Below are 70,675 nucleotides of genomic sequence, written 5' to 3' on the forward strand. Positions count from 1 at the left end.
GAACTTATTTGAGGAATCTTATAGATCTACAAATATAGATTGTAACTCCATACGACAGTCGTAGAGATATTTATTTGTTAAACGATTTAGAAGCATTGTTGAGCAGTCCTGTTGATGTTGCAGAGGCAGGGTTGATGGCTTTCCTTATCTTGACAACATTCCAAGCAGTGGCCGCACAATGCCCTGCCGTTGCAAACGCGTGCTCCGTCGTCTCTCCAGCGCTCTCCCCGTACCTATTAGTGACGGCCGTTGTGACGGCGCCGGAGGTGGCTTGCATTGCTTGCTTTTCAGCTGCTTCAGCTGCGTCCATTATTTTGTCTGTGGATTCACAAACTCATTTTAAACATTTACAAGAAATATTGTGTACTCATATGCAATCACACAAGTTTTGAAAGGAACTTACTAAGTGCATCAAGGGAAGCCAAGAGCACCTCTCCAGGCACCATAGACAAGAAGGCCTTTCCAGGTCGAGATTTAACAATTGGCGCCATCACTGAACCAGAAGCACCCTCAACTACACTAAGCGTGCTTTTGCTCAATTTCTCTGTCATCTTCGACAATTTCCTCGCGCTGCCGCAAACTATATATGAGTCCACTAATAAAATACTGCTTATTTTGAGATAAAAAAATACTCCATCCGTCCATGAAATGTTGTTCTAATTTATCATTTTGGTCCGTCCAAAAAAAGTTGCCCTAATATAATTTAAGTAAATTTGTGGGTCTCTTTCTTTACTCACTAACTTAATTAACTTTTTCAATTTTTCTTCATTTGTGGGCCCCTTTCTCCACTAACTAAATAAACAACATAAATTTTCTTAAAACTCCTCCCTTAGGATAACATTTCGTGAACAAAGGGAATAGTAGTAATTAATAAAAAATGACTATTTTATCTTCTTTTTTTTTTAATCTGTATTAGTAATTTTTTTTTATCTTCGTAAATGTCTATTTTCATGTATATTTTAACTCAAATAACTTTTTGATATATAAAATTTTGTATTTTCCATTTTCATGGACTATTGTGAGAGACGATACAAACCGTTTCAAGCTTTTGTTGAGGGAGCCCTTGCTTTGATTTGGTCCATTGCTATTGCTTTTTTGAATTTGGTTTGGTGGTACTGTGTTATTCTCCTCGACTGCGCGAATAAGGATTGTTTCCCCTCCTTTCTGCACCTGTTAAGAATCCATTGTCTTTTATTAAGAAGATGCAACTAAAGCTTATTTTGCCATCAAGTTTTCATCTTATTTCTACGTGGATCAAGGGCGGTAAACAAACTCTAGTGAGCTATTCAGTGCTAGGTTCGATAAAAACTCGTTCAAATTTATTTGTGAAGTTCGTTAATGAAACAAATTAAGCTTGAATATGGATTCGGATCGATAGCTTGTGAATAAGCTCGTAAATTATTTAGTTTAAAAATATAATTAAAATTATTAATAGGTACAACTTATATTTAAATCTCTAATGAACTCTATTTGTTGTTGGAAAACAATTATTATATTATATTATTATGAATAAAATTATTTATTTTCAAAAGAAATAATTAATATTTTAAATACAAATCTAAATTTAAAGAGTTCATTTGAGCTCGATTAAGCTCGTGAGACTTTTAATGTATTTGATAAAACAAAGTTCAATACTCTAACTAGATAATCAAATTTGAGTGTGACGATATTCAATTTGATTCGATTCGATTATACTCCTATCTTGTACCTTCATCATGAATTTTGGATTGTGATACGCATTCATCCACTATAGTTGTTCACGGCTCCAATTCTGATTAAAATTAACCGGCCTGTGGCGGCTTCCGAGTTCATTCCCTTGAACCCTTTGAAACGATATCTTAAACGACACAATTTTATTTTAAAACATGTGCTTCCCTCCCTTATGACAATATTTCGTTGACGGAGGAAATAATTTTTTTTAGCACACAAAATAAAAGGATGGTACCTTATCGGTGTAAGCATTGCTGCATTTGAAGATACCCCTAACAATATGTCCGGTGCCTCCGGCGATAGCCTTCGCCAACAAACTGTTATAACTATCCACCGCCGGCGCAAACTCCTTCCAATCGATATCGCCACTTCTCTTTCCCGACGAACTCGGGCCCGCCGTGAACGAGCAATTCTCCGTCAGAAACGCATCCAAATGCCCCAAAGCACCGCCGCTTGTCTCCGCGAAGGCCACGCCGTAGCTGAGAGGGCGGCCGTCGTTCATCGGCAGCGAGAAGAGGTAGTGCAGAGCGTCAAGCTTCACCACCGGCTCGTCCATGGTCAGCGGCCACTGGAGCTCCGCCCCGACTTTAACGGCGGTGGCCAGCGCCACGTTGCCGTCGGATACTCGCTGGAGCTCGAAGTCGCCGGCGCCGAGCTCGACGGCTTGGCCCTCGTCCATGAGATGAACCCTGCATCCTGGGATTCTCAGGAGAAGATCATGTCTTACGTTAGTACTATTAGTGTTGTTTTGTGGGAGTATTATTTCTTGGTTTGATGTTTGTTGAACATGAGTGGGCGATGATGAGTTTCTTGATTTTCTTGGCCTGCAACAGTTCATCTTTGATTTCTTTAGGGTTAACGACTGTTAATTTCTTGAAGCAAATAAGAATATATGATAATGTGCAAAGATCGAAATAGAGATGATGAGCTGTGATTGATGCTATAATTAGTGACTTTATTCGCTGCTTCTTGAATAAGTTGATGCCGATTATTCCATGTTACTTTCGGTGACAGAAGAAATTTTGAGGAGCGCCTTCAAAAAGGTTGAAAAGATGTTGGAAATGGATGATTGGTGCTGGACAGCATCTGATTTTATAGGCTCAAAAAAATTGCTCCACCGAATTTGATTTCAAAATTTGTGTACATCTTATTTTAATTTAGCGGTTATTGTCATAAAATACATCAAGTTTGCTAATTTTCTGATTTATATCATCACGTTTTTTTTTTTGCCAAAAAATACATGAATTTATAATTTGTTTGTAATTATCCCACCATTTATAATTTCGCCCAAATTAATCTGAGGTGGCAATCGGATTGCCAACATGACTGCCGGAGATGCCAAATCACACATACACTCTCTCTCTCTCTCTCTCTCTCTCTCTCTAACACACACACACACCCACTGCGCCGCACACACACATGCACAACCCTCCCCCTTCTTCCTTCTCTCCGGCGACGGCAGCGTCGCCGCCGCCGCCCTCTCATCCTCTGTCTCACTCTCTCTCTTACCGCCTCTATCTCTATCTCTATCTCTATCTCTATCTCTATCTCTATCTCACACACACACATACACACACACAGAGACACAGACACACGCGCAGCTATGGCTTCCTTCTCTTCAATTCAACTCGTCGCTCTCCTCTTCTCCCTCGCGACCATTTCGATATCCTCTGCACGCACCCGATGTTCGGCCCGGCGAGCCCCCTCTCCGCCGCCTTCCCCGACCAGCAGAGCCCCCTCTCCGCCGCCCTCCTCCACCAACAGAGCTCGACCTCCGTCGCCCTCCAGTTCCTCTCCTCGACCAAAACCACCAATTTCTTCAAAAACTCGACCAAAACCACCAATTTCACCATGCTCAATTATAGATCTGCAAATTGGAAGATTTTGGGTGAAGGCGACAGAGATCGAGAGGGGAAGTAGTGGCGGCGGGGTTGGGGGAAGGGAAGGGCTCCGCCCGCTGAGCAAGAGAAGCGGCGGCGACGGGAGTGGTGGAGGGAGACGGTCTGTTGGGTACTTAGGTTGGCCGTTGGGGGTAAGGGGCGGAGGGGTTTGGGTGGGGGGAGGAAGAGGACGGTCGTTTGGGGGGGAGGGGGGGAAGAGGACGGTCTGGGGGTGGGGGTGGGCGGCAGAGGGGTTTGGGTGGGGGAGAGGAAGAGGAAGAGGACGGTCGCTGGGGAGGGGGGGAAGAAGACGGTCTGGGTGGGGATGGGGGATCATTCTCAAACAAATAAATTAAAGGCCACGTCAGTGCCACATAAGCTACGTAAATGACACATAAGTTTCGATTTCGCCGGAAATATTCACTGTGGGATAATTACAAATAAATTATAAATTCATGTATTTTTTTGGCTAAAAAAAAGGTGATGATATAAATCAGAAAATTAGCAAACTTGATGTATTTTATGGCAATAACCCCTTTAATTTACTAGTACTTATTTGGTTAAATGTGATTTTTTTATAAATATTCATACAACTTTAGCAAAATAAATAAATAAATATTTTAATTCATTATGGTCCCTTATTTAAAAGTATTAAAAAATATTTATATATGTTCTCCATATATCCTAAATAATTGAAAACAGAAAGAAAAAAAAATAAACAACATCCATATGGCTCAAATGGAAAGACACAAAATCAACACACGATATAAAATCAACAACAAAAACCATATGTACTCCATATAGAATTTTTATATAGGTCTAATAATTGATATATTCGTGTAGAATTTTTTTTTTAAATTATAAATGAATATATTTTTTTTAATATGTAGTAGAAGATGAAATAGGATAGAACTTTAATGTATATCTAATGAATCAATTCAAAATATATTTTATTGGATAAAGATATTTATTTATAACCTTTATCAAATAGCTACTATATATATCAAATAGATTTAGTAGAATATCTAATGAATTAATATTTTCTTATAAGTATATAAGAATATTTAATAGAGATATAATTGGAAATTTGTATTTTATGCTCAAGATATTTTTTTTATCCTGATTTATATACATGGCTTTTTTTCTCAATAATAAAAAAAAAGTGAAAATAGAGGATGAGATATTTTAGCCAAGGCCTGTTTTTAGCCTGATTTTTTTATCCTGATATTTTAGCCAAGACCTGTTTTGACCTTCTTTTGGCCCTATTATGCATGTTTCAAATTTGAAAATTCATCTCGGCTGATTTATAGAGGAAAGATATCTGTATACGTTCAGTATGCCCAAACGAAACTTTGTGCTGAATTTTCTGTTCTGAAAAGTTGAATATCCAGTCTGTTTGGCCAAACAAAGACAACAACTGCAATTGATTGTTTGTGTTGATTATTATTGGGTTGTACTCTGATGTGTGCTGTACATTTGTTCCAAATTGAGAAAGAAAGGTGCTGAAAAAAAATGAAAAAAAAGAAAAAAAAATGAAAAAATAAAGAGAAAAAGAAAGAAAGAGAAAAGAAAAAAGATTGCACCTAAGTCGAGTTGAGCATACAATCTGATACATGATGTTCTTACCCAAGGATGAGTTAGTTGGTTTTCCTGAGATTCTTATTGTTTATGGATGATGATTCGGTTTGAACATGAATGATACTTTGTTCTTATTTTCTGAAGCCTAAGTACCCCATTTAGATCCTTCCAAATTTATGAATGGTCTCTAACCCCATTACGCCAAATGAGAAAAGACCTTCTTGAGTTATAAAGTGACCACTATATATCGCGATTGCGTGAAACATGTCTATGAGTGGCTGTCCGGAATTAGTGTAGGGAGTGAATGAGTGAAATCCGTGAGATATATTTGATTTTTGCCCAATTTTGACCAAGTTGATGATAATGATCCATTTTTTTATGATTTCAAATTGTTATTTGATAGTTGAGAATTACCTTGTGAGTTGCTTGGTTTTGCTTTGGCAAGGGAAGTTTGTGAACAAAGGCTATTTGGTTTTACTTGGCTGTTTTATGTTTCGTTGGGTCGTGTTTGTGTTGGTCTTCTGTAGTTTTCTTTCTTTCGTTGAGTCTTTTGTGTTGTGTCTTGAGGGGATTAAGATGTGTGAACAATAATGATTGAGAATTGAGTTTAGTCTTCACTTCATACTTGAGGGCAAGCATGATTCAAGTGTGAGGATATTTGATGTGTGTATTTTAATTGTTCACATTCTTGAATTATTTTGTGTTTTAATTGAATTTAATATATACAATTAAGTGATTTTTAGTGTAGGAATTGAAGAATTCGATATTGATGGAGTTGAGTAGATGAAGAAGAAAATGAATTGAAATTTGAATGCATATTTGTGAAAAATACAAAGCATGCTAGGAATTAAAGATTTTTAAGGAATTTTATATAATTTCCCTTTTATTTTCCTTTAATAAGTTAGTCATTAGTTAGTGGGCTAGTATTTGAATTATTTTCTTAAGCCCATTAGTTAAAGTGACGAGAGGTATTTGAAGGCATGAGGTTTTCTTTACTTGAGGAATCAACCCTTTCTTTTAGCACGTAACAGACTTTGGCGGCGAGAGACTTGGACGGGAGACATTAGATAGTGGCGCCTGGGAATTAGAGATTGACGGTTCCATGAGATTTTGTTCTTGGTTTTATTTTAATTTCTTAGTTAGATTGATTCGTTGATTTATAATATTTCAGTTCTTTCAATTCTTAGATTATTATTTATGCGTTCTTTATATTTTATTGTGTTTAATTTCAATAGCATGAGTGTAGAGGTTAAAATCTACAATTAATGATGACGTCTGCACGTCCGGATAGATTGGGCACTAGCAACCTGTCAACACAAGAACACGTAAGAGCCCTAGGTTGAACACCGGGTGGGGTGTCGACCGTAGAGCCTCCGACGCTCAAGTCAGTAGCGGAATAGCAAAATAGAATGATAAGCAAATTGAAATAAGAGAGAAAAGCAGGCTGGAGTGTGCGGTTATTCCAGGCTGTAAGCGGCGTCGGAGGGTGGAAACGGTGACAATGTGTTGTGATAATGGAATATGGGAGGCGGAGATAGGCCAAGTTGGCTAGGCGGCGGGGTAGAGAGAATTCTAGGAGTCGATAGCAAGTAAGATTTTTTTCGTCGTGTCCTTTTGATGACCTAGTCGGGCTGTTTATATAGTGGACATCCAGCCGCTAGGGTTTCTACAATTTGGCCTCGTCAAGGCCCTTATCTCTCGGGTTGTTGCGATTTGGACGGGATCACAAAGATTTACCCGTCTGATCGTGTCAGCTTGGTGGAAAACGTGTTTTAGGGTTTGACGGCTGGGCCTTGTAACTTTGTCTTTCTAGGTTGTCAATAACCATTGGGCCACATGCAATATATCCAGCTTGGTTGTGGACTCAAGTCGGTCTATAGCTTTCCGGGCTAGATGGACCAATCTGTTGGGCCAATTTGACTTTTTAGGGTCATGCCAGGTTGGCGAACTAACTTGATGGGTTTGGGCTAAGTGTGAGTTCTTCAACCGGACTATTGAGACAAGTTGGACTTGAAGTGGGATAGTCATCCTGGGTCGGTCCAGGTTGATCTCGAGATAAGTATAACTTGACTTATCAGGCTGGGCGAACAAGTTTTCTTAAGTAAATGGGTCAGCCTCGTTATTGTTCCAAGTTGGTTCGAAGTTTGTCGGGCTGGACTGACCGGGCTGTTTAGCTCATTAGTCCAGCTTGGAAGGTTAATTGGGCTTGAGCCAAGTTGACGAATTTTGCCCACTACAATGAGTAGCTAAATTCTTAATTCGGCGAGAACAATGAAGTATTGATTTAATAATCTGTGAGACCTAATTGTTCATATAATTGATTCCTATTGATTCCGATTTATTCCTTGTGTTTAATATTAATTCTGATTTTATTTAAGTCTGATCAACTTAGGTTAAATTGGATTACAATCAATTGGTTCCCCCAATCCGTAATTGTTGGAATATGGCTGATTAGTGATAAAGCTACCGTGTTTGTAGTAGGAATAAATTGGTGGATTAATTATTACTAGCGTATCTAGGATAATTGGTCTAAATTGGGTTCCTTCATCTTAATGCTATTAGAATATTAAATCTAGGTATCTTAATGCTATTAGAATATTAAATTAGGTCTGGCGTGTCCAGCTAGGTTATATTTTAATAAGGAAAATAAGCAGGTCTGGCGTCTCCAGCTGTTTATCGACACAGTAAATAGGAATTGGGGTACGTCCGTTGCGTTCACGGTATCCTATAACTGATTGGTTGATAGGGATTAATTCATCTTTGAGTCGATGAACAGAGTATTAAATTGATATGAATTTATTCGAGCCGAGTTACCTTTCCTTAATTGTTTTCTAGAATATTTTCGTGTTTTGTTTATTTTCTTAGTTTATACTAATTCTCTTCAATTAAAGGTATGGTGGCATCACAGAAAAATTAGATCTTTAGGAAATTGAATATTTTTACTCGTTCTCTGTGGATCGACCCTGTTACTACTATACTATTTTAATTCTTAGCCAGTGCAAGAATTATTTGGTGGATACGACGACCACCACACATTTTGGTATCCATTTATATTTTTAATAAAAATAGGTGGAGCCCTTACTCCACTTTAATTATTTTAACACTCGCATAAAAGATGAGTCCCTTATTCCACTCATAACACGCCCAATCACTTTCGGTGACCAAAGAAATTTTGAGGAGTACCTTCAAAAAGGTTAAAAAGATGTTGGAAATGGATGATTTGGATAGACCTTTTTTCCCCTTTGAATGCTCCTCTAGTTCTCTGTATATTCAAAACTCTAACAAGTCAACTTATTAAGTTTTTTTTGCCTAAAATACTGATTAGGCGTATTTTGTACGCATATTTTGAGTATTTTCGGGTGATTCTATGCTTAATTTATGCTAAATATTAACTTTAGATATAAATTCAATTTTAATTAATTTCTTTGATGTTTTGATAGGTTTTGGAGAAAATGTTGATTTTGAGAAGAATTTTATAGTCATGTTATTAAGAAAAAGTTATGCTACATAAAAATTGCAAGCTGATATCTTCTTTTTTTATCTTTCAGTGGACTGGATTTAATTCTGTTTTTGGGCCTGAAGTTATTTGTTAAGGATTGTTTGCCTTATCTATTTAGTACTCCCTCCGTCCGCCAAGATTATGTCACTTTCATGTACAATTTGTACATGAAAGTGACATAATCTTGGCGGACGGAGGGAGTATTAGATTTGGGTTTTAACCTTTATATATAAGGTAGAAACCTGGACATGAATTGCTTTCAACCTTATTCAAGTTTTCTTTTCTTTATTTTTCCATCTCATAATTTCTTATTTATTTTTATTTGATTTAATTTATATGAGTTTTAGCTAATTTTGTTCATTTCGACAATGATTAAAGAAGCACTGGGGTGAACTTAATTGATTATTGAAATCCTTTCTTAATTGTTGGAGTTTATATTTATTCTTTAGGATTAAAACAATTGCTTTTAGTTTGAATTTTATTCATTTATTTTTTAGTTAAGTATTTTCTCAAATTAATTTTCAAATTTTGTGTGTTACTTGAAGGCTCTAATTAAAAAAATTCTTGCCAATCCTTTGGAATATGATTTTGCTTGCGGCAATCTGCCGAGTGTGGACATACCGGCTGACAGTGACCGCCGGATATTTTTGATGAAAAATGTCGCACCAAAAGCATAGAAATCACTCGAAAGCATCCAAAATATACATATGAAATACGCCTAATCAAAAATTTATGATTTTTTTTTTCAAATTTTCAACAGTTTCAATATGTAACATATTCATTTAACTATAATAATTCTGAATATCTAAGATAACCTGATTTATGCTTGGATAGTTTTAGGATATTCTATTCATATATATTACTCCCTCCGTCCCAACGTAATGAAGTTGTATTCTTTTTTGGACTGTCCCAATGAAATTGAATTATTATTTCCCATTTTGGAATAAATTAAAACTATTTTTCATTCACCCTCTCTTTCATTTTACTTTTTTCATTTTTTTTTTTCATTTCACTTTTTCACTAAACACTAGCTCCTTAAATCTTGTGTCCAAAAGAAACGTTTCACCTTCGCTGGGACGAAGGGAGTAACATTTATTATCAAATCTGGACAATTAATAATTCTTAACCCTTATGTCTAGAGGGTGAGAGACTGGGATTCAATCTCCACTCCCTTCCCTCAACTTAATAAAGAAAAAGATTTAAAAAAAAATAATAATAACTCATTTGCAAGAGGTCTTGGGTTCAGTTTCGCGTGCGTGTGGTGTATTTTTTCATCTTTGTGTGGTGTAGTGATCTCATCTGTGTGCGGTATAGTATTTTCCACCTTTATATGGTGTAGAGGTCCCGTTAGCATGAGGTATATTAGCTTATTAATTATATATATTACCTCAATGTAATTCAAAAAAAAAAACACTCTTATATATCTTTAGTATAAGCCAACCATATTTTGTATACAAGTGGATTCGATTGCTACGCGCCAAAGAGCCATTTTCTGTATCTTCTAAATCACTTGACTTACTGTCTTTCTTAGTTTTACCTTGATTGGATTGAGAAAGAAAATAATACTACCAGTATTATATACCGCAAACGATCCTCTGACTCTTATCTGATAGTTGACTTTCCATTCCATCTTAATCATGTGGATACTACTAATTGAGTTGAATATTAATCAAATTGACGTTATATAATTATGTACATTAATTTGATATTGATGTTTTTTTTTTTTTTTTGATCAGTAAAGTAAAAATTTTATTAAAAGAAAAGGGATCAAGGCATCAGGAATGCCAATCAAAACAACAAAACAAGTTTGAAGTCTTTGGAACACCAAGAAGTAAAAGTAATTCCTAACTCCACGATTTTGTAGGCCTCGTTCCAACTCCAAAGTCTCCCCTTAATCTGTAAAACAAGTCTATCAATATCCCAAGCCTTGTCCCGGAAACGACTATCATTCCTGCTTTCCCAGAGCAACCACACTGTTCCCACCCACAAAGCTTTAAGCAGTCTTCTTTCTCTCTTCTTTTTTCCAGCCGCAATGAAAGAAATGAAGTGTTGAAAAATACCTCTCGGATTTGCCGTTTTGATGTCAAGCCATTGAAAGATCTGGTCCCACACCGCCGCTGCTTTAGGACAATAGAGGAACAGGTGTTCCGTCGTTTCCTCACTAGAAACACAGGCATTGCACCATCTCTCCTCCACGCTGATCTGGACATTTCTTCTACTCAGATTATCACATGTTGCCAATCTGTTTCTAAGACATCTCCATGCCGTCACCTTGGCTTTATTTGGTGTTGGGGCCTTCCAAACCTTTGCCATCTCCAAAGGTAAAACTTGTTGCTCCTCTCTTGTTTTTGCCACAATTTCATATGCCGACTTGATTGTGAAGCATCCATCTGGTGTCGCCTTCCAGTTCCATCCGTCTATTACATCTACACAAGGAACAAAATCAGCTATAACCAACTGGAGATCCTCCGCAAACCCTTTCTCCCTCTCCCTTAACTCCCTCCTCCACTCCACCCTCCACACCCACGACCCTCCTTCCCAAAATCCACTTTCACCAACCAGCCTTTTCTTGTTCAGGCTCAAATTATACAGTCTCGGAAACACAAACTTAAGGGGTTTGTCAACCGCCCACACATCCTCCCAAAAGCTGGTATCAAGCCCATCCCCAATTCTTCGCCTCAAATTATTGATGAACCACCGATCTCTCCTTCCTCCTACCTTATCCACAATTTTCTGCCACCACCCTTTCTGTCCACCTCTTCCCGCCACCGAACATTCACCCCCTTCCCCCCACACTAGCCCCCCATAAATCGATTTGATCACCCTTACCCACAGAGCTTTCCCCTCCCCTAAAAATCTCCAGAGCCACTTACTTAACAGGACCTGATTAAACCAATCGATATTCCGAAACCCCAGACCTCCTGAATCCTTGTTTAGGCACAAGGCATTCCACTTGAACCAAGTGATACCCCCCATCTGTGTGCCTCCTCCCCACAAAAATTTGGTGAACAGTGAATTAAGTTCCTTAATCACCGCTTTAGGTATGAAAGCGAGGGATAATTGATATACCGGGATGGATTGCAACACCGACTTGACTAGAGTAATTCGCCCTGCCAATGAAAGGTGTCTCTTCTTCCAGCTTGCCACTTTGTTTGAAACTTTTTCAATCAAAAACTTCCAATCTCCAACACCATTGCTGCGCCCCCCCACTTTAGTACCCAAGTAGTTGCACGGAAAGGAACCGATCTTGCACATGAGGAGCGATGCCCATCTCCTCTCAACTGCCTCATCCACTCCCACTGTCAGAAGACAACTTTTGTCGAAATTTACAGCTAAACCCGAGGCGAACTGAAAGAGAATCAGGAGTTTTTTTACGCTCTCCATATTCTTGTCATCTGCCTCCAACAAGAAGATAGTATCGTCCGCGTACTGTAGATGTGAAATGGGCACTTTATCCTTGCCAATCTTCGCCGGGACCAGGAACTGCCTCTCCGTTGCTCTTTCAATGAACTCGTTAAGGCCTTCCGCCACGATAAGGAACAGGAAAGGTGACAATGGGTCACCCTGTCTCAAACCTCTCTCCATTTTGAATTCTCCCGTCGATGACCCGTTCACCAATACACTTGCCATTCCAGATTCCAGACACCCTTTAATCCACTTCCTCCAAACTCCGTCAAAGTTAAGTCGATCTAGAAGCATATCCAAGAAATCCCATTGCACAGAGTCGTATGCTTTTGCGAAGTCAATCTTGAAGAAAATACGGCCCACTCTCTTCTTTTTTGCCTCAAAAATAGCTTCATTCAGGATAACCACCCCATCTAGGATGAAGCTACCCTTGACAAAAGCACTTTGATTATCGGAAATGATCGACCCCATAACCCTCTTCAATCTCTCAGCCAGGATTTTAGCCACAATTTTGAACAAGCTAGTGATAAGAGAAATTGGGCGAAAATCATCGAGCGACCCAGCCCCTTCTTTCTTCGGAATCAAAACAATAAAAGAGGCGTTACCACCTTTCGGTATTTTGCCGCTTTCATGAAATTCCTTCAAAACCTGGAGTAAGTCCTCTTTAACCACGTGCCACGCCGCTCTCCAGAATGTGAAGTTAAATCCATCGGGTCCCGGACTCTTGTCTCCACTACAGCTCCAAACTGCTTCTTTAATCTCGTCCAGATCAAAATCCCTGATCAGCCACTGCCTCTCGTCATTTGAAATTTTCCTCCTCATGAAGTCCAGGGGGAAATCGGGCATCAGTCGTTCATTCCTTTTGAAAAAAGCTTCAAAATGATTTCTCACTCTTGCTTTAACCTCTTCCGGTTTAGATATCCACGAGTTATCAAAGAGCATTCCGCCAATCTCGTTTTTAACACGTCTCCCACGAATTGCCCTATGGAAAAAACCCGAATTAATGTCTCCCTCTTTGAGCCATTTGATTTTGGCTTTCTGTTGCAGCATCATCTGTTTATTCTTCAGTTGAAGGGAGAGCAGGGCTTGAATCTCATTTCTCTTAATCACCTCTGATTCTTGAAGACCTCTCTGTTCGTCCACCTTATCTTTCTCTTGAAGTTCCTTCTGAAGTTCTTTAATTTTGTGATCAATCTCACCGAAAGATGTCCGATTCCACACCTTCAAGGCCTCTTTTAGTTTCTTTAGTTTCTCCTTAACCTCAAAAAATCTCCATCCCCCCACCTTAGTCCCTGTCCAAACCTGCTTGACCATCTCCTCGAACTCCGAATGATTCACCCATGCATTGAGGAACCGAAAAGGTCTTGGTCCCCAATCCTCCGATCTTGTAGTGAGAATAATCGGACAGTGATCCGAAATTGAACGTTGAAGTCCTCGTGCCGACGTCCGTTCCCAAGCAGCCAGCCAATTCTCATTAACGAGGAAGCGATCAATCTTACTCTTGCACTTTCCATTTGGTTTGTGCCAAGTAAACTTCCGGCCTTGAGTTTTAATTTCCTCCAAATCGTTCCCCTGAATAAATTCTTCAAAACTTCTTGCATCAGCCGCGCAAAACGTCTCCCCACTGCCCACACGTTACTTATTGCTTTTATCTAGATAGCATGTTGACAATAGAAGTCACTGCATATTGCGCCCAAACTATAATAAAATATAAATGGTCACCACAACGAATGTGATTGATTGTTGCAGGTGGAGCGTTTTGAATTATATCTTTAAATGGTGATGAACATTATCAAGTAAGAGTGAGTGAATATTAGGTTGCAATGAGCAAATTGCCTATGAAAAGTCGCTTCTGATTTCACATCGACTATGACAAACATCACATTTATAAGACCCAAGTTGCAGTTCACAAGTAGCGTTTTATTGGCTTGACCAATTAATGTATGCATTACACCGTTGCCTTCTCTCGTATAGATTTTGGATTCATAAAAACTTAGGTACAATCGGGTGTACCGTACAACTGAGTTGATCCGCATCCAAACTCTGATTTGCATATTGATCCGAACCATCATTTTGACCTAAATCGTATAAATGACACTATTCGAGTATACAAATAATAATGCTTATAATTGACACTATTCGGTTAAAAAAATGATATTATAACTTTTTAAAAATGTTATAGTGTCATTTACAATCTTATAGTGTCAATTATAGAAAGTGTCATTTATATTTCTAAATAGTGTCTGTGGGGAGGGCTATTGAGAAAACTCCTCTTAAACTATAAACTATAAACTAATTAAAATGTAGGGTTAAGGTACAGATAGGCCCCTCAAGTGAAGACCCTTAGAGCATTTCAGTCCTCTTACTAACTGTGTGTGCAGATTGGGCCTCGAACTAAAAAAAATAGTGCAGATCGCCCCCTCTGACTTAACACCGTTATGGGCCGTTAGTCAGAGGGGGCGATCTGCACCGTTTTTTTGGAGTTCAGGGGCTAATCTGCACATTTTCCCTTTTTGGAGTTCGGGGGCTAATCTGCACACCGTTCATTAAAAAAAAATCACATCTCGTCTTCTCCGACCAACTTTTCCGGCGTCAATCGCCGTCAGATGAGGAAAATCACGAAATCAAGTTCCCAAGCCCCAAATCGGGAATTCCAAATCGGCGTCATTGCTCCCGAAAATCACATAATCGAAATGGAAACTCGAATTCTCCCTCGAACGTCACCGCCCCCAATTGCAGAATCACCCCCAACGAATCGAACTTCGCCTCGCCGTAGGCGGTGATCGTGACCCCAATCGAGATCGAGATCATGTTGGCCATGGTCTCTGATTTGAAGGCGTCCTTCTTCAACAGCACGCCGATAGTGTAGATGGCGACGGGCATCGTCGGCCTTTATCACCGGATTTCGCCGGATTTGAGAGAAAGAGGCGACTCCTTATCGAGAAAAGCTAGGCGACTCCTCATCGAGAAAAGCCAGGCGGCGGGTTCACCGGATATTGCGGCGGCGATTTCCGACGGAATGGGAGAATTAGGGCTCGTCCTTGACGCTAAGCGTGTGCAGTCGAGCGAGCTAGCTCCGAGGTTTAGGGCCCAAGAGAGAAAGAAAGGGGCGGCGCCCTCCGCCGGCCTCACCGGAGCTTGAATCAGCGACAACGACGATCAAATTTTGAGCGAGAGAGATGAATTAATTAAAAAGTTAAAAGGTGCAGATTAGCCCCTGAATTCCGAAAAAACGGTGCAGATCGCCCCCTTGACTAACGGCCTATAACGGTGTTAAGTCAGAGGGGCCGATCATCACCGTTTTTTTGAGTTCGGGGGCCAATTTGCACACACAGTTAGTAAGGGGACTGAAACGCTCTAAGGGCCTCCACCTGAGGGGCCTATCTGCACCTTAACCCTAAAATGCATGAATTATATGTAGAAAACTCATGAATCCACTGTGTAAATGTATGAATGACGAAAATTAATTTTTTTGATACATATGGGATTCGAACTCAGGACCATAAATTATTCCAACAAGGCGATGAATTAACCGTAGATCTTGATGATCCAAGGGCTGAAAATGGTTCCTATTTTATAGTCTAACTTTGATTTTTATTTTAGCCTTCCCCTAGCGTCAGTTATACATAGTGTCATTCATACGCAATGTCATTTGTATAATACAATAGTGTCAACTACAGGCAGTGTCATTTGTATAACTGAATAGTGTCATTTATACGATTTAGGCGGGTTCGAATCAGAATGTGGATTATGATTTGAGTGCGGGTCAATTCAGTTGTACGGTACACTTGTTTGTACTTAAGACCACCTCTTCGGAATTTTGGGTGAATAGCTTGTATAATTACATCAGTGAGCATCACATTTCTATATATATATATATATGGGAAAAGGTGCAAATTGGCCCCCGAAGTAGTAGCCCCTATAGCGTATAACCCCTCTTACTCACTGTGTGTGCAACTAAACCCCTGAACTCCGAGAAAAGGGTGCAAATTCCCCCATCTGACTAACGGCTGTTAACGACGTTAGGTCAGAGGGGGGAATTTGCACCCTTTTTCTCGGAGTTCAGGGGTTTAGTTGCACACACAGTGACTAAAGGGGGTTTTAGGCTATAGGGGCTATTACTTTAGGGGCTAATCTGCACCTTTTTCCTTTTTTAATTAACTCTCATCTCTCTCACTCAGCCCTCTTTCTCTCTCGGCCACTGCACCACCGCTAACGGTGGTTGAATCAACAAGTTGTAGGATCATCTTTTATCAGCAACACAAACAATTAATCCATCAAATCGACATTATATAGAAATAGCGAAAATAAGTAGGTTATGATCGTTACATTGTGAGAGGCGTCAAATTTAGCGATGGCGCCGATGCCTTGCCAAACATCACAAACTCGCGAAGCTTCGAGGCGGCAAGCTTGCTTCTGCGGCGTGATTTGGGGGCGACCTTCGCACTGTCTTTTGTTGAAGTAAAGCACAGAGGACGACCGCAAGTTTGAGAGAGAGCAGCCAGTGGTGATGGAGAGCGTGCGCGGCGCTCTTCGTTCGAGATTCGAGCGGTGGAGGCACGCCGGTGCTAAGGTTCAATCCTTCGTCCTCTTCAGAGGATAATCGAGCAGGAGACGGCTCTCCGGCCGGGTGCGGCTGCACTGGAGCCATGGATTGGCAGCTTGCCGGCCTTTTAGCAGCGGTGGCGGCGATTTCGTCGTATTTGAGAGAAAGAGGCGACTCCTCATCGAGAAAAGCTAGGGCTCGCGATCTATCACAGATTGAGATAGAGAGCATGTGGTGGGTGTCATTGGCGGTAGGCGACCGGTTTGCCGGATATCACGGCGGCGATTTCGGACCGAAGGAGGGAATTAGGGCTCGCCCTTGACGTTGAGCGTGTGCAGCCGAGAAAGCTCCGGGGTTTAGGGCCTAGGAGAGAGGGAAAGGTGCGGCGCCCTTGGCCAGCCTCGCCGGAGCTTAAATCAGCGGCGGCGGCGATCAGATTTTGGAGGAGGAGGGCTTCCTGTTTTTTTGTGCGTGACTTTTTGAGAGAAAAGAGAGATGAGAGATAATTTAAAAAAAAAGAAAGGAAAATGTGCAGATTAGCCCTTGAAGTAGTAGCCCCTGTAGCGTAAAACCCCCTTAGTCACTGTGTGTGCAACTAAACCCCTGAACTCCGAGAAAAGGGTGCAAATTCCCCCCTCTGACCTAACGTCGTTAACAGCCGTTCGTCAGAGGGGGGAATTTGCACCCTTTTCTTGGAGTTCAGGGGTTTAATTGCACACACAGTGAGTAAGAGGGGTTATACGCTATAGGGACTACTACTTCAGGGGTCAATCTGCACCTTTTCCCTAAATATATATATATATATATATATATATATATATATATATATCATGTGCATGTTCTTTATGAAGGAAAACATAAAAAAATATTATTACACCACTACCTCGTAATACCATTATCATGAATTAGAATAAAAACAAAATTTTTGAAAAAAAAACATATTGCCCCAAAAATATTATCCACTATACGTAGAACATACGAAAACATATATTTTCTCGATCATTTTCTATTTTTTTTAAAAATAATGCACCCTAATATATGAAAACACAGTTGAGAAGTTATTCTTTCCAATAAAATTTCTCTCCCGATTCCATTCATCATACACCTTAATTCATATACTCCGTCCACGAAGCATGACACAGTTTCCTTTTTGATCTGTCCTACGAAGCATGACACGTTTCTAAAAATGGCAAAAAATTTGTCATTTATTCACATTTTCACTTTTTCACCTACCACACTTAACACACAAAATAACAATTTCTTAATTTCATAAAAGTCTCCCTCTCTTTCTTTTTACTCTTTTTTTGAGTCTTTTGTAAAAATCGTTAAATTTAATTTATGAAATAATATTCAATATATATTTTAAATTAAAGATCATAATAAGACCTTTAATTTAATGTATAAATAATAAAAAATATATTTGAAACGAAAAAATTCGTAATTATTTAAAGTTTCAAAATATTTTTTTTAACAGTAACATTTTACCATTAAAATTTACAAATTTAATTTTTTCAAAGTTTTTTCTATTTTTTTTTTCTCTTTATCTTTTCTTCTCATTCTTTTTCTTTATCCTTTCATTCGAAAAATTATGTACGTTCAATTATGATAAGATATTTAATATTTTTCTCTAATTAAAAATTATGATAAATGCTTTAATTTGATATGTATAATATATAGAAAATAGATTTAAGATTTAAAAATATAAAAAATTATAATTTTTAAACTAATTTATTTTCTCTCTACTCACTTGCACAAATAAACATGTGTTTCATTTTTCGGTAAAATAATTATGTAATTTGATGGTAACACGTATTTTAAATTTACTGAAATTATTTAAAAGTGAATATTTAATTTCAGTAATATTGTGTCGTTATATTAATTTCAGTACTATTGCGACACATTTCAGAGACACGTGTCTTATGATTTGGTAGCACGTAATATTTCATTAAATAATTATTCACCGCTCCAACTAATTAATAATAGTTTATTTACTCTTAATAATTGTAATACATTTTCATCATTTTCAATATTAAAATTATAGTATCAAAATCGAGCACCTACCCACCGTGGGTAAGAATAATGTGTCCACCATTGATATGTTAATGTTAATAGGAAGGAGAATTAATAAATTTTATTCTAATTAAAATTATCTTACTCTAATTACAATTGCCACATCAGCGGTGAGCACATTATATTTGCCCCGGTGGGTAGGTGATCGGTTCTGATTATAGTAATATTTTTTTTGTTAATAATTTCCTTTTAAAACTCGTGATTCTTCTTTCTATGAAGTTATTTGGGAGATGGAAGAAATATATACTATATTCAAAAGGGTAATTATATTTGGTAGATCTTTATATAGAGAGAGAAATATATGTATTATATATAATGGATACGCAAAATCAAATGTTTCTGGAATATAATAGAAACTTTGTTATGTAGTTTTCAGTGAAACACGCAGACTCATATAATCCATAAGTTTGTAATGCATTTTATATCTTCAAACACGCATATGCAATTTAAATCTTATAATCAAATGAATCTTGAACGTGTTGTATATATATGCATATCTCAATTTATAAATTTTGTGTATAAAATTTGATATTATTATATGGTTATTAATTGGTGTTTTGACTTGGGAAACAGAAGGCCTATACATCTTACTGATATATATTAATTGGTGTTTTGGAAATTAGTCTTGTTTTACTGCTAATTAGGCAAAACCTATTATTATCATTATTATTAGCTAGTAGGAGTATTAACTAATTTTGATAGGATCGAATTTTCCAACAGTCAACAGTAGCAAAACTCGATCCATTTAACACTATTTCAACAACTTTACAATTTAATAAAAGATTGAGTACAAGCAATATTACATTTTGTTAAAGTAGCTTTATTACTCTAATCGAACGCAGTAATAGCTATATGAGTCAATCAATAGAACTAAACCAACACATGGGGAAGTTAAAGAATTGATTATAGCCAATTGACAACAACCCACCCACATATACATATTTAGCACTTACCTTTATTCACTTTTTAATACCCATTTAATTCTAAGCATTATTAACCTAAGTGCTTTTTGCGGGCAATTAAGTCTATTTTACGTGTGCACCACGACTCACAAAGGCAGACACTTCTACGAAACCAGGCTAGTAGTTTCATCTCGTCACTTTTGAATTTGATATCAAAATTGTATTTTATCCTTTTGTTTTCAATTATTATTTAATAGTTGCCGTGAGTAGTTTTAATCTTACAACAGCCCACTAATAATAAATAAACATTAAATAAATACACGTGACTAGAAATTCCTAATACCTTGACCTATATAAATCGAAGCTGCATCCGAATTAGAAGCTCCAATTCAACTTACTTTTGCAAATTCTACTTAAACTTGAGCGAGTGTGTAATTTATATATAATTTGAAAGTGAGATGTCGCCCCATACCGGCATGGATGAAGTGTTCGACCTCGACATGGCTTTGGCGACGTCGATGGATGAATCCGATGCGGTGAAGGAGCAGCAGTGTCGAGCGGCGGCGGTGGATGAAATGGCGACGGTGGTTGTGGAGGGCGGCGGCGAGTGTATAGTTTGTATGGAGGAGTTGGGCGTGGGAGGGGCGGCAAAGAAAGTGGCGTGCGCTCATGTTTTCCATCAGAATTGCATATCCAAGTGGCTCTCCTTGCATGATTCCTGCCCTTTGTGCCGCCGCCGACTTCTTTCCACTTGATTTTACAATTTTCCTTTTTTTTCTTTTTTGACTTTCCTATAAGAATTAGACAAAATATTTCGATGTGTATAAGTTTGTTTGTTACCTTTCACGATAATATTATTTAAATATATATATTATCTTTCAATTAGTTCTTCTGTTCATCCGTTTCCCACGAGCCACTTTTTTCCTATTTAGAAATTAGAATACAAACTTTCCATCTCAATTTCGTTTTCAGACTGAGACCCCCCCCCCCGGTTGGCCCCCCTGGATCTTTTTATAATGACTATACATATATATATTAATATATATATGGGCATTTCTGCTTATCTTTCTGGAAAATTGTATGTGCCTAAAATTTTAAAAAGGCCAAAGCAAAGCGAACACAATTTCAATATGTTTCCTCTTTTAGATTTAAAGAGCCATACTATTACGGCAAGTAAATGCAATGATATATGTAAGCTGTTCGTTTACATATTTGTTGTTGATTTTGGGTTGTAGTATAGTGCCTAACACCCCTTTAAATAGCATATATAATGCTAGTGTAATTAATAACTTATTCAAATGAAATTAAATCTTAGAATTTCACTTTTTTATATAAAAATTAAAACGATAAAATAATTTTAAGGATCATATGACTGTGAATTCGAATCCCAAACTTTTGACCTTAAATTTGAACATTACACCATTGCACTAATACACGCACACTAGAACTGTTATTGACGGGTGTAGAAATGCGGACAGAATAACGACGTGAATGTAGGAACCGAGGCAAGAGTTGGACTCTTTCTCCGTAAGACAAAATTGCCCCGCACAGTACACACGGTTCGATGGCAAATGTCCCCAAGATACAACGGTTTTAATGAGTACGAGACCTTGTACTAGGAACTCGAACTTCCAGCGAACTACAGAATACTCGGGACTTGAGTATGAACTAGAAGAAAGAATGAGTAAAATTAATTATCTGAATTAATTTTGGTGTGTCTAATCTCATTCTGCAGGGCTGTATTTATAGGAGAAGGAATGGTGCTATGAAGTGGTGTCTGCCAAGGGTGTTTGTTCGAACCAAGCCATAGTCCGAACCATCGCATTGGTTCGGTCAAAGGGTTGCGAACCAACCACCCCCACCTCACCAGTCTGATCCAAATGCTGCCACGTCAGCAACCTTATCCACCCAAATTCTCCACGCGACGACGCTCAATGAAAGAGCCAAATTCGCTCCAGAACAAAGCCAAACTCGCCAGACCAGAGAAATCAAGACGCCAGAGGAGTCGAAGCGCCAGCGGAGTCGAGGCGCCAGAGGAAACTTGATTCCTCTGCGCTAGCGAAGACTTGATTCCTCTGCGTCAGAGTCAGCGGAGTCGAGGCGCCAGAGGAATCGTTTTGCCAGAGGAGACTTGATTCATCTGCGCCAGACTCCTTATTTCTCCAATTGGCTTTTAATTACTCATTCAAATTAAGCCATTTATTCCAACAATCCCCCACATGAATGATGATTAATGCAAATGCAAAAAACTAAGTCCCGACGATCCATTATTGCATTAGGATAGGTAGTTGTTAGCTTTGAACCTTCCTTAGTGTAATGCCATCGGATTTACTCGTTGTTCGGTGAACATGATGTCTTGAACCGGTCAACTTTTGTGTAAATCTAGTCAACAACATACACACAATAATAGATCTAATATCTTTCGTTCTCATGTTGTGTCCATTTCGGCCTTGGACCATTTCTTGGATTCACAAGTGTTTATTGATAATTTGAAGCGGCCCCACTTCTTCACTTGTATAGGTGATCTCCTATAAAGAGTATCCTGCCATACTCCACCTAATAAGGCTATAGGAATCATTAAAAGTTTTTTATGGCTTACCCTTTACCACAAGCTGCAGGCTTTGCACTTGAGCAACTATGAGAATGGATTTTGAAAGTTTCAAGTGCTCAACTTGAACTTCCATAATTTAGTTGTCTCATTGAACCATGTTCTTGGGATCTCCAGTCATCATGGTTGAGTTACCACTATGAAAGTTCTTAACGTGTGGATTTTAATCCCATTCCCCTCACTGCGTTATACAATTGATCACGATTAATACCTTTAGTAAACGGATCCGCAATATTGTCTTTTGACTTTACATAGTCAATGCACATTATTCCTGTAGTGATCAATTGTCTAACGGTATTATGTCTTCGACGAATGTGTCGAGATTTACCGTTATACAAACTATTCTTTGCTCTCCCTATGGCAGCCATGCTATCGCAATGTATCATAACAGGAGGCAAAGGTTTTTCCCAACAGGGAATATCTTCTAAGAAGTTTCTTAACCATTCGGCTTCTTCGCCGGCTTTGTCTAAAGCAATAAATTCCGATTCCATTGTAGATCGGGTTATACATGTTTGCTTAGAAGATTTCCATGATATTGCTTCTCCACCAATGGTAAATACAAACCCACTTGTGGATTTAGAGTCTCTAGTGTCGGATATCCAATTGGCATCACAATATCCTTCCAAAACTGCGGAATATCTCGAATAGTGTATACTATGAGAGATTGTGTGTTTTAAGTATCTCAACACTCTTGTCAATGCGGTCCAGTGATCCTTTCCGGGATTACTTGTAAACCGACTTAATTTACTAATCGAATATGCTATATCTGGCCTTGTACAATTTGACAAGTACATTAGGCTTCCAATAACTCTAGCATATTCTGTTTGTGATACGGGTTCTCCTCGATTTTTGGCTAAGTGTATACTTAGGTCAACGGGCGTTTTAGCCGGAGGCAGATCAAAAGTTTTGAATTTCTTAAGTACATTCTCAACATAGTGAGATTGTGCTAAGACCATTCCCTCGGGTGTTCTAAGGATTTTAATTCCTAGAATCACGTCAGCTAATCCCATATCTTTCATGTCAAAGTTTCTCTTTAACATCTCCTTGGTTTCTATGATTATTTTATTATTGCTACCCATAATTAGCATATCATCAACGTAGAGACAAACAATGACAAAATTATCGGATGTTCCTTTAATGTATACACATTTATCACATTCATTGATTTTGAATCCGTTTTCCATCATTGCTTGGTCAAATTTCTCATGCCACTGTTTGTAAGTCCATACAAAGACTTTACAAGTTTACAAACTTTCTTTTCTTGGCCAGGAATCACGAACCCTTCGAGCTGTTCCATATATATTTCATCTTCTAAATCTCCATTTAGAAATGCTGTTTTTACATCCATTTGATGAATCTCAAGATTATATAATGCGGCTATAGCAAGTAGCATTCTAATGGACGTAATTCGGGTGACTGGAGAGTATGTATCAAAGTAATCATACCCTTCTTTTTGTTTGTAGCCTTTAACTACTAAACGTGCTTTGTATTTATCAATAGATCCATCGGCTTTGTACTTCTTCTTAAGAATCCACTTGCAACCCAATGGTTTATTTCCCGGAGGAAGATCAACAATATGCCAAGTGTGATTGGATAAGATTGACTCGATTTCACTATTGATAGCTTCACGCCATAGATCGGCATCAGGACCAGACAATGCTTCCTTGATTGTCTTTGGTTCGTCTTCTAAAGTATAAACTACGAAATCCGGACCAAAGGTTTTCGCAGTCTTTGTTCGCTTTCCGCGTCTTGGTTGCGGTGTTGGTTCACGTGTTGGTCCGTTATCCTTAAGCGAAATTTCATTATAAGTTCTCTTTTTCGAACTTGTATCATTCTTTTCTTTCTTAGGGAATATAGTTTCAAAAATATGGCATTTCTTGATTCTATAATCATTCCCTCAGTCATATCGGGTACTTCCGATTTGTGTACCAAGAATCGGTACGCACTACTATTGTTTGCATATCCAATGAAGATGCAATCAACAGTTTTTGGTCCTATTTTTATTTATTTGGGTTTAGGTACTTCAACTTTTGCTAAGCACCCCCACACTTTTGTATATTTATAGGACGGCTTCCTTCCTTTCCATAGTTCATATGGAGTTTTATCTTGTTTCTTTTGGGGTAATTTATTCAAAATTTTATTAGCCGAAAGAATAGCTTCCCCCCACATGTTATGTGATAGACCTGAGCTTATCAACATACCATTCATCATTTCTTTCAATGTTCTATTCTTTCGTTCTGCAACACCATTTGATTGTGGAGAATAAGGTGCAGTTGTTTGATGAATAATCCCATTTTCACGACAAAATTCTTCGAACGGTACAACATACTCACCTCCTCGATCACTTCGAATCATTTTAATCTTGGTGTTTAGTTGATTTTCAACTTCATTCTTGTATGTTTTGAAAGCTTCGAATGCTTCGTCTTTGCTTTTCAAAAGATACACATAGCAAAATCTTGTGCAATCATCTATAAAAGTTATAAAGTAATTCTTGCCACCTCTTGTTTGCACAAGTTTTAAATCACATAGATCGGTGTGAATCAATTCAAGAGGTTTCGTTGATCTTTCCACTGAATGAAAAGGAGATTTTGCCATTTTTGCTTCAACACAAATTTCACATTTTTTGTGTTGATTGAAGGACATTTTTGGCAATAAGTCAAAATTTACTAAACGACGTAGTGTGTTTAGATTTGCATGTCCTAATCTATCATGCCATAAATTAGGAGACTCAACCAAGTAAGTAACTTTTTCCTTTATTTCATTATCACGTACAAGTACAGGGATAGCATTAAGCTTGAAAAGGCCATTATCAAGGTAGCCTTTTCCTATATAGCGATCATTCTTGGTCATTACAACTTTGCCTGCTTCAAACACTAGTCTAAATTCGGCGTTGCACAAGGCGGATCCTGAGATCAAGTTCTTGCGAATGTCGGGAACGTGCAGCACCTTCTGTATGGTTACCTTGAGTTCCGACGTCATCTTGAGCACAATGGTTCCAACTCCGATGATTGAGGATGCGGCAGAATTGCCCATATACAGTTTTCTGTCGTCGGAGAGAGCTTCATACGAGGAGAACATTGTTTTGTTGGCGCAGACATGCCGGGTAGCACCGGTGTCGATCCACCATCCTCTTGGACTGCCGACCATATTGACCTCGTTTACGACGGCACACAAGTCAAGTTCGCCTAAGTCGAGGGGCACAGACTTTGTCTCTATCACGTGGGCTTGATGGTGACCATTGTGTTTGTCTTTCTTCGGTTTGCGACAATCTTTTGCCATGTGACCGGGTTTGCCGCAGTTGAAGCAATCTCCTTTGATCCTCTTTTGACCTTTTGAGTCTGGATTTTTGCCTTTGAACTTGCGTTTCTTCTTGTTGCTAGACTCGGCTAGATTTTCTTTTGCCTCCATGGAAGTTTTGTTCGTCTTGTTTTCGGAGATTCTATTGTCCTCTTCGATTCTCAAGCGAACGATCAAGTCTTCAAGTCCCATCTCCTTGCGTTTGTGCTTGAGATAGTTCTTGAAGTCCTTCCAATGTGGTGGTAATTTCTCTATCACCGCAGCCACCTGAAAAGATTCAGACAGTTCCATACCTTCGGCAAGAATGTCGTGCAGGATGAGTTGAAATTCTTGCACTTGCTCCACAACGGTTTTGCTGTCAACCATTTTGAAGTCTAGAAAACGACCGACTATAAATTTCTTTAAGCCGACATCTTCTGCCTTGTACTTCATCTCCAAGGAGTCCCATAGTTCCTTGGACGCACTAGAGTAGACATTATAAAGAGTGTTGTCTAGCCCATTCAGTATATAGTTACGACATAGAAAGTCACTATGTGCGATCCGCAATTGTGAATCAGTATCGTCTTCCCCCACAGTTGGATGAGATTCATTCACAAAACGAGTCATATTCAAAGTAGTAAGATAAAAAAGCATCTTAGACTGCCAACGTTTAAACTCAGAACCTGCGAATTTTTCCGGCTTTTCGGCAGCAGCAGGTGCTGGAGCATGTGGAACGTTGGTCGGAACTGGTGGAGCATTGTTGTTGGATGGAACATTGTTGTTGGGTGGTGTCGTCGTCTTCTATACAGAATTTTTGTCTTACGATTGTTATTGACGGGTGTAGAAATGCGGACAGAATAACGACGTGAATGTAGGAACCGAGGCAAGAGTTGGACTCTTTCTCCGTAAGACAAAATTGCCCCGCACAGTACACACGGTTCGATGGCAAATGTCCCCAAGATACAACGGTTTTAATGAGTACGAGACCTTGTACTAGGAACTCGAACTTCCAGCGAACTACAGAATACTCGGGACTTGAGTATGAACTAGAAGAGAGAATGAGTAAAATTAATTATCTGAATTAATTTTGGTGTGTCTAATCTCATTCTGCAGGGCTGTATTTATAGGAGAAGGAAGGGTGCTATGAAGAGGTGTCTGCCAAGGGTGTCTATTCGAACCAAGCCATAGTCCGAACCATCGCATTGGTTCGGTCAAAGGGTTGCGAACCAACCACCCCCACCTCACCAGTCTGATCCAAATGCTGCCACGTCAGCAACCTTATCCACCCAAATTCTCCACGCGATGACGCTCAATGAAAGAGCCAAATTCGCTCCAGAACAAAGCCAAACTCGGCAGACCAGAGAAATCAAGACGCCAGAGGAGTCGAAGCGCTAGCGGAGTCGAGGCGCCAGCGGAGTCGAGGCGCCAACGGAGTCGAGGCGCCAGAGGAAACTTGATTCCTCTGCGCCAGCGAAGACTTGATTCCTCTGCGCCAGCGAAGACTTGATTCCTCTGCGTCAGAGTCAGCGGAGTCGAGGCGCCAGAGGAATCGTTTTGCCAGAGGAGACTTGATTCCTCTGCGCCAGACTCCTTATTTCTCCAATTGGCTTTTAATTACTCATTCAAATTAAGCCATTTATTCCAACAAGAACTTCACATTTTATATTAGGAATATGTCCACCACTTAAATATCTCGAGGAAACTCGTTTAGAACTTAAACACTCTATGTAGCTAATGCATATATACCACATATCGATATGTTTTCTTATTGGTTTAATTAAAACGACTTTAATAGCTTTTCCATATTAATTTTTTCATTTTTTCAGGGGTGCTTTAATGGTAATATTACAATTAGCAGTGCTATTTTGATAAAAATATGTTCGGATAAAAAAAAGTTAAATACTTTAAATAATTGATTTATTTAAAAATTTATTCAAATTTTAAAAAATAGTTAATTTTATTATTTTCTCCACATTGTAGTTTTTGTTGTAATTTTTTAATAATTTTTTTCTTAAAATTAAAAAATATTAAAAAAGTACTATTGAAAATAATAAAACTAACTAAATCTCTTTTAATTATGAACCAAAATTTTTAAATAACTTAAAATTTTTAAAAAATATTTAATTATTTTTTGTTCAGATATATTTTATCGAAATACCAATATTATATTTTCATTGTGGAATTTGTGCAATTGAAAGGTGTATATAAAATCAAATCAAAATGCAGAGGCTCTAACTTCCACTTTTGTTATAGACCAATAATCATAAAGTTGCAACTGGCCTAATTTTAACAAAGTCAACAATTAACAATAATTAGGTTAATTAATGTATTACCTAATCAAAATCTTAATTATCCAAATATATATATATATATATATATATATATATATATAGGGTAGGGCTAAAATAAAAACACTTCTTAAAATATAAAATATAAACAATTTCCAACCCTTAGATCATCAAGATCTACGGTTGATTCGTAACCTTGTTGGATGAATTCGTGGTCCTGGGTTCGAATCCCAAAGGTAGCAAAAATTTTATTTTTCATAATTCGTAACCATGTTGGATGAATTCGTAACCCTGTTGGATAAAATTCGTACATTAAAAAATGTTTATATTTATATTTTAAGAAGTGTTTTAACTGTAGCCCTCCCCTATATATATATATATATATATAGGGTGAGGCTAAAATAAAAACTAATGTTAGATTATAAAATAGGAACTGTTATAGGCCATTAGATATGTATGAATGAATGGCTGGATCATTTTAATACTTTATGCAGCAGTTTTTTCGGTAGTTTGTGTTAGTGGGTAAACAAGTAATTTTAAACTTTTAATAGATACGTTTTCCTTAATTGTGGGGATTACATTTAAGGATGTATCCTTTTTCCACTATACCTAAATCAAAATTAAAACACGGTAATTAGCAAATTGAAATCTTCACGTCACGTCAGAAACTGTTGACAACCCAAATTAATCAACACAACAATGGACCATTTCTGTATTTCTGCAACCCAATTTGATTAATACAAAACAAAAAACAAGACAAAAAACAAAGATTAATTGGTATCACTTGTGTACGAATCATAACCCTTCACATAAAGAACAAGTACGAATTATAACAGTATGTCAAATGCACATACACATGCACTATAATAATTCACTAGTTCAACCACATAATTCGTGCATAATATTTACATTCACCACACACAATAGTTCACTAGTTCAAACCAATTATAACAGTATGTCAAATGCACATACGCATGCATTACAATAATTCACTAGTTCAATCACATAATTCGTGCATAATATTTACATTCACCACACACAATAGTTCACTAGTTCAAACCACATAATTCGTACATAATATTTACATTCACAAAACACAATAATTCACTAGCTCAAGCATAATAATTCGTACAAAATATTTGCATTCACAAAACACAATAATTCACTAGCTCAAACATAATAATTCGTACATAATCACATACCCATAAAACACAAATAATTCGTACAATTATACATCTACATACTGTCAACTAATTCGCACAACAAATGATAATTAAAACTCAATTTTTTCAGTTACCCTCATTTCAAACGATCTCATCCGGAATTATCTTTGAATTTTCTTTGAAATATTTTATCATTATTCATTTGCTTTGATAACATTTTCTTTCCCATAAAGAGGCTTTATTTTCGAAAACAGATAACTAATTAAGAGAGAGAATAAATCATCAGCCCCAATTATACCCTGTACCGCATATTATGTATGAATTATAAGATTACAAAAAATGTTAAAAACGCCCAACAGGGAATGAATCTCGGCCATCCAAGATTAGATTTAAATGGTTAAGATTTATTCTTATATTATAGTCTAAGGGGAGTTTTCTGTATAGCCCCTCCCTATATATATATATATATATATATATATATATATATATATATATATATATATATATAGGGTGTGGTTCTAGAGAGAACTACATTATTTGTGAGAACGGGAGAACCATCAAATCTAATGCATCCACTGTAAAAATTAATGTATTCGCTGTTAAAATTAATGCACTAAAAAAATTAAAAAAAAATGCTCCCTTCAGGATTCGAACCCAGGATCTGCATTCATCTAACAAGATGATGCATCCACCGTAGATCTTGATGATCGAATGGCTGAAAATGGTTCTCCGGTCTTCTTTTATTTATGGTTCTTTCTTGAACCTCTCCCTATATATATATATATATATATATATATATATATATATATATGTTGGGCACAAAATATATATTGCCTATTACGTATATCACTATTAATTAATTTAAGGGTATATGTGTAAATTACATATACTCCCTCCGTCCCTAAAATAACTTCCTCTTTTTCCATTTTGGGACGTCCCCCAAATAACTTCCTCTTTCTTTCTTTCCATTTTTGGAAACCTACCCCACCACTAATAATACTTTATTTATTCTTACTTTTCACTTTTCACCACTCTCAATACTAATTATAACACTTTTCACAACTTCCAATAATAATTATATCACTTTTTCTCCACTATCAATACACTTTACAACTTTTTATTAAAACATGTGCCGTCCCCAAAGAGGAAGCCATTTCAGGGACGGAGGGAGTATATTATATTATATTAAAAAATATAGTATTAACTTATTAGATATTAAAATAGTACAAAAATATATTTAAAATCTATTTGATAAATATTTGGAAGTCTTTTTAAGATCCTGCAAAAGATAAATATCCTATAAAAAATCTAACTATTTAACTAGATAAATGAAAAATATATTTTTTTTAATGAAAAATCAACTAGTTATTTTGTTATGCAAAGATATGTGATCGAAAAAAGGCGGAAAACAAAACTACTACTTCCAAAAACTGATTAAATTAGCGATTAAGCACATTTGTAACCCGCAGGTTTTTGCTTCTTGCAGGCATTCAAAATCTGTCCAAGAGCGGAATCAACTTTGTTGCCGAGGAGATCACCTCCGAGGACTACGCAGAGGCAGTCGGCCGCCCGCTGGTTGTCAAGACCACCAATGACGCCGCAGCATTCCGCCTTTTCAGGGTTTCCGCCGCCGCCGACTATCCAAGTAGTGAAGTGGGAGCAAGAATCGAGTCTCAATACGACGTCGGCGGGGCAGGTGGCGCTGGAGTTTGCGAGGGCCAAGGAAACGAGCACAAGGCACACACCCAAGATCACTCTTGTGCTTGAGTTTGGCTTTAGCATCATCATCACTAGCTGCCTTTTCGTTTCCTTCACCCTTCTTATTTTATTTTTTGAATGTGAATTGAGGAAAAATAACAATAAATTATTATTATATATATAAATAAATAGGGTACATGTCATGCTTACACTTAATTGTATATAAATATGAATGCTAGACTTTTTAAAAATATAGTAAAACCTGTATAAATTAAAAAATTTGAGACCTAATAAATTTATTAATATATAGAGATATTAATGTATCGATATATTAATAGTAGTTTTTAATTTATAGAGTGTTTTTTTAATTTAAAAATTATAATTTTAAATCAAGTTATAAGTAATATGAACCTATTGTTTCACGTACGACGTAAAAGAGCAATAAATTAAATATAATACCAGAAAATAAACACACACACACACAATTGTTGGAAAATGAACAATTAATCTTAGAGACGATTTTTGAGGTAGCTACGTACTGAAGATAGTGAAAATAAATAGTTGTCCACCGACATTGTTTTATTAAATTTTAATCAAATTTTTATTTTTTTTATGAGAATGCCCCTTAAACCCATTATTTCTGGCAATTTTTTTATAGAATTGCCATAACTTTTGCTATGGAACTCTGATTGAGGTGATTTAGGTTGCCACATAAAGCTCTTTTGAAGACTAAGGATCGTAGTTTAGGGCTTGGAATTAAAAGAGATCGATTAAAGCCTCAAAATGGAAATGATTGGTAAGAATGTGGGTTTTTCGTACCATTCATCCCAAGAGAACCTGAAAATGAAGGAATTGAGGTTCGAGACCATTTATGTTATAGTGTATGGCACGATGAGTTCAATCTGAATCGATCACTTCCGAAAAGGTAATATAATAGGAAATCTAAGCTATGGATTAAAAGTTACATCGGTTTTAAATCCTGCCGACGACGATCATTTTCGCAATCCTTAGCCGCCAAATAATCAACGATAAACTGCTCCACATTAGCAACATTTGGAACAACTGGTACAAATTGGGTTCTTTTCATACCATTCATCCCAAGAGGTAGCATGCAACTCTTGGGACGATTGGTACAATGGAGTTCTTTCGTACCATTTGTCCCATGATTGAAGATTCAAGCTGTCACTTTGATTTATTCCGGGTTTTATATAATTTAGTGTTTACAATTGCTTTCTTTTTAATTATGTTTATGTTTTCTTTTGCTATATCTGGCTAGTTCCTTAATCTAACCTAGGGTTTGTACATAGTTGATTGAATATGTTTGCTTAATTTATTGATATCAATTTGCCCACCAGCTTGTGATTCATGATTCCTGGTGCTTGTTTCCTTGTGAATTATCTTATCAATAGTTTACATGTCTAGCTGTTCAGTTTGAGTCTTGAATGCGATAATTGTTCAGCCGATTCAGGAATGCATGATATAGTGTTAGCATTGAGTCTTGAATGCGATAGGTGAAACTATAGGAAACTATTCTTTGTGTGTTGTTGGGAGTTAATTTATTCATTTGAGTCTTGAATGCGATAAAAGATTTATTAATCTACGTTTATAGGTGTTCGTTACAGAAGCTTATGAATAGTGTTGTGATCTTTCATCGGGGCTGAATTAAAATTGGTAATTGTATCAATAGGTTGAATACATGTGTTTGATTAACAACAGTACATTCCCTAGGGTCAGAGTCTTTTATATTTGAGTTGTCTATTTAATTTTTATCTGCTCTATTTTACATTATTGATTTTTTGTTCTTCATCATATTTGAGTTTGTCTGAATATTGCTAGAGTTTTATTAGGATTACTTAAAGTGATTTTGTTTATAAGTTTCTGTGGATACGATACTCGGTTACTGTTTATTTGCTACAATTACACTGTGTTAGTTGCAGTTTTTGTTATTATAAAAATAGTGATCAATAACATCATTGTTTCATTCATTGCTGCATGTCATCAACCTATAAGTGAGAGGGACTGAAACATAGGGTGATAGTGGTTGCCTAATCGAAAATGGGGAAAGAATGAGGCACAATCGACAGTGACGACATATCCGTCGAGAATTATAATATTCGGGACCCATCAAGAATTATTGAATAGTTTCTTATCTCTTCCCCCAAATTCAGTTGCAGCCCTAACATTCCCTAAACAAATCTCATCCCCCTTCTTTGTCGGAGTCCACTGCCGCCGCCGCTCGCCTTCTGCAGGAATCGATCTGCTGCCCTCTCGACGTTCACTGAAGGTTCGCTCCCCCCCATCTCTCTCTCTCCATCTCTCCCTTTGTCTCTCTCTCTCAAAGTTGTATAATTTCATATCTGTCGCCACTGTTTGCCAGAGTCTCCGTTCACCTGCTGGTAGGGCTATCAAAATGGGCCGAAAATGGCCCGGCCCGATGGGCCCGCCCGTAGTTTTGGCCGGGTTGGGCTAGGATTTTCAAGGCCCAAAAAAAATCGGGCCTCCCTGGCCCGGCCCATGCGGCCCGCCGGGTCACCCGGCCCGCGGGCCAAAATGCCCGTCGGGCTTTCGGGCCTAAATCCTCAATATAGAAGGTGAAAATTTCGATAATTTATATCTCCTCCCAAATTCCAATGGACCCAACCCAATCTAAGTCCATTTCTTCAATTGACGACAATGACGAGTCGAAGTCTAACTTAGGATTTAAATTAGCAATCAACAATAAATATTAAATTATTTTTACTTGAAAGAATTATTTATTTTTGGTGGTTGTTATTTGATTCCAGTTGATTTGATTACTGTATTAATTAATTTGTGAATAAATCGTTTTCAGTTTTTGTTGTTTTTGCAATTAGTTTTTGTTTTTTACTTGTATTCATATTGTTTACATTTAGTTTTAGTCATATTTGTTTACATTTAATTTTAGTGAATTACGTAATTTAGATGTAGATTGTTTAAGGCCCTTTTTGTTTCATCGAATTTGCCTTCAATTTTTTTCTTTAAATTTGATTTAATTTATTAATTTTTGGAACTATATATATATATTAATTTATCAATTTTTGGCCCGTTTTGGCCCGACCCGCCCGGCGGCCCGTATAGGGCCGAGCTGGGCTTCAATGTTCAAGGCCCGCTGAAATTTTGGACCGGCCCGACCCGGCCCAAAAAATTGCCTAGGCCCGCTGGGTTGGGCCGGGCCGGCCCGACCCGCAAGGTTTGGCAGCTCTACCTGTTGGAGTGTCTCTCTTAAATTTTGATTGGTGGAAGAATTTAAGAGATAAAAAGAAAAGGTGAAGGATGAAGGATAGTGAATTTGAAAGTTTGAGAGAAGAGGATTGAAGGGGTATTTATAGATGAAAAAAAATGGCATATAGTCGTTTGATACAAAAAAATTAAAAACGAATACAGCCGTTTGAAAACAAAAAAAAAATATAATAAAAAGAAAACCTTAAAAATAGGCGCATTCAAATTTAATAAAATTTCCTTTTAAATCGGCATGTGCACGCGCCCACCTTTTTCAAGGATGTGCCGAGCTTATCAAGATGCATCGGACTCAAGTCGTCGTCGACTTACATCGATCGACTTATCGAAAAAACGTACGACTCGAGCCCCTTTGGATGAATAGACCGATGTGGGTGCTTGTATAGTCAAGTGATAATGGATGACAAAAAGAAATTATCCTTTGCTTGGTTCCATCTTGACTAATTTTATTCATAAATACTTTTTGATTATTGTGTGGCCAGTTGGTCTTTTTACGTGGTCGCACACTTCTAATTAATCCCACCGCTCTTTATTCAATTAAATAATGGAGTAAATTAGCTTAAGTTGACTCGCCGGCTGCGCCTCCCTCCCTATATAAGTATAACTAACCTTGGCGATCAAATCAAACACAGCTAACATCTAAACTCTCCCTTGTTTTTCCTATTTAAAATTTCAACGGTTTTATTTTCTTAGATATACATACATGTTGCCGTCCCAGATTCCCATCGACGAGATGTTCGATCTGGACGCAGCGTTGACCATGGACGTTGACTTACCCGATAACCATCAAGAGCGAGAAGAAGAAGATGATGATGAATCCAAGGCGAAGGCTGCCAGCCGCCTGCTCGACGAACTGCCGACGGTGGAAGGCGGCGGCCGGTGTGCAGTTTGCGCGGAGGGGCTCCGCTTAGGCGGGGCGGCTAAGCAGATCCCCTGCGGCCATGTATTCCATCAGCACTGCATTTTGCGGTGGCTCTCCCTCATCTATTCCTGCCCCTTGTGCCGCCAAAACTGTCCGCCGCCGGGAATCATTTCTTCTGATTGAATTGTTTCTTTTTCCTCTCTCTTTCCTATTCCTTTGTGCTTGATTACAGGAATTGGTTTTTTTTAGTTTTTTTTTTTTTTTTCTATTTCGAGATAGTATCCTCTGATGACGTTCTCACCTGAGGATATGTGGAGATTAAGTAACTTCTAATTAAGATTAATAAATCCTAAATATTATGGTCTCACGAGGACGTCCTCACACAAAGTCTTGTCTTTTTTTTCTTTTTTTTCTCTTCGATTTTGGTTTATATATAATACTAAGCTAACCAGTTAAGAAAGATGTAACAGTGGATGTGTTTGCCATATTTTTTTAGTTGAAGGGATCTTTTGGGAAGCAGTTCTTGGTTTAATGGTAATGGAGAGCCAAATCAATAAAAATAGCTTTTAATTCCTTAGCTTATATATATAGCTATTAATTTAATTATTTCCAAGTTTTACTGTACAGGAGTTGGTATTTTATTTTGGATTGTTTTGAAGCCTGATTGAAATTTCTATAACCACTCTCACCAAATTACGATTTTTAATATGTTAATAGACCGATCAAAATGTTATTATCACAACAAATATACCTTGCTATCACATCATGTAACACATCATATATATAATAAAGTTCTTAATTAAGCGTGATAATAACTCTCTTGTATCTTGTATATACTTTGGTATATCTTGTATACTACTCTGTTAGAACCTTGATCTTACATCGTGAAATGGTGTAAATTTCCAATTATATGTATCTTTCAGTGACATTGAGTAAATAAACCAGATAGTATTTATGATGAGATAAAATTAGATAAATCTTTTGATATCCGTTTGGTTTGGCTATTTTTTTTTTGGGTAAATATCATATTAAACCTTGAACTATTTCCATTTTATCAAAAATACCCTGAAAGTTTTAAAATGCTCTCTAAACCCTCAAAGTATTAAAGTTTTATCAAATATATCCCGCATTTATTTTCCGGTCACCAGAAATATGACGTGGCTCGTCCGATGATACCGTGTAATTTAAATTTTATTTTTTTTAATCCATGTCATTTTTTTAAATCCATGTCATCCACTCAGTCTCTCTCTCAACGTTTCCTCTCCTCCTCTCTACCGTCTCTCTCTCTCTTTGTTCTTAGTAATATCCTTCTTCCACAAACACACACATACACACGCAATCAAACACAACAACATACACACACACTTGCCGACACAGACTGGCGGCAGCGCCTCCTCACTCCCCGGTGAAGGTTGCCGCCTCTCCGGCCACCCACGACTCTCACCTCTCACCCTTTATCTATCTCCATCTTCCCCTACACACGCACAGCCACCGCCTTCTCAAACGTCCGGCTGACAGCAGCGGCTGGCCGCCGCTGTTGCCTCGCCCTCAATTCTCGGCGACTGCAGCGGCCGGCGAGCCCTAATTTCAGTCGTCGCCGCTTGTATATCAAGCAGCAGCGCCGCCTGAAACCCTAGGCCCCAAATTGTGGCCACGATTCTCTCCCTCGACTCTACCTCCTTTGACTTCCGGCGAGCAGCAGCGAACCCCTGCCGTCGTCTGCAACCTTTCGGAGACCGACGGGCACGGCGACTCAGCGTGCTGCAGCGCCTCCGACGATGAGAGCGAGTTCGACTGGGAGTCGAGATCGTCGACCGAGGTCTCGGCGCCGGTGGACGCATGGGCAAAGCGGGCATCGGCGACCTGGATCTCGATCTTGGGCGGATTGTTGGGGAAATTGAACTTGGCGTTGCCCAGATCTCCGCCGAAGGCACGCGCCGCCTTCTCCGCCATGGTCAATCGGCGGCGGCGACCTGGATCTCGGCAGTAGTTGGGAGAAATGGTGGCTTCTGATTTTGTGATTTTCAGTTGGACCTTTGATTGGATGTGTTTGATTGCAGTGGAATTTTGAAGGTAAGAAGAGAGAGAGAGCTTTGGACAGGGAGAGACAGAGACGGTAGAGAAAGGGGGAGAAAACGCAGAGAGTGAGATGGAGAGCAGGATGACATGGATTAAAAAAAATAGAATATAAAATGACATGGATTAAAAAAAATAGAATTTAAATTACACGGTGTCATCCGGCGAGCCACGTCATATTTCTGGTGATCGAAAAATAAATGCGGGATATATTTGATAAAACTTTAATACTTTGAGGGTTTAGAGAGCATTTTAAAACTTTCAGGGTATTTTTGATAAAATGGAAATAGTTCAAGGTTTAATATGATATTTACCCTCTTTTTTTTTGATGAAATTACATTATAAATAATACAAAACCACACACACACTCCACCTAGTGGTTATTGTGGCCGAGAGTATTCGAACCTGTAACCTTTTGGACAACAAGCAACCACCCCAACCACTAGGCCATCCCAAGGGGACAGGTTTGGCTATTTTTAATATAATATCACCATGTCTAATAAAATATGATTGACTAAGTTCATCAGGACCAATTTTTAATTTGTTGAAATCAAAAGGGTCCGAAGCCACGAAATGTAATTAGAAAATAAAATCAGAAATTCCGAATATATTCATTCTCTATTTTATAATTCCCTTTTCGATATTGTCCCCATGGACCGGGGATGATAAAATATTCCTGTACACCTTTTAAAATTAAATATTTTGGCAATATATATATATAAATAGAAATAAAAAGTAGACTAAAATTGACTAAGAAGTATATGTAATTAGAAATGCCATTGACATCTTGGCTCTAAATTCCTACAAGATCCCCTCCAAGTGATCCTTGAGCTGGTTGAGCGTCGCGTAGATGAGATCAGACCCTCATGTTTCTTGTCGTCAACCATGAACTCAGAAACGCGACCTTCAACTTCAATGGAGCTTACTGCATCAGTCTTCCTGAGACCATAGTCCTTCATTAGTATCCTCATCTTCCTCATCTCTTCCCACTGCTGAGCTTCACTGAATATGTTTGATATGAGCACATACAACCCTCCAGCATACGTCTCCACCTCTAGTATTTGCTTTAAGACGAGCCTTGCTATCGGAACATTCTGGTGGATCCTGCAAGCGCCAAGCAACGTGCCCCAGATAACTATGTCCGGCTTCACTGACATCTTACCAATCACCTCAACCGCCTCCTTCAACAACCCTTGCCGCCCAAGTATGTCAATCATACAAGCATAATGCTCGATGTCATACTGTATTTTATACACCTGACTCATTTTACTGAAGTAGTATCTCCCAGTTTCAACCAGACCGCAGTGACAGCAAGCAGAAAGCAAGCCAGAGAAGGTAACTGCATCGGGTTGCATCCCACTTGCCTCCATCTCTTGGAAAAGCTCAATAGCTCGATGTCCGGATCCGTGTGAGGCCAGAGCGTTGATGATTGTATTCCACGAAACAGTATTCTTCCCTGGCATGTTGAGAAAGATATCCAAAGCTTCTTCTACAGAACCACATTTTGCATACATGTCTACAAGGGCATTGCACAGAGTAACACTAGGTCGTATGCCATTATCACGCAGATAGTCGTGCAGTTTCTTTCCTTGCACCAAATCACCAAGCTGACTACACGATGAAAGAACACTAGTCATAGTAGTCTCATCAGGGATCACACAAGAACCACACATTCTGTAAAACAATTCGAGAGACTCCTTATAGTAACCGTTTTGGAGATAACACGAGATCATTGAGTTCCAGGAAATCACATTTTTAACAGGCATCCAGTTAAAAACTATCTCAGCCGGTTCAATCAAGCCATGCTTAGCATATGCACTGACCATGGAAGTCCAAGAAACGACGTTTTTATCAGCCATCCGTCTGAAAATGGCCTCGGCCATCTGCAAATGCCCACACTTAGCATACATATCAAGAAGTGCATTTTGCATATGAGTATCAGAAGGAGCCCCATTGATCTCAATGTACCAATGAACAAACTTTCCCAGCTCTACATCATAAATCCTCGAGGAAACGGATAGCAAACTCACAAAGGTGCGACCGTTAGGCTCGATCCCGTCTTCCCTCATTCCACCAAACAACAAGAAAGCTTCTTCCCACAAACCAACCTTTGCATAACCATTGATCATAGAGTTCCACGACACTAAATTCGTAAATTCCATCCGATCAAAGACTTTACGGGCACACTCAATCATCCCACAACTAGCATAGAAGTTTATAAACCCGTTTTGAACCATTACATAAGACTCAGAAAACCCCAATTTCAAAGCTTGTAAATGAACCGAAATCCCTTCCACGCACGCCTTCTGAAAAGCGCAAGCTTTCAGAAGAGAAGGAAATGTGAACTCATTTGGCGAAATACCGAAACGCACCATTTTTAGGTAAAGGAAAATCGCCTTATCTGAGCTTCTCCCACAGGAAAAGGCTCTTATTAACGTGTTGTATATGTGCCTATTCGGTTGAGTAATTTTTTCGAACAGGTAGTGTGCGTAATGAAGGTCACCAGAAGCAGATAGAGCACAGAAAGATACGAGCTTGCTAACGGAGACCGCGTCGCCGGCGAGGCCATGGATGGTGATTTGGGCCTGGAGGGCTTTCAGATGGCTCATCGACGAGCATTTTTCGATCAGATGATCGAAATTTGGGGCGGTGGAAGTGTGTAGGAAGAGTGAGAAAGTATGTTTGCAACGAGAAATAACGGTCGGATGCTTGGACAATTTAAGCATTGGTATACCTTTCACCGTTTCTCAGAAATTTATAGAACGCAGCTTCATTTTTGTGTAAACTCCACATTCACTACTTAAGTAATCACACCCTTCTATTTTTCTCACGGCCGTTTTCTCTCTTTGCATATGCAAGTGCTCTTTTTTTCTCCTCGAATAAAAAATTATCTACTCTCTCCCTCTCATTTTTTTTTTTTTTACAATTCCACAATCTACTCAGCGTTCTAACTAAAGTTTAGCTTAAATCTACTGATCGATATGTGCATATTCAGTGTTGGGCAAATTGCATGAAAATACCACACTTTAATCCAAATTTAATTTTTTAACAATCTTTTTAATTGTTGCAAAAATTTCAACGAGCTTTCAATTTGTTGCAATGTCCGTCCGAAAAAATTTTCCGGCCAAATTAAATCTGAGTTGGCAGTCGAAATGCCAACATAGCATCAAAAATGCCAAATCACACTCACAAACCCCCCTCCCACGTCAGCCTCTCCCTCCCACATCACTCTTCCCCCTCCCAAATGAAATGCCACCTGACCGCCTAGATGAACGGCCGCCGGCTGTCCTCTAGTCCCGCCGCCGGCGCCATCATCTTCGCCGTCCCCGTATTCCCCAACCCCCGCCCCTTCCGCGTCTCTGAGATTCCCCAACGAGTTGTCGAGATTCCTCCAGCCCCAAATCACGCAGTCGCTCAGCTCCTTCGAGTGGTTGTGCGCCACCGAGGCGGAGATCGAGCCGCTAAAGTTAGAAATCTTCTCCAATTATACCAAACGCCCCGTCTGGTACGTCGAACCGCCATGCCACCGCCACCATCTTCCTCTCGCCTCATCTCTCTCCACGTCTCACCATCTCACAGTGCACACACACACAGAAATCATACCGCCCCAAGCGCCGCCTCCTCGATTTTCAGACGACCGCAGTGGCAGCGCCGCCGCCATTGCCCTGAGCCCCCTCATCTCTCGCTAAGGATTATCTCTCTGTTTCTCCCTCAAAACAAGCCAACCTCCGTTGCTTTTCTCTCCCGGCCCCTCTCTCTCTCTGACTCAACAATAGACACCTAAACCCACCGCAGACTTCATCCTCATTCCTCCTACGAAACCTTAGATCCTCTTTTCTGACTCATCCGTCTTACGATTTTCGACGACCTCAGCAGCCTCCATGGAGCTATCTTGACTTAATTAAAACTCAAGAAAGTTGGCCACCTAAATGAGTTTGGAGATACAAGGGGAGGCCGCAACGGAGTGAGAGAGAGATAGGGGGGGCGGAGGAAGTAGCGGCGGTGGGAGATGGGGGAAAGGGAAGCGTCCGATGGAGGTGGAGAAAGGGGGAAAGCCGACGGAGGTCGAGATTCTGGGCGGCTGTGGCGGCGGTGGAGGAAGTGAGAGAGATGGTGAGAGCCGACGGGGAAAGGGGGAAGTGGGATGGGGAAGAGAGAGAGAGAGGGCGATGTGGGAGGGAGGGAGGGGGAAGAGAGAGAGAGAGAGGGTGACGTGGGGGGTTTGTGAGTGTGATTTGGCATTTTTGATGCCGCGTTGGCATTCCGACTGCCAACTCAGATTTAATTTGGCTGAAAAATTTCATCGGACGGATATTGGAACAAATTGAAAGCTCGTTGAAATTTTTGCAACAACTAAAAAGATTGTCAAAAAATCAAATTTGGATTAAAGTGGGGTATTTCCATGCAATTTGCCCTTCAGCGTTAATATCTTAACACCTTTTGCGTCTAAAAAAAACTACAAAAACTCCTATGAAATCGGTTTTATCGTGAAACCGACTTTACAATGACACTATTTTAACATACAAATGATACTTTAAAATATTAAAGTATCATTTGTATGTTGAAATAATGTCATTGTGAAATCAGTTGCACCATAAAATCAGTTTCACAAGAGACCACCTCAAAAAAAAAAATCTTAACCTTTTGATTTATAGTAAATTCGTTTCTACTAAAAAAATTGTATGAGTTTAGGTTAATTGAATATACTGTAAATCTCAATCTTTCCGTTATATTAAACTCAATTCAATTTTTAAACATTGCATTAATATCTTAACCTTTTGATTTATAGTAAATTCGTTTCTACTAATTTTTTTTGTACAAGTTTAGAATTGAGATTTAGATATCTATTTGATATCGAAATTTAAAATTGATTGGTGCTTCTTAAAGCTCGTAATCTACATTTTCCTCCTATATTTCAATTTTATCATTGGATGTATGAAATTACAATTCAAACAATCTAGAAACTTTAATTTCGTTGTGCCTAGGGGTGTAATTGAGCCGAGTCGAGCCACATAGTATCTTGCCCAATATAAACGTTTCTTAAAATTCGAATTCACCACCAACACTATCAATTTAGTTGTGAATTCATTGAGTTGGTTCTGAATTCAAGATCATTAAGAACACAAACTCACCACCACAACAATTTAACAATATGTAACCTCAAATATTTAATTAAATCCACAACAATTTCTCCATCACTTGTATTTTTTATTTATCTAGAAAAAAAAAATAAGCTTTTAAAAGCATACTACACATCCCTTTTCCCAATGCATCTGATGAAATTAAAATTGGATCTATGCAGCACCGTTCAACCTCTTGATGAACTTTGCTCTCACCAGTGCCTTGAGATTCTCAGCAATTGGTACATCGCCTCGCGCTCGTCGTAGGCAATCGATGACGACGAGTCCAAGTCTCTCCATCAATAGGATCACATTCGCGTAGACGTCGACGACCCTGCGCTGTGGAATGCTCAGTTGTTTTTTAAGAATTTTTCTCGCTAGGTTTCAAATGCGTCCCAATTGTTGAAGAAAATCTATGATTTCCGCTGTACAATTGGATTTTGTTAGGTTTGAACTCTGTTTTCACATGACTAAGGTGTTAAACCAATTGTTACTTTATTTTCTCAATCAATTCTAGATCTCTATGCTGTTGTAAACACGCAACGCAACGTTCAACAACAAGATCAATGGGAGTTTCTTTCTCTATTGGTGATGTACGAATTGAAAACAGAGCAGATTTTGATGTAGATGTTGAAAATTAGTTTTGTGTATTTTTATACTTAACTAATTTGTGGTGGTTGCTTATTTAATTTCTAAAGAATTAAATATAATATGATTATTCTATATTTTATATATAGATAATCGCAGTATTTTCGTTGTCTCAAAACCAATTTCTGGTGAGTGGAAAATGATATACTAAAATTGTGTACTACACGAGAGACCTTTGAGCTGTTGTAACTGCCAAGACCTTTGGCCTTTCAGTTGTTGTAACCACCAAAGCTTTATGGCTAGCCATGATGGCATCATGAAAGCTAAGGTCTATGGTGTGACTATATATAACCTCATTTGTAGATGGAGTAGAACACACCAACATGTACACAAGTTCTCTCTTCTCTCCATCTCATATCATCATCCTAGCTGCATTCGTAGGAGCATAAAGCTCAATTCTCGTCTCATTTAGTTCGCCGGAGCCTTCTTAGTTTGCAGTGCTGCTACTTTGAAGGACGAAGTCGTTTCATCTTTGGGGATGACACGCCTTACCGTGAGCACTACCGGGGCGTATCTCGTCTTGCGGAAAGTGGACTCCTCGACTCGGCTTTAAGTTTGTTCTAGTTTCTTTTTAGTGCATTTCCAGTTTTTCCATTGTATTTTTTGCTTTTGTTTTAAGTTGTATTGTGCTTCACGGGTGTACTATCCAACAATCGCAAGACGAGATAGTACATGTTGCTGTTATAACTGAAAATGTCAACTACTCCTACCAATACCTCCAACTCCGCTGCTGCTGCTGCTACCTCCGTTACTGTTGCCGCTGGTGTCAACTCAACTGTTGATGTATCCACCTATGCCACTGCTTCCGCTACTTCTGGCGGGTCTGCTAGTATGAATTTTGGAGGTCCTACTCCATTGTCATTCAATTTTGGTTCATTCCAAACCAGCCTTGGAGGAGATGGTAGTTCTGGGAATGGAACTGGTTTTGTTGGACCGACTCTGTCGAGGTTCACGTTTGGTTCATTCCAAATTGGTGGTTCCGGGAGTGGAACTATTTCGGCGCCGCCATAGTCTTCAAGGATGTTGCCGCCCAAATTTGGTGGGTCACACTTCAAGATGTGGCAACAAAAGATGATGTTCTACATCACGACGTTGGGCTTTGTCAATTTCTTGAGGGAAGACGAGCCTCCCATGCCGACGGAGAACGAGACCATTTTTGTGGTGCGTGCCGGGTATGACAATTGGTGCAATGGTGACTACATTTGTAAGAATTTCCTTTTGGGGGGCTTAGAGGATAGCTTATACTCCCTCCGTCCACGAAAGAACTTCTTATCTTTCCTTTTTGGGACGTCCACAAAAGAACTTCCTACCTATTTTTGGACTATACCCCACCACTTATAATCCTCTTACTTTTCACTTTTCACAACTCTCAATATTAATTATATTATAACATTTTTTCACCACTCTCAATACACACAACTACCTTTTATCCACTCTTAATACACTCAACAATATTTTTTCTTAAAACCCGTGCCACTCCCTCCTAGGAAGTTCTTTCATGGACGGAGGGAGTATAATGTTTATGCCAATGTAAAGACCTCCAAGCAAATTTGGGAGGCATTAGAAAAGAAGTATCGTAGTGATGATGCGGGGACAAAGAAATTTGTAATAGCGAAGTACTTAAACTTTAAGATGGTCGATAGTCGATCGATCATGGACCAAGTGCAAGAGTTCCAACTCATTCTGCACGAGCTGGCGTCCGAAGGAATGAACTTGCCCGAAGCTTTCACCTCTGGGTCAGTCATCGAGAAGCTCCCGCCAAGTTGGGCTGACTTCAAGAGCTATCTCAAGCACAAGCGAGAGGAGATGACTCTTCAAGATCTCATTGTCAAGCTGCGTATTAAATCTGAAGTGAGGGAACGTGATAACAAGTTCAACAGCCCATTTGACGCCAAAGCCAACTTGTTGGAGAAAGGCGGTCCCTCCAACAACACGCGTGCTCGCCCAAATGCCAAAGGCAAGGACAAAGCGAAGGTGAATGCCCCAAAGTTCAACGGGGATTGTTACAATTGTGGCAAGGTGGGCCACATGACGAAGGACTGCCGCAAGCCAAAGAAGAAGGCAAAGGAGGCCCACGTTGTTGAGAAGAACGTTGACAAGTGGGACGAGGATGATCTAGCAGCTGTAGTCACAGACGAGGTCAACGTGGTTGAGAACCATGGTGGTTGGTTCATAGACACCGGAGCGACGGTGCATGTCTCGTCTTATCGTGAGCACTATCGGAGCGTATCTCGTATTGCGGAGAGAGGACTCCTCGACTCAGCTTTGAGATTGTTCTAGTTTCTTTTTAGTGCATTTCCAGTTTTTCCATTGTAATCTTTGCTTTTGTTTTAAGTTGTATTGTGCTTCATGGGTGTACTATCCAAGAGTAGATGATTATCATGATGGTCGCCATTATGCTCACACATTCATCACATGATTTGCGCCACAAAGAAGTATTTTTCAAAATACCTCAGGTCCTTGCGTTGGATCGGATCTCGAGTTTCTGATAGAATAGATCGGAATTCGCATCCAATTCCATCTGCTTGTTCCTCCGCTTCATCTTCCTCTGCCATAGAAGCAAATGTCGCGTGCAGGCTCGTCGTCGCGGAAACCAATTTCTCCATCTTCTTATACAAAATTTGATTAATTTTTATTTTTTTTACATTAGTGGATATTTTGTATTTTTGTTATATAAAATTGGGTAGTTTATTATATTGATCTATATTTACTATTACTTATAATTAAAATGAATGCAGTGCACAATGATATATAGTTAATATACAGCATCTTAAAACCGAGGAGTTCAATCATCCCTTTTGAATTACAAGAAAACTCGAAGAAAAAAGAAAAGCAATATAGGGTAGGGGGAGGGGGAGGGGGGATTATTCAAGCTGCGCATACCAGATGCCCTGGATCTTGACATCTTTGGGCGCCTTGGATCCCAAATCCGTATCCGAGGGCTGAACGCTCTCAAACACTCCGATGAGCTCTCCCGTCTCGGGCTTGCTCTTGGTGACGCTCAGCGTTATGTTCCCCGTGAGCGACCCCACGTTCTTGATGTTCTCCTTCTGCAGCTCCTCCTCGTCCCCGCGCCCGCCGGCAGGCAGCGCCACGGCGTTGTCGTACCCGGTGGAGCCCCCTCGGCCCTTGGGGTCCAGGAACGACGACCCCCTGTAGGACGGCACCAGGAACTCCCCGCTGAAGCTCTCGGGCTTCCCGGAAGCCACTAGATTCTTGATGGTGAAGAGGAAGGGCACGCGCTCGCCCCCGGGGAGCTGCACCGTCACGGCCGCGTAGTCGATGCCGTCCTTCTCCTCGAACTTGAGGGTGCCGTCACCGGAGACCTCCAAGGGGCCCTCGATCTCGTCCAGGGTGTAGGTGAGGCGCGTCATGAGCTTCGTCTTCTGGAACTCGGCGGGGCTGTTCTTGCTCACGCCCTCCGCCTTCACGGTGAAGGAGGTGGGCTCCAGGCACAGCTTCTTCGTGTTGTACTTGCCCGCCTTGAAGGCGAACCCGTCCACGCCGCCGTCAATGGTCGGGCACTGGTTCGCCGTGCCCGTGCCTTTCACTTCTAGGTACGTTTTGCTTTGGATCTCGTCGAAGGTTAGCCTCTTCGGCACGCCTTCCGCATTTGCTCCCTACATTCACACATTCATTATCTATGTTTCCTCATCATCAGATGCAGCCAAATTATTTCCCTAGTATAAAAATTGTCTGAAACTATCAACAAATATCAATTAAAGCATGAGATTCATATACCGACTCTACCTATGGTTCGATCGCCGGATTATAATTATATAATTTATCAAGAAATTGACTATCTTCATACCCAATATCCATCTTCGGACCAGATCATAATTTATAAATATTCAATTATAATGTCACTATGACATCCGATGAGTCATGCCAACAATTCAATTCAAAGTCGTAAATGAACCATAAGAGCATATTTGATAAATTTATTGATAGTTCACGATTTTCATATATTGACATATAACACTATACTTTTGGTAGCTTAATTAAGACATTTTGATAAATTATCCATAATTCATTAGTTTGTTTAATATTTTAAAAATAGTACAAGACATTTTTTATAAGACGTTGATGGAAGAGTTGATTTGCCTATCTTTCCTACTATTAAGGAGGAGGTCAGAGCTAGGATCCCAAATCAACTCTCACACCTATGTTTTTTATATATACAGAAGCGATATGGAGTAAGATTTGTAATTATTTAAATAATAGGAATGGATACAGGTAGGTGATGAAACATAGGAAAAGGCAAAGGAGACATACCGAGACGACGAGGGCTGAGGTTGCGAGAGCAAAGCCAGCGATCTTTGCAGCGTCGGTGCATTTCTGAGCAAAATCCTGAAGAGAGCAAGTCAATCTGGCGGCGGAGGGCTCGACGCCGAAGGCCTTGCCTACGCCTTGGGCGGGGCGGAACTGGAGGATGCCGCCGCTGCTCCGGCCAACCTTGGTGGGCTGCATGAAGGTGGCGGCCGCCTGTAACGATGACGTTGCCATGATTTTGTGGTGTTTGTTGATTAGTGGTGCCACTCTGCGGAAATGGATTTTGTATCAGTGTGTTGTGTTGCCAAGATAAAGAGATAGGATAAGCCCTTCTTTCATTGGTTCAACTTAACCTGTGTCTCACGTGGACATTCTTTTATTTAGGATAAAGATTTGTAATTATTTAGGATATAGATTTTTAAAATCAAAATATATATATATATATTTATTTGGCCCATGCAGGTTTCGAACCTGCGACCTTCGCGTTATTAGCACGACGCTCTAACCAACTGAGCTAATAGGCCAATTGTCTTTATGTTTATTTATATATTAATGTTAAGACAATTAATAATTCTCTATTTTTTTTTTGCGTTAACACGTAGACTAATACGTACACCAGCTGCAATGATATGAAAGGTTTATATCCAATTAAGGTTTAAAGTAATTTATCAATACGTCATGAAATAAATGAACTCATGATTGTATCAAGGATTATGTGCAGATATATAACTAAGGTCTAAGAAAATACATGCATATGTAAAATGAGAAAATGCATTAACGATAATATTGGAAGTAATAGGAAACGAGTCTTGAAATGCAGAAGTCGAGTTGTTGCTTACAAAATGAATTAATGAATTCGTATTAACCAAACATTAATTATCTAACATCATTAACCAAAGATGAACCCAAAGCCAAACTTTAATTGCACAGGGTTTATGTACACATTTGTGTTCGTCTTTGTGACGAACCCAAATGGAATGTGACTAAATAAATATTAATAAACTCAAGCAAAACAATAAAGAACACAAGATTTACGTGATTCGATCATAAGATCTACATCTACGGGAGGTTTTCGGGACTTTTTCTATATTTTGCAGGAGTTTACATTTTACATGGTCAGAAGTTAATAGTGAAATCCCCTAATTTAATAATGAAAGTCCTATTTATAAGCATCAAAATAAACTTGGTCCATTTGACCAATAAAGCCCATTAATTTAAATAATTGAGCCTAAACCCTTATTACAATAGTCATTGGCTTGGAGCTGAGTCGTTAAAGTTGGGAGCTAAGGCTGGGTTGCCAAAGCTGAGTTCTCTTTCCTTCGAAGGAATATTCGAACCCCAATGTTGCACAAAATATCGAAAAATAATAATAATAATAATAATAATAATAATAATAATAATAATAATAATAATAATAATAATAATAATAATAATAATAATAATAATAATAATAATAAATATTTTGATCCTGATATTGCACAGTGTTGATGCATATTTTACTCTTCATCAGAATAGGATAAAACAAATAATGGTTCTCGATTTTAATAATGACAATAGGCAAAAGTGCCCACTTTTTGTGGTGAAAAATTAAAAATGTCCACTTCTTATAAAAATTTGATTCTATGCTCCAAATACCTAAATTACCCTTGATGTCAACATTCCAAACGTACTTGTATGACAAATTACATCATTTTTTGTGTAAAGTCTTATACTTTTCTGACACAAGTACAAATATATAAGAAAATGTAGTCTACTGTCGGAAAAGTAGGTTGCCACCCGAGGTTGCCGACCAGGCGGCAAGCTACTTTTCCGACCGGCAAGCTACTTTTTCGGGGCGGCAAGCTACTTTTCTGGTCGAAAATTTAGCTTGTTGCCCGGGCGGCAACCTCGTTCGGGCGGCAAGCTACTTTCCGACAACTGATTTTTTTGTCTTGCAAGTACACTGATTTGAGACATGAAAGGTAATTTAGGCATTTTGAACATAGAATCAAATTTTTATAAAAAGTGGGCAATTTTAAATTTAAACTTAACAAGTGGGCAATTTTAATTTTCTCTCATTTTAATATGTGCCATGAACTCAAGTTTTAATATTAGCTATTGTTGATGTCTTATAAATCGACGAACGAGATTTTTTTTTAAACTTTTTATGTTGGTTAGTTAAGTAGAAATTAGAAAATGTGTTTCTATGCTGTTTTATATAAATATGGAGAACGAGTGTATTTTTATAGTTTGAAATGTACGGCAAAATTTTGTGTAAGGTAGATTTTTATTCAATCATCCAATGAAATTAGAAAGCGGATTTGGATACATACATTTTTTTTTTTAAAGGTTAAGAGAAAATGATATTAATAACCAAAAGAGAACAAGGAGTACTCAAGTTCGAGCAATATAATCACAACGACGCAGAGAAAAGCGTCAAAACAGCTAAGAATACAGAGAGAAGGAAAAACAACTAATAGGATCAAAGGCCCAATCATGGTATTGGTAAGAGAAACAAAAAGCACGAGGGTTGACAGCCTTAACCCATCTCTATGTGCACCTAATAATGTCTTCCACAGTTTTACCATCGTCTGGATTTCTATTGTCAAAGATTCCATCGTTTGTAGCTTTTCGAACCTTCCAACAAACACATTGCCAAATACAATTGAGCATTGCTTTTTCATTTTTGTTCTTGCTCAAATCGACGAATTCAAAGAAGTGATCGAGCAAAGAAGTCGAAGACGGGATAGAGCTCTGAATCCACTCACTAATCTTTTTCCAAATTGCGCCAGCGAAATGGCATCATGAGAGAAGAATTTGGTTAGATGACTCCTCTTGAAAAGACGAAAGAGCAAAAGGGACACCCTCACACCCATGAATCATGATCGACATTAGTAGCGCAACAAAAAAAGTTCGTCGTTGAACATTACAAGTTTGAATTCAAATGCAACATCTTTATTTATTACACAAAACGATTCTCATGCAAAAATTATGGGCTATTCTTGTTAACAAGAAAAAGAAAAAAGATTTGTTACATAAACTGTATGAATTAGGAGGAATTGCCGAAGTTTAGATTAAGATTATGAAAATAACGAGGAATATAAAAAATCATCAACTAAAAATATAACGACTCTGCTGGGGATCGAACCCAGAATCTCTGGTTCCGTAGACCAGCGCCTTATCCATTGGGCCACAGAGTCCTACGCAATATCGAACATGTATCACAAAAAAAAAATACATGACATACTAATACATTTGTGTAGTCCTCAATCCTCATAGGTTATTCACAAACACACAATCTAAGCACATATGCAGCAGCACAATTGAGCTCACTCAAGCACGTGGTGTATAGAAACTATTGAGAACATTATTGCACATAGAAAAGGAACATAAACTGCTTTAATTAAGAATGTGTTTGTGATCGATTTGCGTTTTCACCTTGCTCTGAGGTAGCTGAGGATTGACCATTGACAGGAAGTTTTGAAGAACTTTCTTTAATGGAATCTTCACGAGAGATGCCCTTTCTTCGGCATAGAAGCCAATACTTATAGTAAGCAGCAATACACTCTGGGAATTTTGCAACCCTAAAACCAATATTAAACACATCCCAACTTCAGCTTACAGAAAAAACAAATCACAAGAAAATGTCTGAATACTGAGGAATTCTTATTGTTTGCTAGGTGCTCAGTAAGCTAGAAATAAATTAGACAAGTCGCAGAAAATCTACCATAAAGATAAACACAAACTCATATCTCATGAAGATAAACACAAACTCTACTTCAACTAATAAAAAAATCGAATTCTACAACATATGACAATGGGAGGTTTGGCATCCAAATTCCTTTCCTACCTCACCTCGAATAGGTTAAGCAGTAAATACATGGAACATATATACATATACATCACCTGATTCTAGGTCACGGCTATAGCAATCAATGGCTTCAGCGTCGACGGAGTTAGGGTTCTGATCGTCAGCTGGGCCTTGCACTCTGGGCTGGGGTCCGCCGTGTCATCTGCCATTTACGATTTAACAAACAAAAAACTGGAAAAACCTCACCCGCTCTTGCTCTGCTTCAAATGGAAATGCAATACCCTTGGCGCAAAATCGATTGAAAAATTAAAAAAATGGAAGGAGTTTATATAAGGGGCTAGAGAACGCCCACGCTGGATTCTCAGGGTGATGCGGTTTGGGCTCTCGTTACGGGCCTGGGTTGGGCCTCAGGCTATAATTAACAAATCTGATTTGGAAAACATTATTAAATTTTAAATTTGCTCAAATTTCTTAATACAAAGAAAGTAGTAGTATAATCTATATATGCAGTTTTTTAGTATTTTTTCCCGGCAATTTAGTGACAATTTAAGTAACTGTAATCATTCTTTAAGACAATTCATCAAATTAGACGAGAGAACAGACAGAAAAAATGAAAGAGAAAAGCATATATATAAGAATTTGAGTTTTCGGCCACACACGTAAACGTGGTTAAATGTAAGATTATGTGTAGGTATAGATATTTACCCACACATAATATAAATATCAACATGTGTCATAATAAAAGTGTAGAAAAAAGTTTTTACGCACACATATATTTATGTGGATAAATCTAATAATATTACTGACATATTTATATGTCGCTAAAAGTGTTTCTTATGTGTAGGTAAATATGTTTTGTCATAATATAATGTTGATGTGGAAATTACGTGAATGCTGATGTGACATTTACACATGGCAATAAATAAGTGTATAAATACTATAACTTATGTGTGGCTAAAACTATTTGGAATTTTTTCAATTTAATTTTTATATTATATTATACTTATATTATATTATATTATATTATATTATCCTAAGTAGTTTAGAAACTCTTAAATTAAATATAGTATGTACAACACATTAAAATATAACATGATTATATAAAAATATTTACTTTATTAATAATTATCAAAGTACACATTATTTATGTCACAACTACAAAAAGCATTACATAATAACACTGCACAATTAATCAAACTATTCTAATTTTCTACGAAGCTTTGTTGACGAAAAGTAATCCAGCGTATTGGTTAAGGTGCATCTTGACATCTGCTTCAATTATTTCTGTAAAGATAATAAAAACACAATAGTATTATTTAAGATGCAGAAAAGTAACATTTTTGAACAGATGAAAAATGATGGCGCTATGAGTTACTATAAGCATGAAGCTAAGAAATATTGACTATACACGTCAACAAGCATAAAATTTCAACCAAATAAATATATAGCAGTTGCAGCAAACTTCTCAAAAGCCAAACTTAAAAGGTTATCAAAATGAATCAAACTAATTAGTTGTGAGCTACTGATATCTTATGGTTATATTATATAACATATAAATCTAGAAATTCTATAAAACATTTGTAGAGCTGCAATCTTTAGAATTTTTAACTTCGTGGATTTTTATATCTCCTAAACAAGTGGGATCACTAGGAGAGCATCTCTCACAGGAAACATATATATTAATTACACAACTTAATTGGATTCAATAAGATGAATACGCAGCAAAACACTCTTACCTGACAAAAACAGAGAAGGTGCAACTGAAGTTAAGAAAACAGAGTGTGCTTTATGCCATATTCCACATTCAAGAAAAGGAAGTAGAGCTTTTGGAAGATCCCAAGTATAATTGTAAAATATTGCCTACATGAAGAGAAAATAAGAAGTGAGCAGCAGGAAAGAAAAAAACTTATATTTCAAACCATAATCACAATTGATGGAAAATGATGAAAAAGACATAACGAGAGTTGAGGAAGAAAGCTTTACTGCACTCATTTTCATGAATTGATTTTTCTTACTAAAACAGAATACAAAGGCAAGGCTATGTATATCAGCCAAAGGAGAATTCTAGAACTCTAGCTACAAACCTAAAGCAACAATTCAACGGCACTTTCTGATCACTATTAAGGCTAACAGAAGGTACACATACAAGAAAACAAAACTAGGTAACCAACTGCTTTTCTCACGAGCAAGCAACCAAGGGAATATTCTTGGTTAATATACTTTCAGTCAAGGATGATTTGCTCCAGCGTGGCAGGCAACGTGGCTTATAAGAGTGAGCTGGAAACTCAATGGAGTTAGCAGAATAAGGTTCTTGCAAGGGAGCATTTTGTTTAGAATCTCTAACATCCTCCCGCAATTCGAGCGCGCCTAAAGAGCACACTCCCAGAGAGTTCTTGAGGCGAGAGAAGAATTGAAGACTGAGCGGCTTAGTTAGAATGTCAGCTCGCTGTGCATGAGAAGGAACATGTCGAATATCAAGAAGTCCTGCAGCTACCTTTTCTCGGACAAAATGAATATCAAGCTCTATGTGTTTAGTTCGAGCGTGCATCACCGGATTAGATGCTAGAGCAATGGTGCTCATATTATCAACCCATATAACTGCCGGCTTTACAGAGATGGATAATTCTCCAAGTAGAGAAGTAAGCCATGTGATCTCAGCAGCTGTATTGGCAAGACTCCTGTACTCAGCTTCTGTGCTAGAGCGGGAGACAACACTTTGCTTTTTGGAACTCCAAGAGATGAGATTATCACCTAAGTAAACACAATAACCCGTGACAGACCTTCTATCATCCAAATCAGATGCCCAATCTGAGTCAGAAAAACCAACAATAGAGCAAGATGATCTTTTTAGGTGAATACCATGATCCTTGGATCCAGCCAAGTATCTCAGTATTCGTTTGACAGCTTTCCAGTGTGTATCCAGAGGCAAGGCCATGTATTGACTCACTTTGTTAACACTATAAGCGATCTCAGGTCGCGTGATAGTTACATATTGCAAAGCTCCCACAGTACTTCGGTATAGCTTACCATCAACATTACTAACACCGACCCCCTTGGAAAGCTGGCAAGAAGAAACCATAGGAGTAGGATACCCCTTTGCCTCTTGCATTTGAACTTTGGTAAGAAGATCAGTTATGTAGCCACCTTGACTGAGATGTAGGCCCTGAGCAGTAGGAGTAACCTCAATGCCGAGGAAGTGATGAACAATACCAAGATCTTTAAGGGAGAAATGTTGATTAAGCTGAGAAATGACCACTTGAATATCAGAAGACCGGGAACCTGTGATGAGCATATCATCAACATAGATAAGCAAATATATAACAGAAGTTCCTTTGGTTCTGAAGAAGAAAGATGTATCTGCTCTGGATTGAGAAAAGCCAAGACTGAGCAGCACGGATCTGATCTTGAGGAACCATGAGCGAGAAGCTTGTTTCAAGCCATAGAGGGCCTTTTTGAGCTTACACACAATAGGAACAGATCCTGTAGAAGGTGGCTCAAATCCTGGTGGAGGCTTCATGTAAATTTCTTCTTGAAGATCGCCATTCAAGAAGGCATTATCAACATCAATGTGATTCACAGACCAGCCAAAATTGACAGCAAGAGAGAGTATTAGTCGGATGGTAGCCGGCTTAACAACCGGACTAAATGTTTCATTAAAATCAAAACCAGGTTCCTGTGAGTAACCTTGAGCTACCAACCGAGCTTTGTAGCTGGAAATAGACCTATCAGCTCTCCTTTTAATCTTAAACACCCATTTGCAGCCTATAGCATGTTTACCCGGAGGTAAAGGACAGAAAACCCACGTGCCTTTCTTGATCAAGGCATAAATTTCAAGGCCCATAGCCTTCATCCAAACAGTAGCTTTCATTGCTTCAGCATGAGATTTGGGCTCCACATAAAGATAATCATAAGTATCAGCAACAAAAGCTCTATGTTTAGGCTTAAAAACACCAATCTTAGAACGAGTTGTCATAGGGTGAGAGACAACCGGAACAGGGGAAGGGGAGCTGGACTGACTGTGAGCACTAGAAGAAGAATCAGAATTGGAATGATGAGAAGATGATGGTGAATGATTAGATGATGAAGTGAGAGGAGCAGCATCATTGGGAGGAGTGGGCGAAGAAGTATTAGATTGAGAAGAAGAGGGAATGGGAGAATCAGAAGGTATGGGAGTTCGAGGGATCACAGGTTGAATAGGGATAAGAGAAGGTATGGCAGTAGGCAAATCAGGAGTAGAGTGAGTAGAAGAAGAAGGAGTGGTGGGGGTAGATTTGGAAGGGAAAACGGATTCATCAAAGAGCACATCTCTACTGATGATAATTCTACCTGAAGGAAGAAGAATCTTATATCCTTTATGAGTGGAGCTATACCCCAAAAATGTTCCCGGAGAGGATCTAAACTGTAATTTGTGAGTGTTTGTGGGCCTGAGATAAGGGTAACAAAGACATCCAAATATCCTAAGTAAAGAATAATCTGGAGGAGTATGGTATAGCATCTCATAAGGAGTAAGAAATTTCAAAACTTTTGTGGGTGTTCTATTTATGAGAAAAACCGAAGTGATGAAAGCATCATCCCAGAATTTTTGTGGGAGATTAGCGTCAGCCAGTAGAGAAAGGCCCATCTCTACAATATGCCTATGCTTGCGTTCAGCAAGGCCATTCTGCTGAGGAGTATATGGGCAAGACACACGATGGAGAATACCAGTATTTTGGAGAAAGGTTGTAAGGCCCCTGTACTCCCCTCCCCAATCAGTCTGCAGTATCTTGATTTTGTGGGAAAGTTGATTTTCAACCATTGTTTTGAAGGATTGGAAAACTTGATGAACATCTGACTTTTGTTTAAGCAAGTATATCCAAGTAAAACGGCTGAAATGATCAATAAAAGAGACATAATAATGAAATCCATTAGAGGATGTGATAGGGGAGGGCCCCCACAGATCACTATGGATTAGAGCAAGGGGAGCATTATAGACAGTAGAAGAGTCAGTAAATGGGAGTCTATGGATTTTAGAAATAGAGCAAGAGTGACATAAAGTAGATGATGGCATTGATTGAAAAGAGATGTTACATCTGGTAAGAGCCTTTGTAACAATATCATTGGCACAATGGCCGAATCTCCTATGCCATACATTGAGGGAAACAACAGGACAAGAACTAGAGCTAGCTAAACAAGAAGAAAAAGTAGCAGGAGCACAGCTGAGAACAGCAGTAGAGGCAGATGGAGGAGCTGCAAAGCTCTTGATTGAAGATGAGGCAGTGGGAGATTTGTGGAGGGTGAACTGATAGAGCCCTTCTCTAAGAATGCCCTTGAGCAGAATTTCCTTGGATTCCTGATCCTTAACAAGACAATAGTGAGGATGAAATTCAAAGAAAACTTTATTATCAAGTGCAAATTGTGAAACACTTAATAAGTTTTTCTTTATATGAGGCACATGTAAAAGATGCTTGAGAAGGAAAGGTTTAGGGTGGGAAGAAGAAGAAAGCATAGATGTACCAACATGAGAAATATCAACAAGAACACCATTTCCCATTTGTAATTTTTTACCTCCATGGTAATCAGTGGCGGAGTGGAAAGCATTGTAATCATGTGACACATGATTGGTAGCACCGGAGTCGGGGTACCAGGTTGAGGTGCTACTGGTGTCAAGCCATTGGTCAGGAGTAGTGGAGGGAGCAGGCAGCTGTGCAAGATTTAAGCCAGGTTGTTGATGAGAAAAGCCAGATTGTTGATAGTTGCCTTGAGCAGGAGGTGGTCTTGGAGCATTGTTCCTTGGGGCTCCTGGAACAAAATTGTGTTCAAAACGGTGCCAGCACCTATCTGCAGTGTGTCCAGGGATACCGCAAACTTGGCAGATGGGTTTATTGTTTCCAAATCGGCCACCTCTACCGCCACGACCGCCATTTCTGCCTCTTCCTCCAAAGGAAACTCCTCTACCACCATTGTTGTTGCCTTGATAGTTCTTCCCTTTGCCAGCCTGATAACCACCATTGTTGGGTTGATTTGCTCCTTGAATAAAGTTCGCTGAAGGTTGAGAACCTTCGGTATTCAAGACTTGAGTCTTGGCTGACTCAATACGATTCTCAAAGCTCAAGAGGAGAGAGCTAACATCGCCTAGGCTCCAGGCTTCAGGTTTAGATGTGATAGTCACCATCACAGAATCATATTCCGATCCAAGTCCGGCAAGAGTATGCATGATCTGGTCGTCCTCGGAAACTCTATACCCCGCCGAACCAAGAAGATCACAACATGTTTTCACTTTGTTGAGATATTCTCTCATACAAAGAGAGTCCTTCTTCAAGGTTTGCAACTGCAGTTTGTACTGCATCACCTTCGCCTTGGACTGGTTAGAGAAGTTTTGGAGTAAAGCTTCCCAAATTTCTTTACTAGTGTTGAGGCCAACGACTAGAATCATAGTACTCTCCGTGAGAGAAGATTGGATCCAAGCAGATAAAAGCTGGTCCTGTCTAACCCAGCTTATGTATTCTGGGTTGGGAAGCATTTCTTCACCATCTTTAGATACTGTTGAAGACGGTGGATCTCTGACGAAAAACCTCTCAAGGCCTAGGCCTCTCACATTCGCCATAATTTGCTGCTTCCATATGAGAAAGTTATTCTCATTTAACTTCACAGAGATTTGGTTGTTTTGTGGTATAATAGGGACATGAGCAGCTCCTGTAGAGTCTGCCATGATGGTGATAGGTTAGGTGAAAAGGGTAAGGAGTTGAGAAAAGAAAAATAGGTATAGAGACAGGTCCTAGATAACCCGCTCTGATACCATGATGGAAAATGATGAAAAAGACATAACGAGAGTTGAGGAAGAAAGCTTTACTGCACTCATTTTCATGAATTGATTTTTCTTACTAAAACAGAATACAAAGGCAAGGCTATGTATATCAGCCAAAGGAGAATTCTAGAACTCTAGCTACAAACCTAAAGCAACAATTCAACGGCACTTTCTGATCACTATTAAGGCTAACAGAAGGTACACATACAAGAAAACAAAACTAGGTAACCAACTGCTTTTCTCACGAGCAAGCAACCAAGGGAATATTCTTGGTTAATATACTTTCAGTCAAGGATGATTTGCTCCAGCGTGGCAGGCAACGTGGCTTATAAGAGTGAGCTGGAAACTCAATGGAGTTAGCAGAATAAGGTTCTTGCAAGGGAGCATTTTGTTTAGAATCTCTAACAACAATGACTATCAAGCCAATTCTGTATGCACTCGAATGAAAGAACACATTATACATGCTCATAATCTAAAATATTTCATAAGAAATCAAATGCTATAATGTATATATATGTGTACAGAAATGAGAGAATATGATGGGGTGGGTGTATGATTTGAGTTTAGTTTATGAGCATATGATGTTGAGATGGGAAGATGGGGGAATGGCGACAGGCGGCATTCTCGACGGAGAAGCAGGGGTGGCGGCGGCTGAGTGGCGCAGCTGTCCGTCGTGGTGGTGTTGGCTCTCCATTGATGTCTGTCCAACAAAGAGATGAGGGGTGCGTCGGGCTGGAGATGTGACAGCGGCTCGCCGGAAAACAAATGGACGAGGCGACGAAAAGAGAAGTGGAGAGAGAGGGGAGGCGTGATGAAGGAACGAAGTCCTAGGATAGGATAGTGGGGATTTTAGTGGAGAAGAGGATTTGGCGTAGTGGGGCTTCTTAATTAGAATGGTTTTTAGATATTGATAAACTCCACTAAGATTGTGGAAGTGAGATATGATAAACTAAAATAATGGAGGTAAAATGGCGTAGTGGGGTTTTTTTTTTTGTAGAGGAATTTTAGCCTATTTTTGTACCACCATTTCGTTTTTAGAGGATTTTTTTGTAAATGGTGGTAAAACGAAAATATTTTTGTAAAATACTAATTTTTTAGCCTATGACAGTTTTTCTGATTAATTTTATATTACTAATAGATTATTATGATAGCAATACTAGTTCATAATACTAAAAAAATATTAATTAATTAGTACTAAAACTTAATTCCTATAAAACTTAATAATACTAAAAAAAAGTTTTAAATTGAATTTACTTAAATTTGCCAAAAAAAATATATAAAATTCATTACCCACACATATAATTGATAATTATGTGTGGTTAATTTTTTTATTAGTTTGCTACGTGTGCACAACAAATTTCAAAATAAACTTCATTAAATAAATAAAACTAAAAAAAAATTGCAGTTAAAGAATAAATGTTACTAATTTTTTTTTGCTACACATTTTAAATGTCAATAACTACTTGAAACTTTCTAATTGATTCACCTACACATTTTTCAAAATATGTATTTGTGATTATGTGTGGATAAAACTTTAATTAATATTTTTAAAATAATTAATTAAGTCAAAATATAAATGTGGCTAAATATATTTTCTCACGTTTATTATATGTCGAGAATTAATAATTATAAAAATTCAATAGCCACACATAAATAACTTATAATTATGTGTGGTTAATAACTTTTATTAGTTTGCCACGTTGGCACAACAAATTCAAAAATAAATTTTATTATACATAAATAAAACTTAAAAATAACCGTAAAATAATAAATGTCACGAAAATGTGTTTGCCACACATTTTAAATGTCAATAACTAATGAATTTTTTTTGTGTGATTTACCTACACATTTTGAAATTATATGTGGCTAAACTACCACACATTATTATGTGTGGGTAATTATGTGTGGGTAAAAACTCAATTTCTTTGGCTAATAGAGCGGCCCATTTTTTGGCTAATGTTGCCATTTCTTTTGACGATGTAATGATCTGGAAGTCCGACTTTCCACCGGGCCTCACAGATATTGTGAGTCACGATTTGAACTAATGAAACTTTCCTTTGTTCTTCAAAAAAAAAAACTCAATTTCTTGTTGAGAGGAGAGAGAATGAAAAAAAAAATGAGAGATGAGTGAGGAGAGAGAAAGAAAAAAGACCCAATAGGAAAGATGAGAGAGACTTTAAATAATTATATTTTATTTATTTAAATTTATGAGTTGATTTTGGGTACAATCGGGTGTACCGTACAAACGGGTTGCGCCCTCACTTAGACCACCCTGCAGGTCTCTAATCCGAACCCGTATTCTAACCCGAACTTTATAAATAACTCTATTTTGGATGCGGGGTCAATCCGATTGTACCCAAGTGTTTATGTAAACTCGAATAAAAAATCGAGTTGGCTGACCTAATTAATTACCTAAATGTGAGTATAATACACACGTGAGGTGGATGTAAATTTTAGAGCATTCACATTGGTTGAGTGAATGCTTAACTTATCCATGCTCCAGGCCCATTTATGAGTAACGTGTTGCATTGGGTTGGCTCATCATGTTGACTCATATGAATTAGTTTTAAGTTTTTTATTTTGATTTAATTTAAATTATACAAATTTATAAGACAATTACTTAAATTTTAAATTACATAAAATTAAATGACATAAATTTAAAATTACATAAATTTTTTTAAAAAAATTGAGATTGTTAGGATCTATTTGAAATAAAGAACAATTTTGAAAGTATGAAGAATCTTGAGATGAAGAAAGATTTGAGATGGAAAAGGGGAAATGAAGAAGAAAAGATGGAGACATTGATGTGTAAATGATGTAGAGAAAATAGGTATTTATAGATGATAAAAGAAAAGGAAAAAAATTGGTTTACTATTTTTTTCTTTAAAAAATTATATTTTTATTTTATTTTTTGAAGTCCAACACGTGTAATACACACGCTTCCCTTTTTTACCCATCGCGGCCGACTCATCCTTAAGGGCCGACGCTCGAGCCAAGCAGCTCATCGCAGATGATGGCTTGAGTCAGGGTAATGAGTCAATAGATGCGAGTGCTTTTACATATGAAAAAAAAATATTATTTTTAATTGTGTTTCATTTAGATATTCATATATTATACTCTCTCCGTTCCACTCTAATAGGCTCGTTTTCCTTTTTAAGACGTCCCATTTCAATAGGCTCGTTTTCCATTTTAAGTAAAAGAAAATGTACTTAATTGGTGTGGACCACACCACTTTATTCCTAAAAAATAAGTTTTTTAATCTCTGTGTCGAAAAGAAATGAGCCTATTGGATTGGGACGGAGGGAGTACTAGTAAAAGTTCATAATAGTAGTAATGACAAACAAACTGAAGTGGGTGGATTAGTTCCCTTGCAACAAATGTCCAGAAAATATGAAGAAATGATGGGCATTGCAATGGTCGATGGCGACCAACGATCATTGGAGATGAAGAAAAATGTGTTGATGTTTTTGCACAAGAGAGAGGAAAAAGTGACATGTTTCACTTGAGTATTGATGAATTTCATGAATAAATAGTGTTTTTTTGTCTCTATCATTACATAGGCCTTACAAGTAGTTACTCCCTCCGTCCCTGAAATGGCTTCCTCTTTGGGGACGGCACGAGTTTTAATAAAAAGTTGTAAAGTATATTGATAGTGGAGAAAAAGTGATATAATTATTATTGGAAGTTGTGAAAAATGTTATAATTAGTATTGGGAGTGGTGAAAAGTGAAAAGTAAGAATAAATAAAGTATTATTAGTGGTGGGGTAGGTTTCCAAAAATGGAAAGAAAGAAAGAGGAAGTTATTTGGGGGACGTCCCAAAATAGAAAAAGAGGAAGTTATTTTAGGGACGGAGGGAGTATAATATTTTTAGGGAGTGTGACTCATGTGTCTATAGTCCCCGCATTTGAGATTAATTAATAAGGAGTTATCCCTGTAGAGGTGGACTTTGGCCCCATCAGTGTTCTGATTTAGGTCAGAGCATAACGAGGATCTGATTAGGTTAGTGTCATACCTTGATAGAGGTTTGTCTAACAAAAAAAAAGGCTACATCTTTTATCCCACTACACAAACAATATTAACTGCAACATCTTATTTGAAAAAAAATAAATTTGCCGCATTTGAAAAATCATAATTTGCAAAAGTATTAAATATAGAAACACAATTTTATCTTGAATCAACGATAATTTTTCCTCTTAAATATATTCATAATAATTAATTAAATGCAATTAATATGATTTTATGTCAATATTGTAAAATTCTTAAAATTAAAAAAATTATACTCCATTTGTCCACGAAATATGTTTCTATTTATCTATTTTCGTCCGTCGATGAAATATTTTCTTAGTTTTTTTTTTTTTTTTGCAATAATTTTACTAACTACCCCCCTTATAGTTCTCATTTATTTACCCTTGTTATTAGCAGAGACAGACAACATTAACCCCTATGCGGCACGTGTTCCCACAATTTTTTATTCTTTATTAATATTATATATATATATATATATATATATATATAATTAAAGCATATAATAAATAAAGAAATCTTTAAGCCTTTGGTCCCAATAAATATATGGTATTTTCTATAATGAATATTATAAAAAAAAAATCGCCTATGCGATCGGATGAGAGATCAATGGATGAATGATACTCATTCTGTCCCATTTTAATAGGCTCATTTTTTATTTTTATTTTTGGCATCCCACTAAAATAGGCTCGTTTTATCATTTTGAGTGAAAAAAAATATATACTCCCTCCGTCCGCGAATTAAAGCCCCATTTGCCTCTAAATATTTGTCCGCGAATTAAAGCCCCATTTGCCTTTTTGTACCCTTTTACCCTCCCTCTTTACTTTAAATTACTACCATTTGCCATTAATTATCCCACCTATTTTTTTAACCTACTTAATTATAGATTTAAGTATTCATCCTTAATTAAAGCCCCATTAAATTTATGTCTATCAAATGGAATTCTAGAGAATTCCACATTTCGTAGTTGCCTCTCTCTCTCTACCAAACCCTAGACTTTTTCATCGGGTTCTTCTCTCTTTGCATCGTCTCTCTCTTGTTCTTCCTAAATCTACCATTGTTGTGTTACTCCATGGATCATCCCTTTGAAACTGAATCGATTGTGCCAGAAACCCTGGCCTCTGATCTCTGTGAATTGGCGTCGTGGTTGATGGCTGAAACCGAGCCACCGCACCTTCCTATCTCTGAATCGGAGAAAACGACGTCGGTATCTGAAGCGGCGCCGTGGTTGCTGCTGGATACTGAAGCGGCTCGTCTCCCTCTCTCTGAATCGGAGCAGATCTCGCCGGTAGCTGAAGCGGAGCCGTGGTTGCTGCCAGATACTGAAGCGGCTCGTCTCCCTCTCTCTGAATCGGAGCAGATCTCGCCGGTAGCTGAAGCGGCGCCGTGGTTGCTGCCAGAAACTGAGCCGCCGGGCCTCTCTCTCTCTGAATCGGAGGAATCTATCTCTGAATCACCGGACTATGATTCTGACGGCTTCCATCTCTCTGAACACATCAGACGAGAGAGGGAAAAGACCGATCGAATCTCAGAGCTCCGCGAATCTTTCAGACGCGATCGGGAAAAGGCCGCTCGAATTTCAGACCTCCGAGAATATTTTAGACGAGAGCACGAGGAGGCCAAGCGAATCAGGTTATCTCGTTCTGTTAAACCAGGTGAAATCGTGATTTTTACTTTGGTGGGGATGGCTGGTGATGCCTTATGTGTTTGCTGCCTTCTCTGTGCTCTCTGATTGCGTTCTCTGTCTGCCTTCATTGTGTACCTGTGATGCTCTATTTGTTCTCTGTGATGCCTTATGTTTTGCATGGTGAATGCCGATTGTGTACCTTTGTTGCTCTCTGTGTACCTGTGATGCTCTCTATGTACCTGTGATATCGATTGTGCATCTTTGGTGCACAATCGGCATCGTTGGTGCCGATTGAGTGACTTTGGTGCCGATTGAGTGACATTGGTGCCAATTGAGGTAATTGTAATAGCCCAGTGATGATGTTAAAGTCTGAGGGCAACATCTACAAAAAGTTTACATTCCAAACACCTCAAAAACATGCATGGTGTTTGTTCTTGTAAACATTTTCACCTGTAATTACATAGGCTTCTACAGAATTCTAGTCTATAAGTAACACTTCATTTAGCCCTTCTATGACATCTTCAAGCCTTAAAATTTCGCCTTCTTCACTTGATTCCATCTGTAGGAACTCTAGACCTTCCTTGACAAGTGATTCTTCAACTTGAATACATCGTGGTAACATCCCCTGCCTGGACAGTCTTTCTTTATTCATATGTGGAATCTTGTAGTTGTTCCCACCCTTACACTTGATTATCTCTTGATAGCAGCCTTGTAAGGTTAGGAAAACATTGTTGAGCTTCTCTGGTGGGTATTCCTCGTACGCAGCTTTCACATTCTCTAGTAACTCCTCGACATTCTTGGCTGGTTTTTGATCTTTTAGGCTCTGAATAGCTCTGAAAAACCCGAGGTCGTTGACATTTGTATCCGGTGAATTAGCTGGCTGGCATACTAATTGGAATTTAAATCCATTAGTATTTGCAACCGCTTGAAACTCTGGATCATTTGCTTGAATGTGTGGTTTGGCATTATCTTGTTGGATATATATGTGCTTGCTTGATGTCTTCGGCCACTTGGCCATGAAGTCAAGAACCATCTGCCATAGTAAGGCTATATGATGAATTTGCAAATATTCTGATAGCATTTAATAAAAAAAAATTGAGCATGCTTACCTGTTTTATAAGGCAGTCTCTAATGATGGGCTTAGTGATTGCTGCAATTGCCTTAACTTCCAGCGTACCTTTCACTCTGTTTTTCGAGTTCCTTTGTGTTGGCTCTGTGGTTATGAAAGGATAAATGCCTAACTTTCCATCGAATATGACTGTGCCATCTTCATCAATGATAGGCCTCGCAGCAGCACACATAAACATGATTTTTTCAATATGCCTTTTTGATTTGCATGTCCTATGTGGTTCTTCCTCATCGGGCATGAAGTAGTATCTATCATTGGTTTTGGTAAGATAGAACCATTTTTCATCGATGTGGATGGTGTTGTACATACTTTGGAATGGTATAAAACCATCCTCACTTACCCCACTGAGCTGTTTAAGGCTCCACCTCAGCCTACATAGCTTGTTTTGTGTGGTAAGGAAGGGTTTTATGGCATTTGTATGTGGTTTCAGTTTTTTCTCCTTCACCCATTGATGAAGCAAAGATTTAGATACTCCTAGGTGAGTCGACATGCATCTCAGTGTACTTCTTTCTAAAACTGAAAGTTTTTTGACTTTTTCACCATCAATGAGCATCTTATCCTTGTGTATACATCATTTTTTAATTGATTTAACCTGGACAGGTACACCGGATGCTCTTTGATTGGAGACTTGGCTCCAAATCCTCCAAATGGTCTTCAAGTTTACTTTGAAGTGAAGTGCCGCCTCTTTTTTTGCTCCATGGCGAAGGTTGCCTTCACTGCTATGCTCTAACAGCCACTGGGCAACTTTGTTTCTTTGATCATCTTGTAACTTTGGCCTTTCTTTAGCCATTTTTTGTTTTTGAGTAACAGTAGGATTGAAGGAAAATTAGGTGGGAATTGAATGAGGTGGAGATGTGGATTTATAGTGTAATGGCGGGCCCTTGTACTTTTGGCTCCAAAGTTTTGGAGCCAATGTGGATGATGCCTATTTTAATAAATTTGTTTTGGCTCCAACACGTGTACCATTTCCCTATTAATTTGAATTCTGCCTATGCCTATTCAATTTTGAACAGTTTCGAATTCCACTCTCTCAAAATTAATTAATCAATGAAACATTTGCCTATTAAATTTCGAATTCTGCCTATTAAATTAATTAATCAATGAAACATAAAATTAAGACTTAAATTGAAACATAAAATTAAATGGAAAGCTTAAAGTCAATAAAGTAAAAGCATTCTCTTAAGTAAAGATTAGCAATAAGTAAACAACTACCCTTATCTTTTACCTACAACACCTTTTTCAGCTTTCTTAGTCTCCGTGCCCACCCTCAAATGGGGCTTTAATTCACGGACGGAGGGAGTACTTAATTGGTGTGGATCACATCACTTTCCTTCTAAAAAGTAAGTTTCTTAATCTCTGTGCCCAAAAGAAATTAGTTTATTAGAGTAAGACAGATGGAGTAGTTTGATTGTATGTATTGAGAAAGAGATTTTTGATAGTCAGTCATGCAAATGTTTCAGTCAATGAAAACTCGTAGATTTTTTTTACGCATTTTATATTTATAATATGCTTATATTTTGTGCCCCCACAATAAAAAAGTTTCTGGATCCGTCCCTGGTTACTAATGGACTCATTACTTTTTAAAATAATTTTACTAACCAAATATACCACTACTTTTTCTTAATCTGTGAGACCCCTTCTTCACACACCAAATATACTACTCCATCCGTCCACAAAGATTGTGCGTTTATTACTATTTTCATTCGTTCACAAATATTGTGTGTTTTTCATTTTTAGTATCCCTTTTACACTTTAAGCCTTATTTGCATTCAATATGTACAAAATACCCATCATTTACATTTACAATTTGGTGGGCCTAATACTAATCTTTAATACTAAAAATCAAATCTTTCAATTATTTTATTAAAATTTGTGTCCTCCACTCCATCGCACACTCCTTGTGAATGGAGGAAGTATTAATTTTTTTTAAATGTGTGTCGCCTTTCTTTAGAAAGATGTTTCATAGATAGACAGACTGATTACTCACTTTCTTTGTATTAAGAAATTTGACCAAATTTTAAAATGAGTTAATTGCCGTAAAATCCATATACTTTTTGGTTTTTGGGTTTTTTCTTATGACCAAAAAATTTTACTTGAAAATACATGAATTGAAAATTTGATAGGGAATTTCCCCCACATTCAATTTTTTCCCCAGTCGGAAAGCCAGTGTGTATTTGTCGTCCGATTACTGAAACGACTCCGTTTGACATTCAACTAAAACGACGTCGTTTAAGTTGTTGATTTGAGAAATTAAGCCAAAAATTAGGGTTTGTCTGCATTTCATCTTTGTAAACGCGATTTAGGGTTCTTAGAGCACACCCATGGATTCTTACTGGAGCACAAGCTCGATCGAATTCAGGAGCTAAACAATCGAATGAACATTGTAACCATGGAATACCAGCTTGCCTTCGCATCTCTCACATTAAGAAAAATCTGGAGAGGCAATTGGGACCACCAATACACTTAATACTTACACTATTTATCTTTACCCGCCACTCCCTACACAATACAATATTGCTAGTCAATGGTAAAAATGAAGCTTTCAACGGTGATGAAGACTTGTCACTGAGAGAGAGAAGATAGAGAGATGGAAAATAGGACAAAGGAGAAATTGTAATTCTAAAATTAGGGTTTTTAGATTTTATGAACATTGCACATGTGGAAAATTGATCTTATATGGCGTCCATGTAGTGTTTTAAACTTAATACTTGGACTAAATTTCGCCACATTCAATCTGAGTCATTTCGACGGTGGTCGGAAAACGAATGAGGGAATTTCCTATCAATTTTTTAATTCATGTATTTTCAAATAAAATTTTTTTATCATGAAAAAGAACCCAAAAAATATAAAGTACGTGAATTTAGTGGCAATTAATAAATCCCTTTTAAAATTTAATAATCTTTCAAATCAATTTGTTAATTGTTTTCTAGGTGAAAAGCCCAACCCAGGCCCGTAACGAGAGCTGATAGACCACTTTATCCTGAGAATCCGGGTACGCTTTCGATCTAGCCTGTGGGCACTCTCGAGCTCGTTATATAAACTCCTTACATTTTTTAATTTTTCAATCGATTTTGCGCCAAGGGTTTTGCATTTCTATTTGAACCAGAGCAAGAGCGGGTGAGGTTTTTCCAGCTTTTTGTTTGTTAAATCGAAAATGGCAGATGACGCGGCGGACACCAGATTGCAAGGCCCCGTTGACAATCAGAACCCTAACTCCGTCGATGCGCAGACTGAGCCTGGCGTCGGTGGCGGCCCCGCGGAATCCATCTGCAACAACAACGCTTCTAAAAGCTCCGACGTCCCTAACGACGATGAGCGAGAAAAGACCTTGGAATTCGCCGACGAGTTGATGGCTCGGGGCTCTAAAGCCGCCAAGGATCGCGATTACGCCGAAGCCACTGATTGCTATAGCCGTGCCCTAGAAATCAGGTGATATATATCATATACTATATTTTTTTATATTCCATGTATGTACTAGAGCTGGAACTTGGCTTAACCTATTCGAGGTGAGGTAGGAAAGGAATTTGGATGCCGAACCTCCTATTGTCCTATGTTATAGAATTCGAGAGTTTATGTTTATCTTTTATGGTAGATGTTATGTGACTTCTCCTCTAATTTATTTCTAGCTTACTGAGCACCTAGCAAAGAATAAAAATTCCTCATTATTCAGACATTTTCTTGTGATTTGTTTTTCTGTAACCTGAAACTGGGATATGGTTTAATATTGGTTTTAGGGTTGCAAAATTTGGTGAACTTGCTCCAGAATGTATTGCTGCTTACTATAAATATGGATGTGCGCTGTTGTACAAAGCCCAAGAGGAGTCTGATCCATTGGCTTCTATGCCTAAAAAAGAAGGTGTCTCTCGTGAAGATTCCAGTAAAGAAAGCTCTTCAAAAATTCCTGTCAATGGTCAGTCCTCAGCTACCTCAACTGAAAATGATGCAGAGCAAGGTGAAAACGCAAATTGATCACAAAGACATTCTTTTTTTTGAAACCATCACAAAGACAGACATTCTTAAAAGCAGTTTATGTTCCTTTTCTAAGTGCAATAATGTTCTCAATAGTTGGTATACAACACATGCTTAAATGATTTCAATTGTGCTGTTGCATATGTGCCTAGATTGTGTGTTTGTGAATAACCTATGAGGACTACACAAATGTAGTTCAAACACGAGTGGCAGTTTAGACAGTAAGTATTAGCACGTTCATGTATTTTGCTGCGATACATGTTCAGAGCACGTTAATTTTCTGGGCTTCTAACTAATACATGTTGCATTCGAGAAAACTGTGGTTCTTGTACCTGGATTTACTGATCATTGTTTCATTTTATGTTTAGAAGATATCAGTAACACTTATGTAACCTCAACTTTTTGTTTGACATGGATTATGTACCTTGTGACATCTAAAAAGACTAAGCTATTGGTTTAAAAGCGTTTGCAAATAGCCTATTGCTTGGCACATCTTTCTGGAACCTAGTTCCTCCCCTCCTGTGGACAGGATAATGATTTTTCTTACTGGTTATATGTGAAGTATGCTACTAGTAGCAGATAATTACTATTTGTATGTACATTTGGTGATGTCATGTCTTGGGAAGATTTCTTCTGCTAATGATTTTGTCTTTTGGGAATTAGATGTGAAAGGTAAAGATGAAGAAGGAGACAGTGAAAGTGATGGTGAAGATCAACCTGATGATGATGAGGATGAGTCTGACCTTGATTTGGCGTGGAAGATGCTTGATGTTGCACGGGCCATCGCTGAGATGGCCTCAGGTGACACAATGGAAAAGGTGGACATATTGTCAGCTTTGGCAGAAGTAGCGTTGGAAAGAGGTTCCTCTCTTCTTTACTTCCTCATTTTTCCCCAAGGGTTGTTACTATAGCAATTTATTCCATAGAGAATGGTCGTCTTTCTTTGCTCATTATAAAAGCTTTTTCTTTGTCCAGAGGATGTTGAGACTTCACAGAGTGACTACTTGAAGGCACTCTCTATGTTGGAGCGCTTGGTTGAACCTGATAGTCGGCTTATCGCTGAACTGTATCCTTGTTTGAATTGTATATCTGCAAATTGATGAGTAGGATGTAAATGTAGAATTACTTTTTCGGTTCCAACTTCCAAGCTTGTTCTAGAAAATTAAAATATATCTTCCTTAACGGAAAATTCAGGAATTTTAGGATATGCTTGTGTCTTGAAATTGGTTCGAAACCAGAAGAAGCTGTTCCGTATTGTCAAAAAGCTATTTCAGTTTGCAAGTCAAGAGTTCAGCGACTTTCAAATGAAGCAAAGAGCGTCCCATGTTCAGCAGAAGCATCAATCACTTCCGAGATGGGACCAACTGTTCAACCATCTCTTGCAATATCCTCATCGGCAGATGAAGAATCCGAGATTGAAACACTGACTGGTCTCTGTGGGGAACTAGAAAAGAAGGTAAGATGACCCGAAAGATCCATGCTCATGAAGAGTTTCTTTCACATTGTATTGACTGGTATTCATTTGGTTGCAGCTTGAGGATCTTCAACAGCTTGTCTCAAACCCAAAATCTATCCTCTCAGATATCCTGGGTGGTATCATATCTGCAAAAGCTAGGGCTCTTGAGAAGAACGAACCAGCAATGAGCTCCTCCCAGATGGGCACTGCAACCAATGGTGGTGCAGACTCTCCAACTGTTTCTACAGCTCACACAAACGGCGCTGCTGGAGTGACACATCTAGGCGTGGTGGGAAGAGGAGTCAAGCGAGTTGTGATGAGCTCGACTGCACAATCCAACCCGGCTAAGAAACCCGCAATCGATTCCTCAAACGATGGTGATGGCGGAAGTGAGGCCAACGTCAATGGAATGAATGAGAAGAATGATTAGTTTGAGGTCTATGCTTATATGTTATGTTGTCTTGAATTAGTTTGGTGCATCTATGTTAGAGAAGTACATCATGTTATGGACTTGATGTAATTTGGATACTGATTTCTGATCAAAGGGTTATGAGTAAATTGAGACACAGGTTCTCATCTGATGAAACTACTGAAGCCAGGGTGGCAGGTTTAATGTCCAGCTATAAGAAAACTACTTTATGCTTTGATATCTACGTTTACTTGGGCCAGGGGGCTTGTGGACGAAAAAAAGTTAAAATTTTCGATGTAGCTGAACCCATTGCCAAAAGCTCAGAAATACAGTAGGTGAGAAATCATGCTTGTGTGGCCGTGAAACAAACAACAACGCTGGGACTCCGCATGCCACCCATTATAGTATTAGTAACAAACAACTCAAGTATTTGTGTGTGTCCTTCCTCTGTATACTACATTGTTTGCATTATAAGCTGTACCTTACCAAATGCAACTTCATTCCATCCTTGAAGCATGGTTGGCGACGTCGTTTAGCCACCCCCTCACCGCCGCCGCAGAAGAGCGGCGAGAGTCTCTATTGAAGATGATGGTGGAAGCAGTAAGGCGAATTTTGGATTTAATTTATATAT

At 38.4% G+C, this 70,675-nt stretch overlaps 8 protein-coding genes, 1 long non-coding RNA gene and 2 other non-coding genes across 12 annotated transcripts; 2 read left to right on the forward strand and 9 right to left on the reverse strand.

Annotated features, from left to right (window-relative positions):
* Window positions 1–7: 7 nt before the first annotated feature.
* LOC131003638 (senescence/dehydration-associated protein At4g35985, chloroplastic-like) lies at window positions 8–2,758 on the reverse strand. The gene is made up of 4 exons (XM_057930172.1): window positions 1,946–2,758; window positions 1,037–1,170; window positions 404–570; window positions 8–318 (listed from the first exon to the last, which is right to left on the reverse strand). The coding sequence occupies exons 1-4, from the start codon at window positions 2,546–2,548 to the stop codon at window positions 71–73; spliced, it is 1,152 nt and encodes a 383-aa protein (XP_057786155.1). The 5' UTR covers window positions 2,549–2,758; the 3' UTR covers window positions 8–70.
* Window positions 2,759–30,371: 27,613 nt separating this feature from the next.
* Window positions 30,372–30,713, reverse strand: LOC131003634 (putative lipid-binding protein AIR1B). Its single transcript, XM_057930168.1, has one exon. It carries the CDS (start codon window positions 30,711–30,713, stop codon window positions 30,372–30,374), a length of 342 nt encoding a protein of 113 aa, XP_057786151.1.
* Window positions 30,714–34,581: 3,868 nt separating this feature from the next.
* Window positions 34,582–34,923, forward strand: LOC131003635 (E3 ubiquitin-protein ligase SIRP1-like). The gene has a single exon (XM_057930169.1). It carries the CDS (start codon window positions 34,582–34,584, stop codon window positions 34,921–34,923), a length of 342 nt encoding a protein of 113 aa, XP_057786152.1.
* A 1,115-nt stretch (window positions 34,924–36,038) lies between these two features.
* LOC131003633 (uncharacterized) lies at window positions 36,039–36,875 on the reverse strand. Its single transcript, XM_057930166.1, has one exon. The coding sequence runs from the start codon at window positions 36,691–36,693 to the stop codon at window positions 36,349–36,351; it is 345 nt and encodes a 114-aa protein (XP_057786149.1). The 5' UTR covers window positions 36,694–36,875; the 3' UTR covers window positions 36,039–36,348.
* A 708-nt stretch (window positions 36,876–37,583) lies between these two features.
* Window positions 37,584–39,425, reverse strand: LOC131003636 (pentatricopeptide repeat-containing protein At2g22410, mitochondrial-like). The gene has a single exon (XM_057930170.1). The coding sequence runs from the start codon at window positions 39,423–39,425 to the stop codon at window positions 37,584–37,586; it is 1,842 nt and encodes a 613-aa protein (XP_057786153.1).
* Window positions 39,426–45,334: 5,909 nt separating this feature from the next.
* Window positions 45,335–47,201, reverse strand: LOC131003639 (oxygen-evolving enhancer protein 1, chloroplastic). Its single transcript, XM_057930174.1, has 2 exons — window positions 46,860–47,201; window positions 45,335–46,204 (listed from the first exon to the last, which is right to left on the reverse strand). The coding sequence occupies exons 1-2, from the start codon at window positions 47,088–47,090 to the stop codon at window positions 45,449–45,451; spliced, it is 987 nt and encodes a 328-aa protein (XP_057786157.1). The 5' UTR covers window positions 47,091–47,201; the 3' UTR covers window positions 45,335–45,448.
* A 105-nt stretch (window positions 47,202–47,306) lies between these two features.
* TRNAI-AAU (transfer RNA isoleucine (anticodon AAU)) lies at window positions 47,307–47,380 on the reverse strand. The gene has a single exon. It is a non-coding gene; the product is annotated as a tRNA-Ile (tRNA).
* Window positions 47,381–49,962: 2,582 nt separating this feature from the next.
* On the reverse strand, window positions 49,963–50,035 carry TRNAR-ACG (transfer RNA arginine (anticodon ACG)). The gene has a single exon. It is a non-coding gene; the product is annotated as a tRNA-Arg (tRNA).
* Window positions 50,036–50,923, reverse strand: LOC131003641 (uncharacterized). The gene is made up of 2 exons (XR_009094756.1): window positions 50,742–50,923; window positions 50,036–50,419 (listed from the first exon to the last, which is right to left on the reverse strand). It is a non-coding gene; the product is annotated as an uncharacterized LOC131003641 (long non-coding RNA).
* Window positions 50,924–63,559: 12,636 nt separating this feature from the next.
* Window positions 63,560–65,000, reverse strand: LOC131003637 (uncharacterized). The gene is made up of 3 exons (XM_057930171.1): window positions 64,803–65,000; window positions 64,191–64,649; window positions 63,560–64,114 (listed from the first exon to the last, which is right to left on the reverse strand). Exons 1-3 carry the CDS (start codon window positions 64,998–65,000, stop codon window positions 63,560–63,562), a joined length of 1,212 nt encoding a protein of 403 aa, XP_057786154.1.
* Window positions 65,001–67,177: 2,177 nt separating this feature from the next.
* On the forward strand, window positions 67,178–70,221 carry LOC131003640 (NASP-related protein sim3-like). Of its 2 annotated transcripts, none has more exons than XM_057930175.1 (6): window positions 67,178–67,639; window positions 67,945–68,162; window positions 68,843–69,040; window positions 69,155–69,245; window positions 69,374–69,635; window positions 69,712–70,221. In XM_057930175.1, exons 1-6 carry the CDS (start codon window positions 67,365–67,367, stop codon window positions 70,063–70,065), a joined length of 1,398 nt encoding a protein of 465 aa, XP_057786158.1. In that variant the 5' UTR covers window positions 67,178–67,364; the 3' UTR covers window positions 70,066–70,221. The 2 variants fall into 2 exon arrangements, with proteins under 2 accessions (XP_057786158.1, XP_057786159.1); XM_057930176.1 differs by having other exon boundaries at window positions 67,185–67,639; window positions 67,945–68,120.
* The last annotated feature ends 454 nt before the right edge of the window (window positions 70,222–70,675 follow it).

This window comes from Salvia miltiorrhiza, unplaced genomic scaffold, assembly GCF_028751815.1.
Source record: "Salvia miltiorrhiza cultivar Shanhuang (shh) unplaced genomic scaffold, IMPLAD_Smil_shh original_scaffold_251, whole genome shotgun sequence".
NCBI classification, from domain to species: domain Eukaryota; kingdom Viridiplantae; phylum Streptophyta; class Magnoliopsida; order Lamiales; family Lamiaceae; genus Salvia; species Salvia miltiorrhiza.

Coding starts and splice junctions, on each gene's coding strand:
- LOC131003638 (XM_057930172.1), bottom strand. CDS start 2,548: ATGAACTGTTGCAGGCCAAGAAAATCAAGAAACTCATCATCGCCCACT. Junction 1,171..1,945: donor GCAATGCTTACACCGATAAG/GTACCATCCTTT, acceptor GATTCTTAACAG/GTGCAGAAAGGAGGGGAAAC. Junction 571..1,036: donor CTCAACAAAAGCTTGAAACG/GTTTGTATCGTC, acceptor AGTTTGCGGCAG/CGCGAGGAAATTGTCGAAGA.
- LOC131003634 (XM_057930168.1), bottom strand. CDS start 30,713: ATGATGATGCTAAAGCCAAACTCAAGCACAAGAGTGATCTTGGGTGTG.
- LOC131003635 (XM_057930169.1), top strand. CDS start 34,582: ATGTTGCCGTCCCAGATTCCCATCGACGAGATGTTCGATCTGGACGCA.
- LOC131003633 (XM_057930166.1), bottom strand. CDS start 36,693: ATGGCGGAGAAGGCGGCGCGTGCCTTCGGCGGAGATCTGGGCAACGCC.
- LOC131003636 (XM_057930170.1), bottom strand. CDS start 39,425: ATGAGCCATCTGAAAGCCCTCCAGGCCCAAATCACCATCCATGGCCTC.
- LOC131003639 (XM_057930174.1), bottom strand. CDS start 47,090: ATGGCAACGTCATCGTTACAGGCGGCCGCCACCTTCATGCAGCCCACC. Junction 46,205..46,859: donor CCTCAGCCCTCGTCGTCTCG/GTATGTCTCCTT, acceptor GTGTGAATGTAG/GGAGCAAATGCGGAAGGCGT.
- LOC131003637 (XM_057930171.1), bottom strand. CDS start 65,000: ATGGCTAAAGAAAGGCCAAAGTTACAAGATGATCAAAGAAACAAAGTT. Junction 64,650..64,802: donor CATCCGGTGTACCTGTCCAG/GTTAAATCAATT, acceptor CAATGGGTGAAG/GAGAAAAAACTGAAACCACA. Junction 64,115..64,190: donor GAGACTGCCTTATAAAACAG/GTAAGCATGCTC, acceptor TTACTATGGCAG/ATGGTTCTTGACTTCATGGC.
- LOC131003640 (XM_057930175.1), top strand. CDS start 67,365: ATGGCAGATGACGCGGCGGACACCAGATTGCAAGGCCCCGTTGACAAT. Junction 68,163..68,842: donor TGAAAATGATGCAGAGCAAG/GTGAAAACGCAA, acceptor TTTGGGAATTAG/ATGTGAAAGGTAAAGATGAA. Junction 69,041..69,154: donor AGAAGTAGCGTTGGAAAGAG/GTTCCTCTCTTC, acceptor TTCTTTGTCCAG/AGGATGTTGAGACTTCACAG.